The sequence below is a fragment of the Muscardinus avellanarius genome, assembly GCF_963383645.1.
Source record: "Muscardinus avellanarius genome assembly, chromosome: 10".
NCBI lineage: Eukaryota > Metazoa > Chordata > Mammalia > Rodentia > Gliridae > Muscardinus > Muscardinus avellanarius.
The window spans coordinates 43,957,592-44,029,680 of record NC_137796.1 but is presented as its reverse complement, the minus strand read 5'-3'; the positions used below and the strand labels follow the sequence as shown (position 1 = coordinate 44,029,680).

The 72,089-nt window shown below is 40.2% G+C and overlaps 2 protein-coding genes across 2 annotated transcripts in view; both read right to left on the bottom strand.

Moving 5' to 3' along the window:
- Positions 1 to 6,722, bottom strand: part of DPY19L3 (dpy-19 like C-mannosyltransferase 3) — a gene marked incomplete at both ends in the record, with an annotated part of 45,455 nt that extends 38,733 nt beyond the window's left edge. Inside the window, 2 exons of the mRNA XM_080703543.1 lie at positions 3,713 to 3,849; positions 6,623 to 6,722. Of these exons, the coding sequence (XP_080559669.1) occupies positions 3,713 to 3,849; positions 6,623 to 6,722 (237 nt within the window). The remainder of the gene's footprint in view (positions 1 to 3,712; positions 3,850 to 6,622) is intronic.
- Positions 6,723 to 28,075: 21,353 nt separating this feature from the next.
- On the bottom strand, positions 28,076 to 56,591 carry ZNF507 (zinc finger protein 507; the record flags this gene model as incomplete). The annotated part of the gene is made up of 6 exons (XM_080703294.1): positions 56,466 to 56,591; positions 46,380 to 48,514; positions 44,840 to 44,957; positions 39,918 to 40,032; positions 28,555 to 28,689; positions 28,076 to 28,439 (listed from the first exon to the last, which is right to left on the bottom strand). Exons 2-6 carry the CDS (start codon positions 48,510 to 48,512, stop codon positions 28,076 to 28,078), a joined length of 2,865 nt encoding a protein of 954 aa, XP_080559420.1. The 5' UTR covers positions 48,513 to 48,514; positions 56,466 to 56,591.
- Between the last annotated feature and the right edge of the window lie 15,498 nt (positions 56,592 to 72,089).

Sequence of the window (72,089 nt, the reverse complement as noted above, 5' to 3'; positions counted from 1 at the left end):
ATCTCAAGTGAAGGCAGTTCTGTGGAAGGCTATGGCCTCAACCTGTGAAGTTGGACTTATCTCTGGACAGCTGGAGTCAGAAGGCACTGTACCCTCCAGAACTGCTCCTCCGCAGTGTTCACTGCACAGTGAATGTATGTACATCCCTCTGTCCAGCAGCTCACGGGGCTCAGCAGGCTGTCACTGGTCTTCCTCCCCCTCAGTCACCTTCCATGCAAACAGATATTCACGTTCTCCCAGGTTCTGACTGTTCACTATTCTCCAGTTCCCTCGAGCCTGTGAGGCACCTCAGGACCAGATCTCTTTCCCTTGAACATTCTCCTCACAGCTCCTCAGACTCGGGCCACATTTATTCTGACGTGAAGCCTTTTCACTTCTATCTCCTCTCTCCAACTGCTCTCACAGATCTGTGTGGCTGCTCCCTATTATTGAGGTCTTGGTTTACATGCCTCGTTCCCAGGAAGGTCTGCTTTACTCCCTAGTTCTGAGAAGTTGTCTAGTGACCATTACATTATCCTCTTTGATTTTCACCCAAATTTACTTTTGCTTCTGATTGTTTCCTCACCAATTTAAGGTCTGTATCACACATGACGTTGTACTTCCAGGGCATACAAGAGTGTCTGGCATACAGAAGATAATCTTTGAATATCACAACTGGATATCCAGCAGTTTCCTCTGACTTCAGTTTTTCTCTCCTCAAATCCATTCTTCACACTGTAGCCTAAGCCGTCGTGTTTTTGGCACTGGAGATTGAACTCAGGGGCATTATACCTTTGAGCTCCACCCCCAGCTCTATTTTTTATTCTTTATTATGAAACAGGATCTCACTAAATTGTGGAGGGTAAGTAGTTGAGGCTGGCCACTAACCTGCGATCCTCCTGTCTCAGCCTCCCATGTACTAGGATTATAAGCATGAGCCACCAAACCTGGCTCTAAGCCATCTTTCTTAAACACAAAAATGATGACATTGTGCCTCCTGAAAAACAGGGCTCACTTCACATAGTTCTCTCTTGGACACACTGAACACAGGCCCTTTGTGATGTGTCTGTTGTCACTCCCAGCCCCTCCATTCCCCAGGCTCTCTGATCTCTTGACTGTTCTGCTCATGCCCTCCCGTTACAATCAACTCTCCACCCCAGTTTGCCTGGTTAACTCATTCCTCAGCTCTCCGTAACCATCACTCTTTAACTATCATGGAGGAAAATGTCCGCGAGCATCCAGTCAGAGCAGCTGCCTCTCCTCTGAGCTCCCACAGTATTCTTTGTCTCGCCCCATCAGAGCACTGCTCTTGCATCTCCTATAATTTTCTGGATAGCTCCTTGGGGGAGGGGCCTTGCCTCATTCAGTGGCACTGCTACCATAAACAAAGTGCCTGCTGGCACACTACAGGTGCTCAAAATATATTCACTGAATTTGTTAATTTACTGGAAAAATCATGTTTCCCATAAAGTTTAATTCACTGTACAGGTGCCCAATAAATACTGGGTGAAAGTATGATTTCCTTAATCCAATGAAAGTAAAGAGAAAAATTAAGGATGGTGGATGGTCAGGCTTCTTGATGATGGTATATACTTATTTAAAGACATTAGCATTGGGAGTGGTTGCACACACCTGTAATCCCAGTACCCGAGAGGCTGAGACAGAGGACTGCAGGTTCTAGGCCAATCTCAACAACTTACTGAGACCCTCAGCAACTTAGTGAGATCCTGTTTTAAAAATAAAAAGGGCTGGGGGAGTAACAAAGAGAGAACCCAGGTAGAATGCTCCTGGGTTCAAGCCAAGAAACAAAGAAAGAAAGAAAGAAAGAAAGAAAGAAAGAAAGAAAGAAAGAAAGAAAGAAAGACTAGAAAGGTCACTTATAAGCTTTAAGTTAAATATAGTTTACAATTAGGTTGTATGATCTCTTTCAACATGTCTCTGCTACATAGTTAATAACATTTAATTTCAGCTATATTTTCATACAAGGTCATTTTAACCTTTATTCAAAATACATATGCTAATAAACAAGCACTACATTGTTTAATTATAGAGAATCTGTTTTTAAGTGCTCCATTATAAAGAGATAATGAGTAAGTAAAATTTTTCTTGGCAAGAAAACCTACCAAATGTTACTGAAGGATAAGAATTATTCTTTGTTATCATACACTATATACATACATAGATTTATGCTGTACCCATAAAGTAATATGTCAGTTTATAAAACAAACAAGCCAGATATTATTCATATTATATTTATCATTCAAAGTAGTCTCCTTTAAGGACTCATTCCTATAATAGGACCAAAGCTCAAAATGTTTTAGTGAACTCTTTGGGAAATGCCTTTAGATGTGTGTCAATGTTTCTGAGTATTTTACTGATAATAAACTGTCAGATTTATAGGTGAATAATTTACCTTTGCAAACAATTAATAAGTAAAAGCCATGGCTAACAAATAAGGTCTAAGATCATGATATACTGGATCAAAAAACACTGGCAATGTATAAGCTTCCTTGTGTACATTATATACTTGTTCTGAAAACAATGCCAAGAGGTTTTAGCAATGTCGACAGAAAGAAAACAGTAAGTGTTCAAAGTCACAGATCCTGTGACTGAGAACTATAATGAAAATTATAGTTCCTGACGGGCACAGTGGTGCACGACTGTAATCCTAGTACTCAGGAGGCAGAGCCAGGAGGATGGCAAGTTCAAGGAGAGCCTCAGCACGCAGTGAGACTCATTAACCTAGTGATACCGAGTGTCAAAATAAGAAATAAGCCGGGCGTGGTGGCCCACGCTTGTAATCCCCACGCTTGGGAGGCAGAGACAGGAGGATCGCGCAGGTTTAAAGCCAGCCTCTCAGGCTTAAGAGACCCTATTTCCAAATTAAAAAAAAATATATAAAAATAGGTCTGGGAGTGTAGCTTGGAGTTAGAAGGTTCCATCCCCAGTACCATCATAAAAAATAAAAAAAAAAAAGAAAGAAAATTGGGCTGGGGGTGTAGCTTAAAGGTAGAAAGTCTTTGGGTTTAATCCCAATCCCCAGTAACACATATACAAAAAAATTATAGCTCCTTTCCTCAGAAAAACCATGCTTCCCTCAGAAACAAACAAAAAACAAAACAAAAACTCTATGGTTTAGAGCAATGGCTTTCCATTTTCTTTTTTTTTCCTACTGCAACCCAAAGAAAAATTTATTTTCTACTATCACCCAAGTTGTACACACATACAATCAAAACAAAAAACTCACAAAACAACTCAACCCTATTATAAGCAACAGTATTCTTTTATTTAATAAAAATGTTACTCATAACCTACTATACTAATTTCACAGTCCAAACTTTGAGAAATACTTGTAGTTTATAGAGTAACTGGAGCATAACTGAAGTCAATCAAAAAGAGGAAACCTTTCATAAACATTATCAATCAGTAAGCCAAACATGGGGAGAGAATGGGATGAGAACTGGGGAGGGCTAAATAAGTGATGTGTGAATGTATGGCCTCTATCATCTTGTACCCCATTAAGATGTATAACTACAATGCACCAATAACAAATTTTAAGAAATGCAACTAGATAAGAAAAAAAAATAAAATTCTGACATGCAGCTTTAAAATAATAAGCACAAATCTTTTTACTCTGGAGTAAAACTCGTCAAGAGAGTGGATTCTCTAAGACATGGTTAACAATTGAAAATACCAACGAGTTAACCACATGGTGGTCATAGATATTCCATACCTTAATATTAGAAAACCATAAGTCATTCTCATGTAAGGTGGCAAGGTAGACAGATGTAAGAAGTCCAATGCAAAGGGCAACAGTTCCACCAATTGTAAATGACAGAATCTTCCAAAATCTTCTGTTGGTACAACCTTCTAGGAAAATAAAACAAAAAAATAGCTGAGTAAAGAATTTAGAGTAAAGCCGGGTGTGGTGGTGCATGCCTGTAATCCCAGCACATAGGAGGCTGAGAAAGGGGGATCATAGGTTCAAGTAGTAAGACACTTGGCAACCTAGTAAGACAGTTTCAAAACTAAAAATAGGGGCTGAGGGTGTAGCTGAGGCAGGACACCCCTGAGTTCAATCCCCAGCCCTCCGTCTCACTCACACACACACACACACACACAAAAAAAAAAAAAGAATTTAAGAGTTTTATTTCAGAATATTAAGTAAGCCAAATTCTAGGTGTCTGTCATTGGTGAAGCTTTCCCTGCTCCCAGCAGGCAGTGAGGGGCTCTTCTTTTTTTCAACTGGGTCTAATTATGTTGCCCAGGCTGGTCTCAAGTGATACTGCTGCCTCAGCTTTCCAAATAGCTGGGGCCATAGGTGTGCACCACTGTGCCTGGCTTATTTTCATCTTCTTATACTTTGTATTCTACTGGATTTCTCACTTGTTAACTTTGCCAAGTAGAATATAAACTCAAGGACAAGTACACTGCCTTATTCATCTTTAATGCCTAGGAGCTCTGTCTGGCATAGATGAACAGCTAGAGCTTATTGTTTGCTAAATGGAGGAATAAATGGGTTATATGTCTAGGATATAGACAATATTCTATATGATCTACTTAAAATTTGTGGTTCATTAAAAGCTACCACAAAGCTTGATTACTGTGTGTGGTATTGGGGATTGAACCCAGGAATCTACCTCTGAGCTGTACCCCAACCCTATTTCATTTTATTTTGAAATGGGGTCTCACTAGGTTGATGAGAGCCTTATTATTTGCTGAGGCTGTCCTGGAACCTGTGGATCATCCTGTCTCAGCCCCCCAACTACTGGGGATTATGGGCATTCATGAGAATGTCCAGCAATTAACATTAAAACACACACACACACACACACACACACACACACACACGAGGGTGACACAGAAGGATCACAGGTTTGAGGCCAGCCTCAGCAACTCAGCGAGAACTTGTTTCAAAATTCCTCCAAATTCACTAGTGTTAAAGAAATGTAAAACAAAATACTGAGCTGTATTAAAAAAGATCTTGGCCAATTTGGTAGCTTGGAAGTGTTAATACTGATTTGAAAGGAGTATTAAGTAACAGAGACTTTCAAACATTACTGGTAGAGGAATTTCTGGGATGCGACATGAATAAAAGCCACCAAAATAAACATAATATTTGACCAGGAATCCCAAGTCCAGGCTTATATACTACAAGGAAACAGTCAGTTCAAGCAAATGTTTGGCCACAAGGATATTTATTGGAAATCTGCTTGTGTTTAGTAAAAGGTTAAAAAACCATATTAATATTCAGTTAAATAAGCTAAGCTACAGCCACACAATGGACTATTATACACTGACTATATATATATATATATATATATATATATATATATATATATATGTATATATAGTCATATTATATATTATGTATATTATATATATATTTATTTATTTGTTGTTGTTGTTGTTGAGGATAGAACCCAGGGACATTCTATCTCTGAGTTATCTCCCTAACCCTATTTTGTATCCTTTGACAATATTTTAAAAATATATTGACTGACTTTTAAGTTCCTAACAACAATAGCGTTCTACAAAACAGCCTATGAATCTCAATTATTTAAAACTGCCTATGAATGCTTTTGAGTACACATGTCCAGGAAATGACATTTAGCAAAATAAACTGTTATCCATGGTAGTTTGGGATATGTGATCTGTGGGAGTCGTTTTTCCTTCTTCTTCACTTTTTTTTTGTTGTTTTGTTTTTAGGGGCTTACTGTGTTTTGCTTTTTGTTTTTGTACTGGGGATTGAACCCAGAGGCCTTCTACTTCTGAACGGCACCCCAGCCCTGTAGAGGCTGGCCTTGAACCTGCAATCCTCCTGTCTCAGCCTCCCAGGAACTGAGATTGCAGGCATGTGCCACTACACCTGGATTTTTCTTGATGGATAAATACTGTTTGTTAAAATGAACAACACCTTGAGTTGTGATTAAGTTAAAAGTAAACAAACTTGAATTTGCTCTTCAGAAACCCTGTATTGTCTTAGTACTAATAAATAAGCAGAGTAGCATGTGATTTATTTTATCTGTATTTTAATCAAACTTCCTCTTCCTCAAATTTCTTACTAGCTCTTGGCTGATAATAATTAACAAGGCTGCAAAGAATGTAAAGACTGTCAAAAGGCAAAAAATTTTTCATGTTCAGTTAGGAAAGCGACTCAGAAGACAAGTTGGCAATTGATGCCATTTGATGTTTCATTTGTCAAGTCTTCAAGCATCATATAACAATCTGACACGTTCTTAGCACTTTTCCTATCCTTCCCCCCAAAATAGAAATTTCAGGAATTTGACTGCAAAGAAAGGATACAATACTTTTCAATACTTTACCAAAATAAGAAACTCATTCAAGGTTAAGTCTGCCTAGAGTAATAGAACATACACATAAGAGAAAAATTTTAAAGTAAACTAAAATCTGAATGATGGGAAAAAGTATTACTCTAGAGAGTCAATCAACCTGGCATTACCACCGTTTAATAATCAGACAACTAAGGGTTCTAATCAAAGTTCTTGTATCTAAATATAACTGTAAAAGCAATATAATCAAATTAAAGTCAGACTATTAAGGGGCATTTTTACTCTACTGGAGGGCAATATTTTAATATGCAGAGATAAAAGCAATCCAAATGCTGCTTTAAGTTACCTACCAGATGGCAATTTATTTTCCAACTTCACATTTTCTTCTTGTGCTGGAAAATCCTCAGAAACTTCTGTGGTTTTTATCTCTTTTCTTTGTCGGATGTACATTATTATGTCAATTACTTACATACATTGTTCTTCCAACCACTCCTACAAACAACATGGAAATAAATGGCCCGTCTGTATGCCAGCACCTTCTTCTCTCAACACACCCTGTGCTCATGTGTGTCTAAGTGACTTAACCTAGGCTGCTGTCCCTCGCTTAGCATGCTCTTCCATTTATTTATCCAAATTTTAACTCGTCCTCAAAGCTGTACTCAAGAAGGATCATGAGTTCCTGGCCAGGCTGAGTAACTTAGCCAGACCCTGTCTCAAAATAAAAATGGCTGGGTATGCAGCTCAGTGGTATAGTGCCCCTGGGTTGAATCTCCAGTACTGGAAGAAAGAAAAATACACACAAATATTTAAATATTTCACTCAACTATTATTTATGAAATGCCTGATCTGCAGCCGGGATTTAGATGAGTTACAGTGACACACCCCTGATCTTCTTCCAGGAAACCTTCTCAGATACTTCAACCCCTGCTCATCTTTTCTCTTCTTGGACCACAATTACATGCTAAGCATGTCATTTGTTGAATAATTACACAGAAATTATTTTCGATAGTTCCACAGGTCTTTCTCGCCCACAGAACTGACCGTGTGGGAGCAAGAGATTTAATAGTAAACTTGTTGACAGCCAGATTTGGAAGAACTGAAGCATTGTTTTCAGAGTTCTGAAATGTTAACACCTGTGCTCTTTAAAACAATTCAATCTTGAAGCTTTATGCCTTGGAGGTGATGACGGCGGGGGTGTGCCAATCAGGGCAGTTGCTATCCCCAGGAGCAACAGTGGGAGTAACCGCAGGGAGCAGTCGCCTAGTTTGGAACCTGCAAGTGGGAGGCAGGGGTGTGCTGGCTGTGAGTAAGCTGCTTCCATTCCCCCGGAACATTCTGTTTCACTCCTCTGAATGAGTAGCGTGTTACTAATTATTAAATATGATCAGTAGCCTGACATGATTGTTTCAACAGTTAATTCTTAAAGATAAAAATGTGCTCTATGGAGCGACAGGATACGATTCATTCATTTAAAAGATCGTGTGAAGAAAAACAGGCCTAAGTGCTGTACCTTCAAGCACTGGAAAAGCTGGAGCAGTGAGAAAGGAGTTTTCGCCAAGTCTTGCAGCTAGAGATGGGCTTACCCCCAACGGCCTAATTCTCCAGCATTGTTCTAACTGGGAGAGTAGTTTTAAAGACACCAAAGTGCACGCTTCTACGTGTTAAAGACACAAAGTCAGCAAATACTAAAAACGCTAACTCTGTGTCTAGACTGCGGTCGTCCCAGCAACTATGGAACAAAAAGTTCCTCCTGCAAATGAGAAGGCATGGCCCCATAAACGTCTGAAAAAGGAACTGCAAGCAATTCTTCCCGAGGCTACCTTGCGCAGCACTGCGCCACCCCGGGCGCGGCCAGGCAGGCCTACCCTTCACCTGCGCGCCACACCCTCCGGCCCCTGGCCGCCAGCAGCCGGCACCTGAGGACCGCCCGGCGGCCACAGCTCGGGCACTTGCTGCTGCCGCTGGCCCGGGACAGCGCGTGGCCGCGGGGTCCGAGCCCTGACCCCGCTCCGCCGCGCCCTGTGCGGAGCGCTCGCCGGGCAAAGTTGCTGGCCGGAGCTCCAGCCCCCGGCCCAGCGCTCCCCGCGGCCGTTCCCGCGCTCCGGCCCTCCGCACGCCGGGGGCGGCGCCCGCGCCTTGGGGCTGCGCGGCCGGGCGGGGCGGCCCGAGCGCCCGCGGGTCCGGCGAGACGCCACCACTCAGCGCGCAGCGGCGCCCGCTCGAGCCGCAGGACCTCGCGCGCCGCGCGGCAACCTGGCGTCCGCGTGTCCCCACAGACCTGCGGCCTCGGCCGTCCTCACGCGCGGCTCCGGGCGGGAAGGAGGCAGGCCGGGCTCCAGGCGCCGAGGACCGAGAGCGCACGGCGGGTCGCAGCGCGCGGCCGGGAAAGAAAGGCCCCTGCAGCGGCGGAGCTTTATGCAACGCGGCGGAATAGGGGGCTAGGGGGTGTCTGCAGCCCCAAGGAAGGGGCGCGCCGAGGAGGCTGGGCCGCTGCGGCTGCACCCATAGGTCCTGGGAGCTGCCCGTCAACGAGAGCCCCGCCTCCTCCCGCCCCGCCCCGTCTCGTGCGGCGCCGGCCGGAAGGAAGCGGCGCACTTCCGCTTCTTGGCCCCGCCCCCTCCGCTGCCTGGCGGCCCCAGGAGCTGCCTGCTTGTTGAGCCGCTGGGACGACTGTGGCTGCGGTCAGCTAGGCCTGGGGCCTGCCTTCGCCGGCTCAGGCGCGGGTGACCCGGGCCCAGAGCGTGAGGGGCTGCCTGGGGAAGGGGAATCCCGGTTGCTCTGAATGAGCGTAGCTCCAGAGCAGACGGTCGAGAGCGGCGGCCCCGAGCCCTGAGACTGGCGCGGGCCTGGGAGCCATTGAGGCTTGGAACTGTGGAGTGGATTGTTCTTTTAAAAGACTCTTAATCCCTCTGCCCTCTCCTGTGCCCATACGCTGCTGGAGGCGAGAGGTTCTGGAAGGGAGGTAGGACGGGATAGAGCAGTCAGGCCACTCGGACAAGACCTAGCTTTGCAAGGAAAGCCCCCACCTCCCCCGGTTTTGACATCTTCCTCCCACCTCCACCAGGCACCCCGTTTCCTCTGACTGAGCTTGGATGTCTGCGAGTATCCTCAGAGATACTTTTGCCTCTAGTATTGGTGCCCTCCGGTCATTGTTTAGTCCATTTTTTTTTTTTTTCATTGAGACTAGTTCCTCCAGTATTCAGAGTGATGATCTTCTCCAATCTGTATTGCAAGCCTTTTTGAGGGGTCCTAGTGTGCTTGTACCTAGATGCCTTTCCTAATCACACTGCGAAAAACTGATAAAAATCTTTTAGTTGTCAGCTTATACTCAGACTACATGTTAATTGATTTCGGATGACTAATGGCCCTCTGGGACCTCCACCTGTGAAAAGGCGGCCAATCCATCTCATTCCAAGATGAAATTACTTCATGCAGTAAGCCTTTCCTAGACACCCTGCCTGCTGGATATTTTTCTCCTCCTTTGTATGTGCATTGCTTTTAATACCAAGCACATTCTGGGGAATGGATTGAGGTATCTTCTGAGTTACTTTGGTAAAAATGATTCCAGCTGTCTTTTCAGAAGGCATTTGTCATACTTCGTCATGGTTTTATCTTCTCTCAAATGGACTGAGGGCAGGGACTGTGTATTTATAATTTTCATGTTACGATACCTTATGTAAAGTACATTTGTATGCTTCATACATAACATGAATTGATTCTTCCTTAAATAGAATCAATCTCTCTCTCTCTCTCTCTCTCTCTCTCTCTCTCTCTCTCTCTCTCTCTGGCGGCACTGGGGATGGAACCCAGGGGCATTCTACCTCCGAGTGACACCCCCAGCCCTATTTTTTTTGAAACAGGGTCTCACTAAGTTGCAGAGAGCCTCACTAAATAAGTAGCTAAGGTGAACCCGGATCCTCCTGTCTCAGACTCCCAAATGCTGGAATTAAAAGCATGTGCCACCACACCCAGGTACCCTTTTTTTTTTTTACTGGGTAGAGTTTCATTGTTTTTTTTTTTTTTTTTCCTCTAGGGAAAAATGTGTCTTGTAAAACATGTAAAGAAATACTCTTCAGCTGCTGCTTGCTTTGTTTTAATATTACAAAACTGGTTTTGCTCTTCAGGATAAAGCTATGAGACTTTTCATGAGAAGTAGACCTGCCCCCCTACCTCTGGGGAGTAAATAAGCTAATTAAAAATGAGCCTTAATTCTGCTGGTGTATGTTAATCTAGGCCCTTGGCCCCTCTGGTCATATGAACTAGGAGTCAGGGAGAAACTGTAAAAGGAATTATCTCTGGTCATGGACTTGACAGTAGTGGTATATACAGGAATACTGTTGCTTGTTTGAAGAATGTTTGGAGGCCAACTAGGACCCCCTGACTTTTTCTCTGCTGTGGTCAGGAGAAGTTGAGCTCTGCAACTCCAAAGTGTGATCTGGGAACTTGCTGCATCACTAGCACCCTCATCTGGGGACTTGTAGGAAATGCACATTATCTGGTCCTATCCAGATCTACTAAATTAAGAGTCTGTAGGGGTGACAGCCTGCTAATCTGTGTTAAATTCTCCAAATGAGTCTTAGCTCACTAAAATTAGAAGCACAGCAGAATCTTGCTATTTAAAATGTGGTCTGTGGACAAGCAGCCTGGGCATCACTTGAGATTCAGGATCTCAGGCCCTACTCAAGACCCATGAAATCAAAGCTGCAGTTTCGTATGATCCTCGGGTTATTGGTATGTTCAACGTACTTGGAGAAGCATTACACCAGAAGACATTAATGCTGTTTGTCATTTACTTCCCAGAGTAGTATCTTCCCTTTGGATCTAGGCTGAGAGCTCTCTCCTATTGGCTTTTTTCTTATTTCATGAACAATGTTCATTTTTAAGTCACTTGCCTTAGTAGTATGAGTACTCATGATCATTTCTGCCCTCTGTGACAATAGACTAGGTGTTATTTCATCTACCTTTTGGGTATTTCAGTCGCAGCGTGTGTGTGTGTGTGTGTGTGTGTTTCTGCGTGTTTTACTGGGGATTGAACCCAGGGGTGTTCTATTTGTGATTCTCCTGTTTTAGTCTCCCAAGTACTGGGCATACAGGTGTGCACCACCATACCTGGCCACTCTTTGTTCACTTACAAATCTGTGATTTTCAAATGTTGTGCACAGGGAGGCTGAGGGAGTAGGGTGGGACCTGAGTGATGCTCACTGAGTGCTGTGTGCATATATGCGTCTATCACTCTGAATTTCATCATGACGTTTGATTACAACACACCAAAAAACAAAGCAGAGATTTTCTTTTCTTGCCCATGATTCCAGTTTCTACTGATTTATTCTGATAAATCATAAAATTGTATGTCTAGGCATATCTCCACACCCTCAGGTCACATATATCTGTTGTTTGTTGGATGTTCCCATGTGTACAAGCACCTCAAATTCAACATGTTAAAAATTAATTTTTTTCTGGTTCAGAGCCAGCCTTATTGGCTTAAGAGACCTTGTTTCCAAATAAAAATATAAAATAGGTCTGGGAGTATAGCCTGGAGGTAGAAGGGCTTCCAGGAACCCCAGTACCACACACACAAAAAAATAAAAATTAAAAAATTAAAAAAATTTTTTTAAATCTCCAACCCTGCTTTTCCTTCCACATGCCTCATTTATCTAAGTGATCAAGTGGAAACATAGGAGCCAGCCTTGATGCCTTTCTATGGTGTAATCTGAATATCCAGTCAAACATCGCATCCTGTTGTGTCTATTGTCACTTTTTTCCATCTCCTCTGTTACCACCCATTTTATCATTTCTTATCTGCATTATTTTGAGCTTGTGATTTCACCTCCATTCCTGTTCCTTCAGTCATCCTCCATGTAGTGAGTTGTCATACCAACATATATACTCTTTGGTGGCTTCCTACTTTTATTAAGCTCTTTAGTACAGCTTGTAAGGATTGCCACAAATCAGGCTCTCTTTGGCCTCATCTTGCTTCCTATCTATCATATGAATTTCTTTCAAATTTTGCACCATGACTTTTATTTATAAGTTTTGTGTGTGTTTGAGGGCAGCAGGTACTGGGGATTGAACTTGGGGGCATTCTACCTCTGAGCAACACTTATTTTTTTAAAACGGGGTCTCACTAAGTTGTGGAGGGCCTGACCAGCTGGCTGAGACTGCTCACATAGGGAGGATGGCAGTCACTGTTGCAAGGACACTCCAGTAGCCTGTGCAGATGGCCATGTGAGCAGCACCTGGCCTTTAGCCAGCAACCTTGCCAGTCATGGGGAGAGCCATCTTGGAAGCAGATCATCCAGCTCCAGGTCAGCCTTTAGCTGAGCCAGGTGAGGTCCCCAGCCAGAGCTGCTGGGATGTGTAACTCTTGAATATCTGCCACAGAAAAACTATGAGGATAATACATGTTTATTATTATTTTAAGCCACTAAAGTTTAGAATGGCATTGCTATACAATAATAGATAACTGATATAATAATAATTACCTGTATGAATGTATCAAAATTTATTCCCACCTAATTAGACATTTATGTTTCTGATGTTATGCTCTTATAAGCAACTTTGTAAAAACATTCTTGAGTATATAGTTCTTTGGGAAATATTTATAGAAATAGAATCACTAGAGCTCATATCCTATATGGTGATAAATATTGGCAAACTGCATTCCAAGAAGGTTAAAAATTCTGTAACTTTTTCCTACAACCAATAATAGGTATTGCAGTGCTTTTTTCTCCATGTTCTTGCCAATAATAAAAATCTTTAGTTTTTGCCAGTATATAATTATTTTGTATGTATTTACTGGTGAGGTAGAGGCAGTGATATCAGGCATTTATCAACGAATTGTATTTCTTTTTCTATGATATTTCTTTTGTGTTCTTTGGCCAGCTCTTAGATTTAATCTTGATATGAAGGGATTATTTGTAGATTATGGGTATATATTGGCTTTTAGTCATATACATTAGAGACATTTTCTCATTATTGTGTGTTTATTATGGTGGTGTTTTTGGTTTTTTTTTGCCATGTAGGGATTTTCCATTTTCATATGATTAAATATGTCTTACCCTGACGTGGTGGCGCACGCTTGTAATCCCCGCGCTTGGGAGGCTGAGACAGGAGGATCACACAGGTTTGAAGCCAGCTCAGTTACTTAGTGAGGCTCTCAGCAACTTAGTGAGACTCTGTTTCCAAATAAAGTATAAAAAAATAGGTCTGGGAGTATAGCCTGGAGGTAGAAAAGCCCTGGGTTCCACCCCCAGTACTACCAAAAAAAAAAAAAAAATCCATTTCCTTTTCTTTATAGTTTCTAGGTTTTCCATCCTGCTTACATAAACCTTCCTCATTTCAGAACTGTAGGTTTTTATACTTTCTTCTAGTATTTTAAAATATGGTACCTTTTAATGTGGAGTGAGAGAGGTATGACATAATCTTTTTCTAATTGGCCAGTTACGTTATCATCCTTATCCCACTCTTTTGAATTACCACATACTAAATTCCTGTATGTAAATGGATTACTTATAAACTATTATGTTTAAATGATTTTTTAAAAAAATAACTAGTGAGCTACGCGTGTAATCCCCACCCTTGGGAGGTGGAGACAGGAGGATTACGCAGGTTCGAAGCCAGCCACACTGGCTTAAGAGACCCTGTTTCCAAATAAAAAATATAAAATAGGTCTGGAAGTGTAGTCTGGAGGCAGAAGGGTTTCTAGGAACCCCAGTATCACCAAAAAAAACAAAAAAACAAAAACAACAAAAAAAAAACTAGTGATATCACAGTTCAATATGTTTTGTTTGTTTGTGGTACTGGGGGTTGAACCCACAGGCAATCCACCTCTGAGCTATACCCCCAGCACTTTTTATTACATTACTTTGAAACAGGGTCTTGCTAGATTGCTGAGGGTCTTGCTAAATTGCTGTGGCTGGCCTCAAACCTGAAATTCTCCTGTCTAATCCTCCCAAGTACTGGGATTACAGGCATGTGGCCCCATGCACAGTTATATACATATAAATTTAACTTTAGTAACTACAAGTGGAAATCCTAACATCTTCTGCCTATATTCCACTGGATTGTTTTATATACTCCTTGGTATGACTCATATAAGACACCACAGAGTTGGGCTTTCGAAAACATTATTCTGGGCCTGGTTTGGACACTTGGTTCTTAAGAAACTCAGGCCAAGTCCTAGTAATTAAGTTTCTTAGTGCTCATAGATTATTCCAGAGTTGCACAGGAGCTGCCCTTCCTTCTTTCTCTCCTTGGAAATATTTGTTGGTATAGATAGTCATTTCCCTGTGAGAGTCTTCAGAAAAGACATTTTGAAGTGTAGTTTTCTCTTTCTTTGATCAACTGTGTATTAATTAAATTCAGAGTGGTTTAAAATAGTGAAATTTATGGGCAGATTAGCACAGGCACAGAATTATCTAAGGATTCTATGAAGTTAAGTTAGTATTTAAACATGATCGGTTGTGTTTCATTTTCTTCCTTAACACCTGCTATTCTTCTACTTTTCTGTACTTTTTCTTATTTCCATGGTTACCACCTACACTTTTTTCATTTTCATGGCTCAAGTAACTATTATATATTTTTGAATGAGGACATGAATAATCACGCTATTCAACTAAAGCAGATGATGATGCTTTATCACATAAAGTGCATTGCCAAATTTGATGATTACTAAATGTTAGCTGTTGTAGTTCAAGAATCGGTGGCCTTGGCTGGTCCATCCAGTTTCTTTCCTTGGACTCCTCTAATGTCATTCCCTGCACAACAGGTGTATTCACAGGTGTCTAAAAATCTTAGAAACAGATTTTCACTAGTAATAGATGCCAAGGTGTATTGTCAAGCTTTGAATTTTTTTTTTTTCTGTAGGAAGAAGTAAGACTTTCAGCCAGAAATACATGTATTTCTAACACCCTGATTCAGAATTTTTATCATGCCTTAAGTCATGGCTAATTTAGTGCCAGATGGATTTCACTAACACCTATCCAGTGTTCCACTCAAACCTTCCTGAGTCTAGGCATGGATAGTGATGACCTAGTCTCCAGGGATCTTTATGCATTAGAATTCTCAGGCTTGGTTGCTACTCTCCAGGCCTGAAAGCTGTTGGACTCAAACTATCCAAAAAGCTATGTAGAGACTTTACTGGGTAGATTAAGTTATTCACCTCCATAGGAAGGTAACAAATTTGGCCTTCATTAAAGGATTTTTAACATTATCTTTTGAGCTTCGTGTGGTGGTGTACACCTCTTGAGACAGAAGGATTGCGGGTTCAAGGACAGCCTCAGCTAGTAGTGAGACTCATATCAAACTAGCAAGACCTTATTTTAAAAAAGGGCTATGTAGGCCGGGTGTGGTGGCACATGCTTGTAATCCCAGCATTTGGGAGGCTGAGACCGGAGGATTGTGGTTCTCGAACAGCCTCAGCTACTTAGTGAGGCCCTCTACAACTCAGTGAGACTCGGTTTCAAAATAAAGAATAAAAAATAGGGCAGGGGGTATAGCTCGGAGGTCGAATGCCCCTGGGTTCCATCCCCAGACCCACAAAAAGGAAAAAAAAAAGGGCTATGGGTATAGCCAGGGGTAGAATACCCTGGGTTCAATCCCCAGTATCATATAAACACGTGCGCGCGAACACACACACACACACACACACACACACACACACACATTTTGGTGACCTCTCAATTTCTAGTCAAGATACCAGGAAATGAGGGTTGAAGTATCTATCTCTCCCGCAACTATCTTCAACCAGCTCATTAATATAAAAGGATGTATTCTCAGTGGTGGTACCCACCTCCAAGGGGAGAAAATTGTTTCCTGGGGATTGAAAAACATTCTTTTTGATGTCATCCAGTACCTAAATATGCATACTATGCCAATAGAATTTCATGAAGAGGTGGCTGATTAGGAAAAAATTATCTAAAAAGTCTTCCTAGGAGAGTGATAATAGTAGTTTAAAAAAGTGGAAACATTGATATTGTGTATGTTTTGGTGATTAGATCCTCACAGAATCCTAGTGGTATGATGTTCCCTTTAATGGCTTTCTCTATGACTAGGTGGAGTTGGGGCAGGCTAGAAATAACACTAGTTTGGCATTGACTAGGATATAGGTTCCACTGCTGAACAACTAATTTTAAAAAGCAGTGGCTTAAACAAGACATTTATTTGTCATATATGCAGTCAACTTCTTTGGTGTCAGGGACCCAGAGGCTTTCGAATTGGGACATTATATTTTTAAAGAATGTGACAAAATAACATAAGATTTGCCATCTTAGAGCTGGGTGTGGTGGTGCATGCTTGTAATCCCAGTACTTGGGAGGCTGAGACAGAAGGATGACAGGTTTGTGGCCAGCCTCAGCAACTTAGTAAGGCCCTCCACAACTTAGACCCTGTTTCAAGGTAAAGGAATAAAATAGGGCTTGGGGGTGTAGCTCAGAGGTAAAATGTACCTGGGTTTCATCCCCAATGCCAATAAAATAAATTTGTCATCGTAATCACCTAAGGGTACAGTTCAGTGGTCTTAAATACATTGACAATATGCAACTATTACTATCATCCGTCTCTGTAACTATATCCTATAAAACCAAAACTATACATATATACAGTAACTCCCTATTTTACTCCCTACCAGCTCCTGGCAACCAGCATTCTACTATCTCTATTAATCTGATTACTCTAAATTACCTCCTATAAGTGGAATCACAGTGTTTGTACTTTTGTGTTTGGTTTATTTCACTTAGAATGGTGTCCTTAAGGTTTATCTATGCTGTAGCAAATTGCAAAATTTCCTTCATTTTTAAGGCTGAATAATATTCCACTGTATGAATATACCCTATTTTGCTTATCATTCATCCATCAGTGGACACTGGGGTTGCTTCCATACTTTAGCTCTTGTGAATAATACTGCTATGAAGATAGATGTGCTAATATCTCTTTGAGAACTTGCTTTCAATTCTTTTGGGTATATACCCATAAGTGAAATTGCTGAATCCTATGATAGTTCTATTTTTAACTTTTTTTTTTTTTTTTTTTTTTTTTTGTCTTTGTGGACTGGGGATTGAACCCAGGGCAGTGTACTTGCCAGGCAAATGCTTTGCCAGAGCTACATCCCAGCCCTATTTTTAACTTTTTAAGGAACTGCCATACTATTTTTCATAGTGGTTGTACCATTTTACATTCCTGCCAACAGGGCACAAATTTTCTAACTTCTCCACATCCTCATAACACTTAACTTTTGTGTGTGTGTGTGTGGTACTACGGTGGAAATTGGGCTTTTCTACCTCTAGGCTACACTCCCAGACCTATTTTATACTTTATTTGGAAACAGGGTCTCATTAAGTTGTGGGAATGGTTTTGGACCATTCTGGGAACCAGAATACTTCATAGTTAGCAGTATCAGGGAACTGTCCAAAAATCAGTCCAAGATGTTTGGTTATCTGATTTGGGACTAAATGCAGATTCCTTGGTTTTAAGATTTTCCCCTACTTTATGGAAAACAATTTCTTGCAGCGCTAGGGATCAAACTTAGGGCCTTGGATTTGTACTCTACCACTGAGCTATACCTTCAGCTCCAGACTTCCTTTCTCTCTTCTCTCTTCTCTCTTCCTCTCTCTCTCTCTCTCTCTCTCCCTCTCTCCCTCCCTCCCTCCCTTCCTTCCTTCCAACTGGAAATAGAATTTTACTGGATAGGTTTTACCAGAAGAGATGTCTCTTAGGGACATTTAGAAATTCAATTAGTAGTTGTTAAGTGTTTGAGTAAATTAGTGGAAAGGTGTTATGTAAATGCAAATTACTGTGTAGGAAAGATCTGGTGTTTCCTTAAACTTCAGAAACCCTTAGGGGATTAGTACAAAGCATGGGTGTAGCTACACATGGATTCTGACACTTCTATTCCAAGGAGATAAGTGTTAGTGTTTTAGGATTCTTATTTCTTTTAACTGTATATCACACCCTTTGTGTCTCACTTGCATACATATTCTTTTTGTTTTGTAAGGTATATATCATAACTGGAAATATGGCTTACTAAGCTTTCCTTCCATTTAATCTTTTAGGAACAGGCTATTTCCATTTCACACCTTTTCCAAGAATTACTTTTTTAAAAAACAGTCTAATGCACGACTGTTATAGCCAAACCAGCTGAGGTAACATACCCTGTGGAACTTTTAGTGGACTGCATACCAGGTTTGTCCTCTCCCTTGCTTCAAATGGGACATTGTGACTGCTTTTCCATTAGGAAGTTACATGCTTCCCCCTCTGCTGCCAGAGAACACACTGGAGCCTCAATTCAGTCTCTGTTCAGTCTCATTTACAGACTGAACAGAGTTGCTACAGGTGGGCACAGATGTTGGTATCATCCAAATGGTGGACTCGACATGATTCCAGTATTCTCCTCCAGTATCCTCATCTTGGAGGCACTGCCTCACCAACGTCCTCACACTTCCTACAGAGAAGGGCTTAGAGTGGAGATAACCTTGCAACCACTGGTTTCCTACAATAATTATTTCAGTTAACTTTCGGTAGAATGTTAGCTATAGAGGAGCAGAAATAAATACAGCTTAAGCTTTGAATCACATTCTGCTGTACTTTTTCTTATAAGCCTGAAATAGAATTTTCTAACACCTTTTGTGGTTGGATACGCTGAATTTAAATAGAACTGCAGATAGAAACAAAAAGAGCAAGATGTGGATTGATGTGCCTATTTCAGTGGAATACAGCCACATTATTTCTGAAATATGGATACTAAAATTAATAAAATGACATGTAGAAAAGACAAAAATTTGGAGATGTGCAATGTGGTAATAGCCTTTAAATAATTTTAGTAGAGGCTAATGAAAGATTTGAAAAATAATGTATCTTAGTTTTTTGACAGTCTTTTCAGGTCACAATTTTTCATTGTGTACACATTTAACATAATATACTTATTATTAATTTTATCTATTCATTTTTGGTGTAGGGAATGAACCCCAGGCCTCAAGTGTGCTAGGCATGTACTCTACCACTGAGTTACACCCCAGCCCCATTACTAATTATCTTTTGGCACTTGGGATTGAACTCAGGGGTGTTCTACCTCTGAGCTATACCCCAAGATATTTTATTTAATTTATTTATTTATTTTGCGGGCCTGAGGATGGAACCCAGGGGCATTCGACCTCAGAGCTACACCCCTGTCCTATTTTTTATTCTTTATTTTGAACCAGGGTCTCACTAAGTTGCAGAGGACCTCACTAAGTAGCTGAGGCTGCCCACGAACCACGATCCTCCAGTCTCAGCCTCCCGAATGCTGGGATTACAAGTGTGTGCCACCATGCTGGCTACCCCCAGCTATTTTAATCTGTTTATACCATACCTGGCTACCTCCAGCTATTTTAATCTTTTTATTTTGAAACAAAGTCTCACTAAATTGCTGAGCTTAAGTGTTAACCAGCAATCAATCATCTGGTCTCAGTCTCCCAAGTACTGGGATTACAGGGATGTGCCACCATGCCTAGCTCTCATTACTAATTTAAAAGCTAGCTAGGGCCAGGTGTGGTGGTGCACGCTTATAATCTCAGCGCTTGGGAGACTGAGACAGGAGGATCACACAGATTCGAAGCCAGCCTCAGCTATTTAGTGAGGCTCTCAGCAACTTAGTGAGACCCTGTTTCCAAATAAAGTATAAAATAGGTCTAGGAGTATATCCTGGAGGTAGAAAAGCCCCTGAGTTCCATTCCCAGTACCACAAAAATAAATAAATTAATTAATTAATTAAATTAAAGCTAGCTAGGCATGGTAAAGCACACCTGTAATCTCAGTACTTGGCTGAGACAGGAGGATTGCAGGTTCAAAGCTAGTCTCAGCAATTTAGTGAGACCTTGTTTCCAAATAAAAAAGCAAAATAGAGCTGCAGGTATAGCTTGGAGGTAGAATATCCATGGATTCAACCCCCAGCACCACAAAAATAATTTTAAAAGCCATGTTTTATAGCTGGGCAAGGTGGCACATGCTTGTAATCCCAGTACTTGGGAGGCTGAGAAAGGACGATTGCAGGTTCGTGGCCAGCCTCAGCAACTTGTGAGGTCCTGAGAAACTTAGTGAGACCCTGTTTCAAAATAAAGAATAATAATAAAAAAAAATTAGGCTAGGAGTGGAGCTCAGAGGTAGGATGCCTCTGGGTTCTCTTCCCAGTACCACACACACATATGAGCACGCGCTTGGCACACACACACACACACACACACACACACACACACACACACACACACGCCATATTTGATTATTACTGATATTGGTGGCAGTGACATAATTATAAATACTTTTTATGTGCCTTTTAACAAAGGACAATGCTGAGAAGTTGTAGAGATGAAATAGTTGGGGCTGAACTGGCCAAGAATTATTTTCTTGTTTGTATAAATAAAACTACCTAATAGGTAGGGTCCTATTCATTAACCTCAGTATTGCCACTGAAGTACCTACTTTATAATCCATTTTGTAAACAGTTACAGAATGGTACCTTTACTATGTGCGTTCAGTAATACAACTGGTGTGAATCTGGTTAAATTAGGAACCCAACAGATAGCCAGCTCTGACAATTTCAATATGGCAATAAGAATTTATACCTAAAGTGAATTTTTTTAATTTAAAAGATTTATAATCTTTTGTAAGGCAAAAAATTTAAACTGATTACCCATTATTGGAAAAACATCAATATATTAATAAAGATGGCATACTTTTACAAATACTTCCTGGTTTAAATGATAAAACTAGAAAAAGGAGATTTATTATTGTACCACTAGAAAAAAATGAAGTCTGTAGTCCCATAACATAGGCAAACTGAATTTTGCTGCATATGTAAGACTCTGAAAATAATACGCCTTTTGATTCTGAGATTTATACCAACATACATGACCTAAGTTAGCCTATCCTATGGCACCAATTAAAAACAGATTTCTCTAAGAATTTAGAGGGCCAAATATGTTCTCATTTTAGAATTTTGCTGATTGATCTGGAAGAAATCTGTGCAGGAGAGTACTCTGACTTTTTCTTAGCTTTGCCATTTTAATCCTTATACCCCAAGCCAACTATAACTCCCACTCTTTCACCCATGAATTTGGCATTAGATTCACACACGCTATTCATCAGTGTTTATCTTTAGTCTTTTCTTTAGATCCTAGATTATTGAAGTCAATAGGCACCCTGGTTGAGAGGATTAGTTACTGGGATCCCTAGCACCATGGTGACAAATGCAAGTGGTGTGACCACATCACCTGTTGCAGTGCCCACAGCACCCAAAGAGCCAAGTGGTGAAGGCTAATGTGTACACTGTAAGGCTGTCTAGAGGAAAAACAATGCTTATTATTATTTAATTATGCATTGTTATTTAAAACAAAGTGGCTTTACATGTCAGGGATGATGAAATAGTAACAGGTAGAGGATAAAAATTACAGAGGGATAAACAATATAATTTAAGACATTGGAATAAACAAATGTTATATGCTGTTTTAATTACTGTGACCAAAATGCCTGATACAAACTACTTGGAGAGGGAAAGGCTTATTTTGGCTCATGGTTTTAGTCCATAGGGCTGGCTCCTTTGCTGAGGTGGAAGGACATGGTGGGGGAGAGCTGGCTGCTCAGCTCATGGCAGCTGGGAAGCAGAGAAAAAGGGGCCAGGGACAAGACATAGGCCCCAAGGGCATGTCCCTAGTGACCTTCCTTGACCATGGTCTGTCTGCCTAGTTCCCACCACCTCCCAGCAGCCCATTCAATTATTAATCTCTCAAATGGAGTCCACTGCTGAGGTTAGAGCATTATTTCCTTAAAAGCCCAACCTCTGAACATGTTGCCTCAGGGACAACCTTCAAAACACAAGCTTCTGCGGGACAGTCCAGAGCCAAACCTTGACACTTTATGAAAAGCTTTTTACTTCCCAATCATTTTAAAGCATAGATCACACTGTTGTATAGTTCAAAGGTCAGCGATCTTTAGTAACTTGGGCTTTGTGGGTCATATAGTCTCTGTCAATCACAATTACTCAGTGAAAATAGTCATTATGCCATATAAACAAATGGACATGACTTTGTGTCAACAAAACATTGGATGTGATGTGAGGGTCACGTTGCCAATCTCTCTTCTATACCAGCACTACCCAAGAGACATGTGTGAGCCACAAATGTAACTTATATTTTTCTAATAGCTATGTAAAAAAAATTTTTTTTTTGGTACTGGGAATTGAACCCAGAGCATTTGACCTGAGCTACATTCCCCGCTCTATTTTTCTTCTTTTTTAAAATCAGTACTGCGAATGGAACCCAGGGACATTCTACCTCCAAGCTAAACCCCCAGCCCTTTATTTATTCTTTATTTTGAAAGAGGATCTTACTGAGTTACAAAGGGCCTAAGTAGCTAAGGCTGTTGGCAAATCATGATCCTCCTGTCTCAGCCTCCCAAATGCTGGGATTACAAGCATGCGCCACCCAGCTCAGCCATAATATACTTTATTGTTAATTTTATTTTTCATGCAGGGAATTGAAACCCAGGCTTCATGCATGGTAGGCACACACTCTACCACTGAGTTTGACCACAAAATGATGTGAATTCATTATTGTAATCTTTACCCTAAGAATGCTAATTATTATTAGCATAACTAATTTTTAGCACTTTAACCATATTAGTTAAAAGCCTGTAAGTATGTTTTGGAAAATAAAATTAACTTTGCCAGGTGTAGTGGGGTATGCCTGTAATCTCAATATTTGAGAAGTTGAAACAGGAGTATTACAGGTTTTAGGCCATCTTCAGCAGTTTTTTTGTAGTATTGGGGATTGAACCCAGAGGCATTCACCTTCGAGCTACATCCCTCCAGACCAATTTTATTATTTTATTATTTTATTTTTGTAGTACTGGGGTTCCTGGAAGCCCTTCTACCTCCATGCTACACTCCCAGACATATTTTATACTTTTTTTAATTTTTGGAAACAGGGTGTCTTAAGCCAGCATGGCTGGCTTCAAACCTGCGCGATCCTCCTGTCTTCGCCTCCCAAGCACGGGGATTTCAAGCGTGTGCTACCACGCCGGCTTATTTTTTATTTTGAAACAGTCTCCTTAGGTTGATGAGTCTCACTACTTGCTGAGGCTGTCCTTAAATCTATGATCCTTCTGCCTCAGCCACCTAAGTACTGGGATTACAGGTGTGTGCCACCATGCCCAGCCAGCCTCAGCAGTTGAAAATAGAGTTGAAGGTGTAGCTCAGAGAGAGAATGCTTCTGGGTCAATCCCCAGTACTCCAAACCAACCACCAAACAAAAAACTGTTTAGTAAGAATAAAAAGCTTCAAACAGCGTGGTGGTCACACTTGTAATCCAGGATTTGGGAGGCTGAGACAAGGAGGATCGCAGTTCGAGGACAGCCTCAGCTACTACGTAGTAAGTCCCTTTGCAACTCAGTGAGACCCTATTTCAAAATAAAGAATAAAAAAATAGGGCTGAGGGTGTAGCTCAGAGGTATAATGCCCCTGGGTTCCATCCCCAGTACTGCAAAAAAAAAAAAAAAAAAAAAAGTAAATAAAATAAAATCTTCAAATTTAGATGGCTGGGTGTGGCAGTGCATGCCTATTATCCTAGTACTTGGGAAGCTGAGTCAGGAGATTGCAGGTTCCAAGAGAGCTTCAGTAACCTAGCTAGGCCCTGTAGGTGACCAGAGGGTAATCATAAACTTCAGTTTCTTTAGAGGGTTTTATTATTATTTTTTGTTGTTGTACTGGGGATTGAACCCAGGCATTCTATCTCCAAGCTACACCCTCAGCCCAATTTTATTTCTTATTTGGACAGAGTGTCTTACTAGATTACTGAGAGCCTTGCTAAATTGCAGAGGCAGGCTCACGCGCCATCACGCCTGGCTGGTTTTAATTATTTAAATGCAACTTTCTGCCAGGCGTGGTGGCGCACGCTTGTAATTCCCCGAGCATGGGAGATGAGACAGGAGGATCGCGCAGGTTTGAAGCCAGCCACGCTGGCGTAAGAGACCCTGTTTCCAAATAAAAATATAAAATAGTTCTGGGAGTGTAGCCTGGAGGTTGGAGGTAGAAGGGTTCTATCCCCAGTACCACCAAAACAAAACAAAACAAAAACAAAACAAAACAAAACAAAAAACTAGGGCTTCCATCCTCAGTACCACAAAAAAAAAAAAAAAAAGCAACTTTCTAAGTGATCAACATTTCCAAGGTAAGACTGAACATTACCTGTTGTTAATAAAACTTAGAGGCAGGTGTTTTAACAAAAGAATTTATTACCAAAATACATATTAAAGTCAATACATGACAAACTCCTGTAAAGCAAAATAAATTATTCTAACATTGTATAGTATTTCCAAAGGTAGTTAAAGAAGCACTATAGATCCTCACTGTTCTGAACAGATAGACTGTTCTACCATGAACACAATCCTAGAGTTTCAGCTTTAAGGCATGCAGCTCGATGTGCAGGATAATTTTACAAAATGCAAATCATCCTATTTTCATAAGATACAGTGTCAGAATTAACTATAGTCTTTACATGTCAGTGTTCCAGAAATTTTTATGCTTTGGCTATAGAAGCAATGCCATAGTGTTACACAATACTTATTTCTTAAAAAAATAACATGTATTCATGTCCATGAATATCAAACTCAAATTTCTATTAAATATATTTTTTAGAATATTACTTAGAGCACCTTGCTGTACAATAAAAAAGATTAAATAAATGTCTATGAAAACGAAAAATATAAGTTTCAAGAGAGAAGCCTGCTTTTCTTTGTCAAGCCAAGTACACTGCAGGAAGATACAATGTAAACATGGATGCCCACCATTTGCTTTGTGAAGAAAAACAGAAAATAATTCTGAAGCCACCAACAGTGAGTAAGATGAAAAATCTACAAAGCCTTTGTCAGCATCTACACGTCCTGTCTGACCACAGATCTTAGTTTACAGATGAAATGGTACTACTGGGACAAAGGGGCACCACCTATATTTTGGGTTGTTAAGAGAAAATGACAGAGCTCTGAACAGCATTGTTTACAGTGACCAGAATGCATCATCTCTCCTGGCCTCATCTTTTATGAATCCATTAACATTCTTTTAAAACCTATTTTCACTATCAAATTTTAGAATTTTAAGTGTTCAGAGCAGGAAACAAATATGAACTTAGTATGAAAAGAGGTCTAGTAGCAATAAGTATTATTCCCTTAAAGGGAATTCCTACTGATTATTTTAATAACCATCTCTTCTACAATTAATTGCATTTCAATCTTCATTATTACTTTAGAAAACTCAACTGTTCTCAGTAAAGACACTTAAGGTTTTCAACAATGGGAAGGTTTAAAATGTCCTTGGTACATGGTTCCTTCTGCGGCCAGGAGAAAGTTTTTAAGGATAAACTGAAGCCAGAATCAGATCAAAGTTTAATGAGTGTTCAGAACTTCTGAGTTTATTTTTCCACATGGGATAGGGAAACTTTAAATTCATGATTCCAAATGGAAAACTTTTAAGTAACAATCAGTGGGAGTAGATTAAGGAAATTAAGAAAGGGACTTAAAAAAAAAGTCACACTTGAAATTCTGGGGGGTTTTGAGGGTTATTAGTATTTTCCAAGTGATTACATAAAATTAAAGCCAAGGAAAATTGTCTAAGGTTGTTACTTTCCAAGGAAAATCCTTCTAAACTTGTTAAACTGAGTCATAGTTACCATCAATGGCTGGGCATTGTGGCATATGTCTGTAATCAATCACAGTACTTGGGAGGCTGAGACAGGAAGGTTGCAGGTTCGAGGACAGCCTCAGCAAATAGTGAGACTCTCATCAACCTAGTGAGACCCTGTTTCAAAATAAAAATAAAATAGGGTTTGGGTATAGCTCAGAGGTAGAATGCCCCTGGGTTCAATCCCCAGTACCACATACACACACAAAAAGTTACCATCCATGAAAAGCTGACCTACAGTATGAGTGGCAACAATAAGTGATAAAAACATTTTAAATATTTTATTTCAACTTAAAACTAAATATAAATGTTTTAACTCTGAAAACAGGAGAAGATGCATTTTAAATCCACATATAGTGAATTTAGAGAATATAATTTAGTATATATAAATTCATTTTATCTTTATAAGAACCATATTTCAGAAATGAATTAACTTTCACAAATAAATTAAAACTAGCTAAATCAGCTGAAAAGTTACAATCAACTGTTTAAATATCATCAAAATGAGTTACATTTAAAAGTATTAGACAACGTTTCAAGATGCCTGGCCCCACTTACATAATTCCTAATGCTAGTTTAAAATACTAATTAATTTAATTTATACCCGGAATTTGGGAACAAAACTCTTTCCTAAGATGTGTTATATAGATATTCTATTCCCAAAACTCTTGTGTTCAATGTTCTAGGTTTATCAGAGTCACAGCCTTAACTCCAGAGGTTAGAAATCAATATTCAGAACATTCAGATACTGAGAAATAGCACCCTGAATGTGCACAGAATAGTGCACTGGCCTTTAACTTGCAGGTGGAGATCATAACAAAAAACACATGTAAATAAATGATCTGAACTACACAAGCAAAACACTCTGTTTTCTTTGTCCTTTGCAACAATTACAACACAAAATGGGTAATTAATGAGATCCCAGTATTTGATGGTGAGTTTTAATGCAGAAGTATATTTAGTTGGTTTTCTTTGTGTTCTGTCACACTCTAATAAATGGAATTTCTTAGGACGGAAATCCTACAGATTTACTAAAGGCTGTTTGCTGATTAAAAATTTTACAAGCTGAATTTTTAGTATATGTTAGTCACATGTGGTTATTCTCCTCCTACTAAAGATATAACTAAATTAATATATTCCAGAATGAATTTTAAAGGCTTCTGAATTTCATCCCTCATCCAAATGATTTTTATCTTACAGTTCAAACTATTTCTATGGTCCAATGATCAAATACAAATTTTCATACATTGTTGCTTTAATACTCTTTCAAATAACCAGCAGTAATCCTCACTTAGCAGAAAGGATTAGAAAGTCTATGAAACTATGGAGAAGTATGTGGTGTTCTTTCAAGTGCTTGAAATGAACCTCTGAGAAGTGCACTTTACTCAACAAGTTACCACTCCTGTGAACCCGAGACTTGGTCTGTCTGGTGGGAATCCACTCATCTTCTCTTTGCCTATCAGATTTGAGATAATAAATTTAAGATAATAATTACTTCTTAAATGTATATCTATAATTAAGATTTTATTTAGAGGTCTCTCCTTTCTTTTTTAGGGAGTAAAGGAACACATCCCTAGGCTGAGTATATGATAAATTCTGATGAATTTAGGGAAAGACTTAAATAGGTTATTTCAAAGCACTCTACCGGCTTCCTTGTCGATTCTCTAGGTGACACTGAAAAGCCCTCAAGGAGCTGCCTTCCACTTCTCAAGAGACCTATGTGTGTTAGAGCTGGCATGTTAAAAGTGAACATGAAGAAAACTAAGCTCTGCTTAAGACTGTGAGAGTTCCTGAAAAGCCCTTTCTTAACTTTTGCTTGCATTTCTAAATTATAATAAGCTTTTAATAATAAATACAATCAACACTAAGACAGGGTGACAGATAGTTATTACAGGGTTTTACATCTTTGCTTTCTCCTCAACCCGCTTCCCCTCACTCAAAATATTTAAATATCACTGCTTATACATTAAAAGTTTGGTTCTAAAATCACATCTGTAATTTCCTCACAAATCAAACCACCTGTTTTTTCTGTATCTAGTAAGTTAGTTATCTGACAGCACAAAGGTGAAACTACGTTTACAGGATCCTCTTCAAGTAACTATTCCAGCTAATTTGTGTTTAGAGTTGTGTTGTGGTCCTTATTCAGGATGATGTTTACAATTTCACCCTCATGTTCTTTCATATGATCCAAGAGATTTTCTTTGCTGGTTGATTCAAAGCCACAAATGCAACAACAAAAGAGCAAAACGCAATACTCCATTCCAGGAGGGGCCAGACTGGAGCTTTTTTCTAAACTATATGAGGTATAACTTGTGGGGCTCAGTTTCTCACTCTTGCTGGGATCTACTTCACTGGATGCCTGGGAAATCAGCTCTGAGGATGACACCAAATGTTCTGAACTTCCAGTGCTTGGATCAGCTCTCTCCTCACTGCAGTGTAGTAGAGTTTTTCCAGAGGACTTCCCCAGAACTCTTAAAAACAAAACCAAAAACATCAAACTTTGAGTAGGCTTTACTGTAGGACTAGTAGATTTAACCCTAACTTTAATTTATACATAGCAATCAAGGGAGAAGTGGAATCACATACCTGCCACTCTGTGAAATTGCATCATTAATTGCCTTGTTCACTTGTTCGTAGTTGTAATTTTGGTCACTTGCATGCTTCCACATGTGAGACTTCAAAGAAGGAGGGTGGCTGCACACATACCCACACAAAGAACATCTGGAAGACAGGGATGAGGAAAGTCAGAACCACCTCGCGGTATTTAAACAATTATAATGATCCTGTAACAATTCCTTCTTCTGGAGCTCTATTTGATATATTTCACTGAACATAAGAGGTCACCAAGAGACATATCAAATTCAGAGAGATCTGAGAATGATGTCCCAGAATCAACTTAAGAAACAAGACAAAGCTGGGCATGGTGGCATACACTTTTAATTCAAGCATTTGGGAGGCTGAGACAGGAGGATTGCAGCTGACAGCCTCAGCTACTTAGTGAGACCCTGTTTCAAAATAAAGAATAAAAAGACTATAGGTATAGCTCAGAGGTAGAATGCCCCTGGGTTCCATCCCCAGTATCGCAACAAAACCAACCAACCAACCAGATAGACAGACATGAAGACAAACATCCAGATTGTTTTAGCTATTAGAAGACCTAGAGCCGGATGTGGTAGTGCATGCTTGTAATCCCAGTGTTTGGGAGGCCGAGACCAGAGGATTGAGGTTCGCAGACAGCCCCGGCTACTTAGTGAGGCCCTTATAACTTCGTGAGACCATGTTTCAAAATAAAGAATAAAAAAATAGGGCAGGGACTGTAGCTCGGAGGTTGAATGCCCCTGGGTTCCATCCCAGACCCACAAAAAAACAAAAACAAAAACAAAACCTAGAAAGATTTCTAACACAGTAATATACATTGTTTTTTTTACTCTAAATGGTTTAATTATATACATAAAGAAAAACCTAAAATTAGCCAGGTGTAGTAGAATGCGCTTGTAATCACAGTATTTGGGAAGCTGAGGCAGGAAGAATGCTGGTTCAAAGCCAGCTGTGGCAACTTTGCAAGATACTCAGCAAACTACTTGAGACCTTCTCCAAATCAGAAATAAAACTGGGGTGGGGGTGAAGGTTGGAGGTAGAATGCCTCTGGATTCAATCTCCAGTACCAAAAAAGAACCCTAGATAAACAAACCCTAAAACTAACATTCTATATCACTCTACTTTTAACCAAAATAGCAAAATTGAAATGACTTTCAACATGAATTTTGCACTTTTCATATCCACAGAAAATGAAGGCAGTGGTCCTGAAAAAGTTTCAACAATTTAGATTTTATAAATAAAACAAGCTAATTAGGAATCCTAACATCTCACATTATTAGTGTGTTATATTTGTTATATTTGTTATATATAACTGATAAACCAAGATCATAGTTTGGATGTTCATAGTTTATACTATATAATTCTAGCTTTGAAAATATACAGGATAAACTGGGTGTGATGGTACCCATCTATAATCTCAGTACTTAGGATGCTGAGACAAGAGGATTGCAGGTTCAAGGACAGCCTCAGCAATTTAGTGAGACTTGCATCTTAGCAAGACCCTGTTTCCAATTAAAAAAAAAAAAAAAAGGAGGACTGGGGGTGTAGCTGAGGTAGAATGCCTCTGGGTTTAATCCCTAGCACAATAAGAAAAAAAGAAAAGAAAGTGTATAGTGTTGTTTGGGCATAGTAGCATAATCCTGTAATCTCAGTACTTGGGAGGCTGAGACAAGAGGATCCCATGTTTGAGGCTAGTCTCAGAAATTTAGTGAGATTCTGGTTCAAAATAAAAAGGGGTTGGGGTATAACTTGTTCCTGAGTTTAATCCCCAGTATGGGGCGGGGTGGTGGTGGTGGTGGTAGAAAATGTATAGTTATAAATCCGCCATTACAGCACTGTGCTGAATAGTTTCAATGCCCTGCCTATTCACTCTTCCCTACTGCCCCCAAATCCCTGGTAACCAATAATATTTTGAGGGGGGGGTAGTACTGAAGATTGAACCCAGGGGTATTCTACTTCTAAGCCACACCCCCAATTGTTTTCTTTTTTTGAAGGAGGATCTCATTAAGTTACCATTTGCTAACCTCAAACCTATAACTCTCCTGTTTCAGCCTCCCAAGTACTGAGATTACAGGTATGATCTTTTTATTACAACTTCAAAGTTTTGTCTTTTCCAGAATGCCAGGTCATTGGATTCATAGCAATATACATTTAATGTTCTTCCAGGTCTTTTAGTTGCTCCATAGCTTCTTTTTATTACTAATCATCTATTATGTATGGATGTAGCAGTTTATTCATTTGCCAACATTCCAGTTTTTTGAAATTATGAATAAAGCTGTCAAACATTCATGTGCAGGTTTTGGGTGGATAAAGTTTTTATCTTTTGGGTAAATATCTAAATTACATAATTGCTGGATTGTACTGTAAAAATATGTTTATCTTTTTTAGGAATCCACAAATGTACTTTTTAAACACAATTTTGTTAAACGGTTAATTAGAAACTTAACAAATCAGAACTCTTTCCCATACCAACAAGAGACATGATGGACAAATGATTAGCCTAAGAGTAAATAAAACAAATATGGGAAAGGAGTAAACTGGACAATCCAATAAAAGATTAAAAAGTTACAAATAATAATTCAATTAGGGCATAAAACATTCTGAATAGGTGAACACATTTCCTATATAAAGCAATTGAAATGCTAGGAGGAAGGAAAGGACACAATTTATAATAGCATCAGAAAAAATAAAACACATACACATAAGAATAAGCCAAACAGCAAGTGTGTGTGGGGACGGCGGGGGCCATCGCACAGCACGGTTCTGAACGTACGCTTTTCAGTTACCGTGGCTAGTTAAATGCATGGTTGATTTCAGCTGCTCACTGTATGGGTACACTGTGAGTGACTGTGGAGCAGGAACTGCATTACGGTCAGCATCTAATCACTTGCTCCCCACAAAGTCTGCCAGCAATCGGCTACTCTGCTGCTAGGCATTCTATGCAGGTTGCTCACAGACATGGATCTGTGTTGTATCCTTGTCTGCCACTAAAAAACCTACATGACAGTTTTCAAAAACGGATAATCAAAACTAGAGAATTGGCAAAAAAAAAAAAAAAAAAAGCACAACAAAAACCCAGAGTGAAACTAGATAAAGGAGACAGAAATGTAAATTTGTTTAGTTACAGAACAAAGGATTATAGGAATGTTGACACTGTTGCCATTGGAGAAAACCTGGAGATGCAGCCAGCTGATCTGAGAGAAGGTAACCCAGGAACATAAATGAGGAATGTGGTTCCAAGGGAAAATACTCTGGCAAAAAAATTTCACACTGAAGCACCTCTTGGAGAAATTTCATGACACCGAAAGAACAAAGGATAAAATGCTAAAAACTGACCCACATGAAGAAAGGATAAATGACAACTGGCCTCGATAAATGACAAAAGATGTCCACTTTCCATTTCAAGGGATGTAATGAAAAGGCAAGTGCAATAAAACTACCTTTTTTTCTACATACCTTGCACACATGAATGATAACTTTTAGAATGCTATTTACATACTTTCCTAATCCTTTAATATGGACACATATACAGCTGATGAAAAGTAGAATATACTATAAAGTGTTATTTATTTGGAAACAGGGTCTCACTAAGTTGCTGAGAGTCTCACTAAGTAGCTGAGGCTGGCCTTGAACCTGTGATCTGTACTGTCAGCCTCCCAAGTACTGGGATTACAAGCGTGCACCACCACGATTTTCAATGAGGGTATGATGTTCCATCTTAATATCATAATCATTATACTCACTTTCTAGTGCTAGAATTTTATCATTGGCATTATAAAAACAATGCTGAATCAGGCCAGGTGTGGTAGCGCAAGCTTGTAATCCCAATACTTGGGAGGCTAAGACTGAGGATCACAGGTTCAATGCCAGCCTCAGCATATTAGTGAGGCCCTCTGCAACTTAGTGAAACCTGGTTCAAAATAAAAAAATGAAATAGGGCTGTAGGTGTAGCTCAGAAGGAGAATGCTCCACCCTGCCCAAGGAAAAATGAACATGGTCTCACTAGGTTGCTTAGTTTCACGAAGTTGGTGAGGCTGATTTTGAACCTGCTATTCTCCTATCTCAGGCTTCCAAGTACTGGGATTATAAATGTGTGCCACCAACATCTGGCAGATGCTCTTTTGAAGAGATACTAACAATGGTGAATATTCATTACAGGAGCTAAATATGAAAAAAGTGATAATCAATGGTGCCGGAGCTAGCCGGCAAGAGTACGGGTTCTGAAGTGAGGAGTGAGGATGGAGAATTTTAAATTCTAATGTGGGGGAGCCTCCAGCCTCGACCCCTGTTCGTGGGTCAATATTTCCTACGGGTCGACGACTATGCCTGGGTCAGTATTTTCTATTGCGTGGACGCTCCTGGCCAACGCAACTTCTGGGTCAATCTCATCTTTATTGTGCCAACGCTGACCATGTTTTCCCAGAGATATTTATACACAGCTACAGGTCAATCAACATTCTCGTGCTACCACCACCAGAATACAATAAAGACCAATACAAAACACATATTACAAAGAGGTCGATCAGTACCCTCATGTCATCACCACCTGATCTTCTCTCAGACCTTTTTGAACTTTCCATAACCCCAAACCTTGTTGACTCTGGGTGAAGGACAATCAGCTGAATCAGAGACACCAATCTAGGGGAAGGCCTTAATGGCTCCCAAAACAATGGATAAGGCTAAATACTTAGTAAAATGATTTCCAACTGACTATAGAAGAGATATTATTAGTTTTATTATTATTATTATTTTACTCTGGGAATTGAGCCCAGGGGTATTCTACCTCCAAGATATACCCCCAACCTGAATTTTTACTCTGTATTTTAAAACGGGGTTTCACTAAGTTGCAGATGGCCTCACTAAGTAGCTGAGGGTGGCTGTGAACTTGTGATTCTCCTGTCTCAGCCTCCCAAGTACTGGGATTACAAGCATGAGACACCATGCCCGGCTCAAGAAGGGATATTATATACAATTTTGCATATTTGTAATCCCAGTACTTGGGAGGCTGAGACAGGGAGGATCACAGGTTCATGGTTAGCCTCAGAAAATTAGTGAGACCCTCCACAACTTAGTGAGACCCTGTTTCAAAATAAAGAATAAAAAATAGGAATCCCAAGTATTAAAAAAAAAAAGTTATACAGGGTGGCCTACATCTATTTATACTCTCCTTTTTATTTATTTATTTTTTTGTGGTACTAGGGATGGAACCCAGGGGCATTCTACCTCCGAGCTATACCTCTAGTCCTATTTTTTATTGTTTATTTTGAAATAGGGTCCCACTGAGTTGCAGAGGGCCTCACTAAGTATCTGAAGCTGTCCTAGAACTATGATCCTCCTGTCTCAGCCTCCCAAATGCTGGGATTACAAGTGTGCACCACCACACCCAACATATATGCCCCTCTTTAGAATGCCTTTTTTTAGCTGAATTTTCTCATTTTCTATCTTGTATACGATTCAATGGCGCAACCCAAAATTTATTAACTTAAAAAAATTAGAGTGAGACATGATTATAGCACCATCCTGTTTTACTTACTTTGCTGAAATTATCTTTTCTTACTTATTGTCGGCTTTCTCTCAGGAAGACACAAATCCCATGATGATGTGTTTTGTTGAATCAGAAAGTAAAGAGCTAATCCTATTCCACTCTGACCAAAATATATGTAGTACTCAGAGAAAGAAGAAATGATAGAAAATACATTTTCAAGCAGATTCTACATCTAACATACCATTTCTAATTACTATGCCAATAGACAGCAACATCCACATTTCCTTTTAGGATAACTTCTTTCTTCCCTCACTCCTGTCTACTGGGGAAGAAGAGCATACCCAAGCTAAAACAAAACCAACTTGTCAAAAGAACAGCAGCAGCAGGGCACATTACTGTGACATCACCCGTCACGATTTTGGTTTACTCCTTTCATGGAGCTGCCTGATTCTCCTGATGTACAGTCATTTGGTACTTCAATTAGCTATGTCTTTAAAGGCAAAGCCATACATCTGACATGAGGTAAAAAGTGAGCACTGAGAGCTCGATTGCTGGGGAGTCCTGGTAACCTGTTAGTAAGTCTTGGGCTAGACCCAAGTTTGGAATGTCAGAACCAACATAATTTCTATATCAATCAATAATAGCCCATCCATATCTGTATAAAAAATGGTTTCTCTCTGATGCAAGAAAACTATTTTGGCAACTAAAGAAAGCCAATGTAGAAACTCAAACGACTTGGCTTCTTATAATTTGGCTCAAAAACTTGGGTCTGAATTTTTCTATAGACTGTCTCTCATTGCTGATAAGTCAGTTATTTAAGGCCTAGAACTTCAGGGAAATAGGATACTGGTTAAAAAAAACTACATTTCAGCCGGGCATGGTGGAGCACGATTGTAATCCCCGCGCTTGGGAGGCTGAGACAGGAGGATCGCACAGGTTCAAAGTCAGCCTAGGCTACTAGTAAGGCTCTCAGCAACTTAGTGAGACCCAGTTTCCAAATAAAATATAAAAAATAGGTCTGGGAGTATAGCCCGGAGGTAGAAAGCCTCTGGGTTCCACCCCCAGTACCAACAAACAACAACAACAACAACAACAACAACAACAACAACAACAACAACAACAATCAAAAAAGACCCAAAAAACAAACAAAACAAAAAAACTCTATTTCCCTGGCCTGGGACCATACCTGGTTAGTCTCCACGCCTGATTCAATTAGGAACGATTGCTGTGAAGGGGTAGGTACAAAAGAGCAGAAGTTGGACGTCCTATAAGATATGGGGTGACTCAAGGACAATTTGAACATACACGTAAAGAATTCAACAATAACGTGCACAGGCTTGTCTTGCTATATTCATTTCCTGTGCTTTTAAAGAAATAAATATGACCCAGAAAAATGGCCATTTCAAATTCCATACCCAGTACTGCAAAAATCAAACAAACAAAAATAGGAAGAAAAAAAAAAATCCCCTCAGGTTCATAAAATTTAAAGTAGACATTTTTCTGGGTCATTTTTATTTATTTTTTAGTGGTGCTGGGGATTGAACCCAGGGGCATTCTACCTCTGAGCTACAACCCCAGCCCTATTTTTATTGTTTATTTTGAAATAGGAACTCACTAAGTTGCAAAGAGCCTCACTAAGTAGCTGAGGCTGTCCGAGAACCGCGGTCCTCCTGTCTCAGCCTCCTGAATGCTGGAATTACAAGCGTGCACCACCACACGTGGCTACTGAACCTAAGTTTTTATGCCAGTGTGTACAACTTTTTTTTCCCAGTTCATTCCTTCAAAAGTTAAATCCACGTTAAACTATCTGCTAAACTGTGTTCCTTTAAGCAAATTCAAACTTTCAAAGACTTGAGTTTCCTCTCGAATGATCACTACTGATTCAATGTACCTACACATTAAAACAGACTTAAGTTTATAACTTCAGTGGAAGTGATGGCTTGACTTTCAAGGGTAGGTCATAAAAGACAATAGAGTTGGCCTTACATATCTGCAGATAGAAGACATTTGGGGAAAAAAAACCCCAAATCCCCAAACCATGCCTATATTGAACATTTACAGATTTTTTCCCCCTTGTCACTATTCCCTACACAATATATAGAGCATTTGCATTACATTAGGCATCTTAAGTAATTGAGAGCTGATTAAACATATACAGGAGGAAGTGTGTGAGTTATGTGCAAATACTTTGCCATTTTATATCAGGAAAATTGATCATCTGCAGATTTTGGGACCCATACATGTAGAAAGTCCAGGGGAGAAATCATACGTATGTGTCCCCGCTGAGGCCCACTCAACGGCTAGCATTAGCCACTAGGCTAGAGAGAAAGCCTTCAGAAAACTGAAACCCCACTGTCCGAGTCACCTCAAGACAGAAACATACCACCCACGGGGTGCATTCAAGTCCTGGATCTGACACTTGTGAATCCTGAGGAAACTTATTTAATCTATCCCAGCCTCTGTTCCCAAATCTATAAAAATTGGTAATATCCTTTCCTTAAAAAAATTCACTCATTCTGCAGTATAGGGACTGAACCAAGGGTGTTCTACCACTGCGCTACATCTCCAGCCCTTCTTATTTTTTGAGACAGGATCTTGTAAAGTGGCCCAGGTTGGTCTCAAACTTGTGATCTTCCTGCCTCAGACTCCTGGGACTCGGACAGTAATATTTTAAATAGTGGAATATTGTAAGGACTAAATGAGCCAACACATATTGAATGTTTGATACATTGCCTGGCCCACAGTGTTCTAAAAAATGTCAGAAATTATCATCTCTAATATGTTTATATTTCCATAAAGATCATCCTAAAATCTCAATGCCATGGCTTAAAACGCTCTGAAAGGTTTTTTTTTTTTTAAAGTTATTATGCCATTTAAAAAATCAGGCTCAGCCGAGCGTAGTGGCACACACTTGTAATCCCAGCATTCGGGAGGCTGAGACCAGAGGATCACAGTTTGCAGACAACCTCAGCTACTTAGTGAGGCCCTCTGTAATTCAGTGAGACCCGGTTTCAAAATAAAGAATACAAAATAGGCAGGGGGTAAGCTCGGGAGGTCAAATGCCCCTGGGCTTCATCCCCAGACCTGCAATAAACAAACAAACAAACAAACAAACAAACAAACTAAACAACCAGGCTCTTTCCTTCTTTCTTTCTTTCTTTCTTTCTTTCTTTCTTTCTTTCTTTCTTTCTTTCTTTCTTTCTTTCTTTCTTTCTTTCTTTTTCTTTTTTGGTGGTACTGGGGTTCCTGGAAGCCCTTCTACCTCCGGGCTACACACCCAGACCTATTTTATATTTTTTAAATTTGGAAACAGGGTCTCTTAAGCCAGCGAGGCTGGCTCTGAACCAGCACAATCCTCCTGTCTCCGCCTCCCAAGCGCGGGGATTACAAGTGTGCGCTGCCACGCCCGGCGGCTCATTATTTCTTAAGAACCCAGTATCTGACCCAATTGATGTGCCATTCCTGAAAGTCAGCATACACTTTTACTTCTGTATCATCACCTACCTTACCAGAAAATCAAAACCACTTTCAAAGTATATGACAGACCTAAATACAAAGATCAATAAATTTCAGAATTAAAGAACACCTTGTAATCATTAAGAAAAAGGCAATAATCTAATAAAAAAACGGGCAATAACTCGTAAACAAATAAAAAATCAAACTCATAAACTATTAGGGAAATGCAAATTCAAAACATAGTATGCCTACCCAGAAAGACCAAAATTAAAAACTGAAAAGTACAAAGTGTTGGTGAGAATATAAATTTGTGCAAAAAACATTTTCTGGTACTAGGTATTGAACTCAGGAACAGTTTACCTCCAAGTTAAACCCCAGCCTTTTAAATTTTTTATTTTTAAAAAGGGTTTTACTAAGTTGCTGAAGCTGTCCTTGAACCTGTGATCTTCCTGTCTCAGCCTCCCAAATACTGAGATGAAAGGTGTATACCATCATGCCCAATTTGGTTAAATCCTTTTGGAAAACTGTTGATATTTACCAAAGCTAAACATATGTATGCCAAATTACCCCAATTCCACTGCTAGGTGTAAATCCAATAGAAATGGATTCATTCCATATATGCACCTCTAACACGTAAAAGAATGTTGAAAATGGCATTATTTCCAACAGTGATAAAAACTGTTAACTCAAATGTCAATTAATAGAATGAATAAACTGTGTTAGTCTTATAATGGAATACCACGGAGCAATAAAATGTATTAGTGCTATATTATTTTATATACACATAGTGGTACTGAGTGAATAAAGACATTTACTCATTTCTATTAAAATAAAGGCAGGCAGAACTAATTTATGATGTTACAAGTTAGGAGAGTGGTTATTAGAGAGGGGTGTGGGTAGTTAATAACTAGAAGGCCCAAGAAGGAGGTGCTGCTGAGAGACTGGTAATGGTTTAAAAAAGCCTAGGTTTAGGCTTTTAAGTTGTACATACATGATTTATGTGATTTTCAGGATGTATGGTAGCTTCAATTAAAAATCTACTCAATTCAATGAAAAGTCTAAATACTATTTTATTTCTTTCCTTTTTTATTTTTGTGGAACTGGGGGTTGAATCCAGGATATTCTACCTCCAAGGTACACCCCCAGTCCTATTTTTTATTCTTTATTTTGAAACAGGGTCTCACTAGGTTGCAAAGGACCTAAGTACCTGAGGTTGGCTATAAACCTGTGATCCTCCTGTCTTATCAGTACTGGCATTATGCCCGGCTATTTTAAGTATTTCAGCAGGCGGGGGGAGGGGCACTGACTGACTTATGAAACTTATCAACCAACTATTTTGTTAGGTTTCTGATGTGAACAAACTGACATTTAGGGGAAAGTGGGTATTTTTGGACTACATATTAAAACAGTTCAATATACGTATTTGAGCAACTCGTATTTAAGGAAAAAGGGGCACAGTAATACTACTACACACTTATTTTCAAAATATACAATAAGCTTGTAGAACCAGAGACAATTTTATTTTATTTTATTTTTTTACTGGGGATGGAACCCAGGGGCATTCTACCTCCGAGCGACATCCATGTCCCTTTTTTTTTTAAAAATGTGGATCATGTTGAAAATGGCATATATTAAGACAGTGTTTGGTGCTACATTCACACATATTTTTTTATTCTTTATTTTGAAACAGGGTCTCACTGAGTTGCAAAGGGCCTAAGTAGCTGAGGCTGTCCATAAACCGCGATCTTCCTGTCAGCCTCCCAAATGGGATTCTAAGCGTGCGCCACCACGCCTGGCTAACTTTCAAAAACAGAATCATTCATAAGGATTTTTGCTGAAAGTAAAACCATCTAACCACCAAATTACTGAAATGTAGCTTAAAGCACTGAAAACTGCTATAATTTGTACCCAAATGAAATGAAAATATAAGTATTACTATATTTTGGCTAGACAAAATGCCTATTGTACTAAGACCTAAGTTTGATGTTCATATTCCTTAACAAAGTAAACAAGACTTATGAAACCAGTAGGTGGGAGTTTCTTAAGCTCCTAACGTGTCTTTCTTTCTTTCTTTTTTCTTTCTTTTTTTTTTTTTTTTTTGTGGGTCTGGGGATGGAACCCAGGGGCATTTGACCTCCAAGCTACATCCCCTGTCTCATTTTTTTATTCTTTGTTTTGAAACTGGGTCTCGCTGAGTTGCACAGGGCCTCACTAAGTAGCTGAGGCTGTCCGCGAACCACGATCCTCTGGTCTCAGCCTCCGGAATGCTGGGATTACAAGTGTGCGCCACCACACCTGGCTCTAACGTGTATTTCAACAAGTCTATGAATTTTTAATTATTTCTCCTTGATTTCTTTACTAAAAAAATTTTTTAATACAAGCATTAAAATTTTAGCATCACCATTCTTACCTATATGGCTTATCGGAGTTATGGATTCGTCTGTGGTTTCTGACACCAACATATGTTGTACTTGTATAATCGCACACATCACATCTATACTGTTTCTGAGTTGAAGACTTATTTCCTAAACAAAATATTTCAAAGTTTTAGAGGCAGGCTTTGATAGAATTCAAATGACATCATTTACATTCCATCATAAATGAATATTTATCCTACACAGTATTAAAATTTTAATCAAGACTTTCTCACTGTTTAGTAAGTTTGAGCCAGGCGTAGTGGTACCTGTAATCCCGGTTCTTGGGAGGCTGCTACAGGAGGACTGAAGGTTGGAGGACAGCCTCAACAAGTAGTGAGATTCTCACCAACCCACTGAGACCCTCTTTCAAAACAAAACGAGACCAAAAAAAAAAAAAAAAAAAAAAAAAGGGGGGGAACTGGGAGTATAATTCAGAGGTAGAATGCCCTGGGATCAATCCCTAGTGTCTCTGTCCCTACATATACAACACACACACACATACACATTTATAGATTCTCCTCCTGTACGTTATCATTTAACCAGTATTTTAACTCCCAGACCTATTTTATATATTTTTTTTATTTGGAAACAGGGTCTCTTAAGCCAGCAAGGCTGGCTCCGAACCAGCGCAATTCTCCAGTCTCCGCCTCCCAAGGCGTGCGTCACCATGCCCGGCTTGATTTGGTTTCTGTATAACCTTGTACAAAGTTCTAAAGTTTAATGAAGCCGGGCGCGGTGGCGCAGGCTTGTAATCCCCATGCTTGAGAGGCTGAGAAAGGAGGACTGCACAGGTTCGAAGCCAGCCTCAGCTACTCAGTGAGGCTTGCAGCAACTTTGTGAGACCCTGTTTCCAAATAAAATATAAAATAGGTCTTGGAGTATAGCCCGGAGGTAGAAAGCCTCTGGGTTCCACTCCCAGTACCACAAAAATAAATAAATAAATAAAATAAATAAATAAATAAATAAATAAATAAAAAAGTTTAATGAATTTGCTTCCAGCTGCCTTGCTGACTTTGTAGCAGATAAATTAACCAGAGATACACTGTTGATTTAAAGGTGTTAGTCTCATCAATGTTGGATATATTGTCTTAAAGAAACATCAATTTGTCAATGAGGTATAATTTAATACTGTAATCCAATATTATAAAGTGTAGTCACAAAGCATACATAGCAAATCCAACATAAAAAGCCTAAACTGGGCATGGTGACTTGAGCCTATAATTTCAGCTACTCTGGAGGCTGAGGCAGCAGGATCACAAATTCAAGGCCAGCCTGGGCTATGTGCTGAGACCTTGTCTCGAAAACAAACCAGCCTGTAATCCCAGTACTTGGGAGGATGAGACACAAGAGATCACAGGTTCGAGAAGTCTTAGTGAGTAGTGAGATTCATCAATCTAGTGAGACCCTGTTTAAAAATAAAAATAAAATAGGGCTGGGGGTATAGCAAGGAGGCAGCTATATTTGTTTGTTGTTCAATCTCCAAAACCACAAAACAAATAAAAAAAGCCTAAAGGTTTTTTACCCTGTGGCTTTCCTAGGTTTACAACTGATTGTTCTATAAAACTCAACATAAAGGATATGAATATGCACCTCCCTGAAATGTAAACATCAAGAATCCAATGGAAACAGTCTGTTACCGATTCTTTCCACAACAGAGCCTAGTAAATCAACTGTGATAATACAATGACATGATCATATAAAATTGTTTCTTGAAGCTATCTGATGCTTGATTTGCTCTCCTGGAGGCCTGAAGTCCAAAGGCAAATCCTATCTCAGCTTTATACTAAGGAACAAAGCACAGGAGCTCGAGACACAGAGCAGGAAGAACTGTGTGTCTCCTGGCAGAAAGCAAGCTCAGGTAAAATATGTGCAACACAGCATAAGAGCAAAATTAGTGGTTATGAAGAAAAGCCACGCTGAAATTTCAACAACAAAAAATGCTGAAGTTAAATTTAAGCTATCTAAAATTGAAAATTTTTTGGTTAATAACGATTGCCAGGTAAATCTATAATATTAATACACAGTAATCATAATTATAATCTAAGTATTGTTCTTAATTGCTGGGTTAAACTTGGACTTGCTTATAAATGGCACTGTTCCAAATATAGTTTTCAAAAAACTGAAAAACAAAGTGTGAAATATTGGATAATGGTTTTGTGTGAGAAATATTACAGATCAATGACAACTAATAAAACTGACAGATGGAGAAACTTAATATAGTACAGAATGAAGCCTGTGCTACTTCAAGCAAATGTTTCTAATGGAGAGAAGATTGGATTTAAAATGGAAAAACTTGGGCTTAGATCTTGCTCTGCCACTTACTACCCACCGGGACGGCCATGGGTGAATTATTTTACACTGAGGTCTCAATGCTCTCATCTACAGAATGGAAATATTACAACTTCACAGCGAGTAGTTTAGCAAGTCCTGTATTTTCCCTTCATCAAAGTATATATATTACCTGTGTATCTGGCTAGTCTCTGCCATATTACTAAGCTGTAGATTCTCTAAGCGTAAGAATCCGCCTGTTTGGTTTGCACTTAATCCCTAGGGCTTGGCAAATCATGAGTTTCCAACAAAGAACAATTTAATTAAATTCCATGAAGAAACGCCATTATAGAAATGCTTTGCTAGTGGCTCTTTTTGGAGCACCTGTGGAGTTTGCGGATATATCCACTAGTCCAGTTCTGACTTTCTCACTGGGCTGGGTTCCTCAAGGGCAATGATGCCCTTTATTTTCCCAGCATCTGGCACAGCTTAAGACAGGTCTGCATGGCTTCTGACTGAATACAATTATACCGGACCTCTGTGTTTAAAGTGTGCCCAGAGGTGACAATGTCCCCACCTCAAACTTCACTGAGGCTTCCTGCCGTGATCTCATTCTTCTCCAAGTATGACTGCCAGATTTCATCACATTATTTTAAAAAGCACATGGATCCTTTTATGATCTAGTTTACATACCAGTCGGCCAAGTGGGACTGTGTCCTCACACATCTCCTCTCCTGTATAATAAGTTTGCTAAGTGGTTAAGGATGTTTTAATGAAGCATGAATTATTTTTACTTTCTTTGTGAGATAAATATTCTCTGGACCCATCAACCAGATTTCAAGGTATCTAAGAATGAATGCAAGAAGTAGCTATCCATGACTAAATATGCAGGAAGCTATCCGCTACCTAAACTATTATACTACTCTGTCAAATGGAGCCAAATAGGGGAAAAAAGCATGGCGAGCAATTAAAAATTTATATTTAACCCTAAGAAAGAGTATAATCCACAAAGAAAGATGCTGCAAAATGGAATATGGTGGACAGATGTTAATACTGTCAAGTCTAGAATGGTTATTTTAATTTTGAGCTAACCTTTAAATCTTTTTATTAAAATGGTGACTTTGAATCTGCTAACCCATTTTGGCAGTTTTAAGCTTTGCATTTTAAGATGGTGCTGGAAAAGACATTCCAACACTGCTATTAACTGCAGGTGGCACTACTGGGTAGTCCTTTATTTCTTCATTAGGGATTTACGGCCCAATCATTTCTAATGTTTTAATGTCTCCTTTAAAGGCGATATGGAAACATAATGAATTAAAATAAAAGGAGGCATTTAGGACTATTTTGTAAAAAGGAAACAAAACTGTTTTAGCTCAGCCATTTATTGCAGAAACAGATGCCATGTCATAAACTCCTTTTGTTTTGGAGAGTTTTACAGGGATGACATCTGTTTGACAAGAGAATTTTGGTGCTACAGTGGTGTCAAAATCAGTTCTTTCAGAAACATTCTAGAATCAGTTATGTTTTCTGGGGTATAATTTAATGAAACATTATGGTAAAGCATTTCACTCTGCAGTTGTTTCTAACTTTAATTCTTAGGAAATCTAAAAAGTAAAGTCACCCCAATATGTTTTACTTCCCATAAGCACTATGTGCCACACTTGAGGCATTTGAAATGTTTACGGGAGCCGAGGCAAGGACGCACGGCTTACTGCACTCTATCCCTACTTCTCCGGATGTGGCATTGCCTTTTCATGGAACCCTAATTAAGTCTTTTGATTCTAATATTCCTATTACCAGACACTTGGCCGACTGGCATGTAACTAGTTCATAAAAGGATCCGTGTGCTTTTTTAAATAATGCGGTGAAATCTGGCAGTCATACTTGGAGAAGAATGAGATCACAGCAGGAAGCCCCAGTGAAGTTTGAGGTGGGGGCCTACCATCTGCAAAGCTACGTTCGTTGTAGGTCAATCGGTACTGGGAGATGAAGAAGGGAGAGGGAGGAGAGGGAAAGGGAAAGGGAGAGGAAGCTTTCTTTCTCTGCTGCAGTTTTTTGGTTTGCTGGTATGTCACCTTCAAAGGGTCTATGCTATAGCCTGGCTCCTAATCTATAGCCTGGCTCTTATGGGACAGTGTAAAAAAAAAATTTTTTTTTTTTGGTATTGGGGATTGAACCCAAAGGCATTCTACCTCTGAGCTACATCCCTATCCCTATTTTTAAAAAATCCTTTATTTTGAAACAGGGTCTAAGTTGCAGAGGGCCAAAGTAGCTGAAGCTGGCTATGAACCTGCAATCCTCCTGTCTCAGCTTCCTCCTGTGTCAGCCTATGAAGTACTGGGATTACAAGCGTGCACCACCACACCCGGCTCAGTGTAAATCTTAACTGTAAAACCTACCTTCACAGTTGAGGTTGAATCCTTACTAATCTAATACTTCCTTGCCCAGGACCTGCATGGTAATAATATGCTTCATGGAGTACTTGGAATTTCCTCAGTAACAAGGGTAAGATTCACTTACACCCGTAGTATAAAAAGAATAGAATATATGCTTTGGTCCTGAAATAACCCACATGAAACTAAGGGCATTTTTTTTTTTTTACTATGTATTTTAGTTGTTGCAGCCTATATTTAAAATTCACAGATACCTTCCTGAACACATTTTCCATCAGTTGTATCGCTGGAAATTCTTGGCTCGTTAGAAGTTGCTATTGACAAGGTGTCTGGAAGGCTGTGCTGTTCTCGCTCATGATTCCTCAGTTGACTCTAAAAAATTGAGAGAAATTAATATGTAATTTTTAGTAAATATTCATGTCTAAATACTAGGAGACAACAGAAGAAGGGGTTAATTGATTTCATAGCATACTACATAGAACGCATTACCAATATTTTAAAATCAAATCTGCTAAAAGATTATTTGACAAGCTTGGCAATTTATAGAAATCAACATACCAGGATAATCATAATCTCATCAAAAGCAGTCCCTCTTTTTAGTCTCTGAAAAGAAGTCACCTCTATCTTAGAAAGTATTTATGTATGAGATGTACCTGCTTACCAAACCATACTGGTGGGCCCAGAAATGTCAAGAGCAAAGTGCTATGGATGATGCAAAAATAAATTTGACCAGTAACCAGTGGACTCCTGATAATTTCTGTCTTTAAATATGCACTAGACGTTTAAGAGAATCTAATTAGAACTGTTACTCCAAGGATATCCTCTTCTACCCATCCCCTCACTGTCCCCCAAATCAAGAGTGTAACAGCAAAAGCAACTCCTAGAACTTACCTTTGCAGCCTATTTAGATATGCTATTTGGAATTTCTGAGTGCAATCCAAGCAGCAGTGACTCTCAGAAAGAAAGGATTTTTTTTTTTATATTCCCTTTATTGAAGTTTCCCCAGAAAGAAAGGATTTTTTAAAAAATTTCTTATTATTACCTTTCTTTGATCACCAGCTAGACCTTACTCTGAGTAATCTGAAAGAAAAAGTCTATATCCCACTTAGCCAATTAAGATACATTTTTTACCACATTTTCAGTCACTTGGCACAAGAAGAAAAGTTCCAAACTAGTGATTCAATGTACATAAGTTTCCTTTACAAAAGAAGAAATAGCATTTCATACTGGCTGCTGGGTTTAAGGTTAGCACATAAAATGAAAATCAGACAGTATAAATAAACCCCTCAGAGTTCCTTAAAGTATTCACTAAACAAAGTATACATGGCTTTCTTTTAATAAATATAGCTCATTTTTCCTTTTGAAATGATACAAATCATTGTCCACCGTGTAGCAGCTAAGAGGACTGACGTTTTTTCTTTTGTATTGATGATATACACTTAAATTAAGTCAAATATATGAATGTCAATTCACTGTCCATCCCTTGCTAATTTCTTTGCAATTAAAGATCAACACTTTAAAAAGATAGAAACAAACTTTAAAGCAGTAAGTAGAGAGACTCCTAAAAGGGAGCAGGTAGAGAAATAATTCTGAAGCAGATATGCTGAAGGGCTGAATTTCAGTCTCTAGCCCTAGTTCAATACTAATTAGTCGACTCCCCTGGGCAAATTATCAAACTTTTTTGGAACTCACTTTCCTTTTCTATAAAGTGAAGTGGCTGGACAAGATCTACAAAGCTTCCTCCTCACTTTAAAATCCTGAACTCCTCTGAAAGATTTCGTGAAACAAGCTTACCTTATAATGGAATGATTCTTCACACTGCTTACACTGGTATATCCTTGCTTTACAGTGGTTGATCATGTGGCTCTCCAAATCTTTGCTGTTGTCAGCTATGTGCTCACAGATAGGGCACTGATATGGCTGTCTCTGTCGATGGACTCGCAAGTGCTGTTTGATGTAGCCCTTGTTACCACTTGTGTAGTGACACAGGCGGCAACGGTAGGGCCGTTCAGCATTAGGGATGTATTCCACCACATTGGTTCCTAATAAAGTCGTTTCACTGCTGGGTTGGCATTGGGCATTGTCCTGCAACTCTTTCAAAATGTCATCATCTGAAGCATTTTGATCTGTCCTTTCTCTCAATTTTTCTATTACAGTGAGTAGTGACATGCTGATACCTGTCTTAACTTGTCCATCTGACAATTCCTGTCTGCTTTCTGGGAGTGTTACCAAGGTAGAGTTGCTTTGGTTAAAACTAGTTAGTCCATCTGAAGAGTTTTTAAGTGGTGACATCATTTTTGAATATGCTGCCAATGGATTATCTACTTGCCTTTGTCCAGTATCTGGATCTAAAAGGTTTATATCGCCATAGTGGCCAAAATTGGCTCTTGTTAGCTCTGCCGCTCTTATAGGCATTGTGACAAGTGCTTCTGCAGCTAACGAGTGTAGTCTAAGAGACTCAGAATTGGTCCTTCTTCGGCCTGGTGGGGCATTTTCATCAGCAGCCAGGCCTTTACTTATTAACTCATTATCTTTCTTCTCCGGAGTGCTCCAGCCTATGATCAATTCCCCGATATCCACAGTACATTTATCAGTATGATGCACATCATCGGTTCCTCCACACCCAGCCTGAGCTTCCCTCGGGTTCAAGTCTTTCCTCTCTTCAATTTCAGCATTCATGAGGAAATGTTTTTGTGAAAGACTCTCTTCTGCACCTGGCAAACGCTCCACTATCACATTAACGTGACCCTTTTTATTTGGGCTACTGCTGATGATTTTCTGTGCTGATGAAAGTAGGCTATCTGCAATCAGATTTTCCTCTGAATCAGAAACCATCTCTAGCATTTCTTCATCATTAGGGTCAAGGGTAACTGACTGACTTAGGTGTACTCCCCCTTCTGCACTCTGTTCCAAAGGAGATGAAGATGATAATGGCTCTGAACTGCAAATCTGCACTTGTACTGATGGCCCATTGTGGATACTGAGCTCACTGTCTCCAATAGCAATGACTACTGCTTCAACTCCACCAGGTGCAGCAGACACTGAGGAATCCAGCAAGCCAAGAGGCTCATTTTCATTTTCAAAGATTGGATAGGAGCAATCAACTTCCCCAGCATGTTTCCAAGCATGTGTTTTCAACATTCTCTGCTGGCCACAAGTATAACTACAAAACAAGCAGCGATACATGCCATACTGTTCATACGCATACCATTTTCTTCTACCCATTTCTGCCATCGATGCAGTTTGTATATTTTGACTTTGTGGACTGTCCACATTTATTGGGATGTCAGAAATGGTTTCATTATTTCTTTCAGAGGGTCTCCGGCATAAAGAATTAGAGGAACTTATGCACTGCTGGACTTTGGGCTGGGTGTGACTGTTGGCATCATTTTCATGGTCATTTACAACATGAGCTTCAAGTTCTTCTTGGCTTTTGGATGTAATATGGCACTCTGAGCACATTAGTATCACTTCGTTTTGCTGACCATGCTGCTTGATATGATCTTTCAATACCAAAAAAGATGATGACAAAAACTTACAAAGACTACACTGGTAAGACATAGTTTTACCATCATTCTGGGTAAGAGAGTCAGGGGCAAAATTTGCTTGGGACATCTCAAGCTTTCTATTAGCAGCAGCAGGTGACAGGTTTACTTTTGCCGGAATCTCACAAAGTTCTTGGGTTTCAAGAGAGTGTGCTGTAGCACTTGACCGTGAGCGTTTTTTCCCAATTAGAAGACATTTTTGTGACTTTTCATGTTCCACTATCTTGCTTAACTTCTGGATAACATGGATTAATGGATCTGCTCTAACTTTTCTTTGTCCATCAATTTCCAATGAAGGACTGATGATACCTTCGGCAGTCAATATAGATGCCTGTTCTCCGGTATCTGGCACCAACATGGCAACACTGCTGCTTTCTTCCATATCTAAAAGGGATGATGTAGAACAGAAAGAAACACCAGGTTACAGGATAATTATATGTATGCAATTTTGGAAATATATGCTAATTTTAGTGTCTAAGCTAATCTGGATATTTTCTAAGCTGGGAGCTCCAAATCAATGCATGTGGCTATCCCCAATACAGATGTAAATTGCTTAGAATTCTAGTTTGGAATGCAATCTCCTATCAAGCTTGATAACAAATATCTTTTTTTATTTTCCTGTGTCACTAGAGATTGAACCCAGGGGCATTTTACCTCCAAGCTACATCCCCAGCCCTATTTTATTTTTATTTATTTTTATTTTAGTGGTACTGGGGATGGAACCCAGGGGGATTATACCTCCGAGCTACACCCCCAGCCCTATTTTTTATTCTTTATTTTGAAACCGGGTCTCACTGAATTGCAAAGGGCCTAAGTAGCTGAGTCTGTCTGCGATTCAGGGTCCTCATGTCTTAGCCCCCCAAATACTGGGATTATAAGAGTACACGACCACGCCCAGCTTGTTTTTATTTTAAAATAGGGTTTCATTAGGTTAATGAGAATCTCACTATTTGTTGAGGCTGTCTTTGAACCTACAATCTTCCAGTCTACCAAATACTGGAATTAAAAGCATGCACTATTATGTCTGGGGAAGATGGAGATCTTGCCATCCTTCAACTATTTCTTCAGAAATGACTTTAACAACCTTTATTTCCTTTTTCTTGACTGCCTTTGTTCTCAACATCTAGCTGGGTCCATTTAGTACTCCTCTTTTTATGCACAATTCCAAAACCAAAAAAAGACACCCATTCCTTGTTTTAAAGAAACACAGCCATTCTTAGGGCCTGTGGAACCACCTCATGTTCCTATGAAACAACATTCTGTAAAGCCAATATAATTTGATGTGATTCTTGAGGGCTCTTTCTTTCTTTCTTTTTTTTTTTTGTGGTATTCAGAATGGAGTCCAGAGGCATTCTACCTCTGAGCTACACCCAACCCTATGTTATTTTTTATTTGAAACTGGGCCTACGCTACTGAGGCTGGCCTTGAACTTGTGATCCTCCAGTCTCAGCCTCCCAACTATTGGGATTACAGGCATGTGCTACCATACCCAGCTAAAGGACTATTTCTTACACCAAAATATAGCCACTGATTACTAAAATCACAAATTTTTCCTCCCCAAATCTTTAAAATTGTGAAAACAGTCACATAATTTACTATTTAGGCCATAGTGAGTTTTGAGAAGTACGATGCAAATGAAACTAAACTGAAGCAACAAGCAGTTCCTTCTTACACTTCCTTTATTTTCCTGAAGATAAACCACAAAATATGCTGTGGCTTTTTTCTAGAGGTCATATTAGTGGTCAACTATTACTCATTTCCACAGACATCTATTTCTTTTTCCTGAAAGGGAATGGGACATCAGAGAAGAAAGAAGTTTAATCTAGTTTTGTTTCAGGGCCATAAGTGAACAAAGTCCTTCGAAGGGATTATCAGCAGGATTATCATAAGGCATTATGGCCTCAAAGTCATTAAACAAAATGCTCATAAATTTTTCTGCCTAAGTCTTGAATACTCTATATTTCCTGGCACCACTTTTACTTCAAACATTTTCTTTGGCTTAAAGTGAGATTAATTTGTTGACTTGGATCACATTTTTAAGTTTAGGCTTTTTTCCAGCAACAAGTTTTGTTTTTCCACATTTTAGGTGCATTCTGGAACCTTACTCACAACACACAATAAATGCCAGTACAATTTTTAGTGGCACTAGCTATAGAGCAAAGAGCATACTATTCTTAAACTTCAGTACAGACTCTGAATCCTTATTTTAGGTGGTGAATCATGGCTCCTCTTCCCCACATGGCTAAAACAACATGTAAGGGCCCTTTAGCACCTTGCCAGGATCATACCTCAAGTATCCTGCTAGACTCCTCCAGTGCGCTCACCAGCCTCAAGTGCTGGTTCAACCCTATCAACTCTTGGCAGCAATTTAGGCCTTTCCTCTCTCTTCTCCTTTTCTTGGTATTGGGGACTGAACCCAAGGGCATTCCACGATGAGCCACACTCTCAGCCCATCTTTTGAAACAAGATCTTGTTAAGTTGCTGTCTGGCCTCAAACCAGAGATCGTCCTGTCTTAGCTTCCCAAGTAATAGGATTAGGGGCGTGCAAGCCTCCTGTCTTTGCCTCCTAGGTACTGAGATTAGAGGTGTGCACCACCACACCCTGCTCCTCTTATTTCTACTCCTTCTGGTACAACATGCAAATATTTTACTCTTGGCTTCTTTAGTATTACTTCTTCCCTCCTTCCTAATACTTTGCCATATGGAATCAGCTTTTCTTCTCTTGTCTAGGAACTGCCTCTAACTGCCCTTATGGCAGGAAATGCATTCCACAATCATTACAAGAACAGCTATTCCCACTCCCATAGTCCAGTGGTCCCTCAGGCCTTCTCTCCCCCAAATCCCCTCTCAAAAAATTAGTTTCTTTACATCTCTTAATAGAATCTTTTAAGATTTCTATAGTCAATCTTGAGTCACTCAGCAGAAAACTAAGGGGAAAACAACTGTTTCTTTGGGGAAAAAAAATCTTTTTTTGCTTCCTAAATCACTTCACTGCCTTATAATTTCATATTTTTAGGCCAAGGGGAGTTGGAGTTCTTCATATGACTACTGATTCCCCTTTAAGGTCATTAAATTAAGGTTTTCTTTCTAGTCAATTGCTAAATGTTAATTATTTAAATAAGTTTAACAACAGAATTCCCTAAACATTCATTATCTTGGACAAAATATGGCTGTCTACTGTAGACCTAAGGTCTCCTTTTCCTTGAAGTGTAACATCCACGTAGGCTGATTGATAATCTGGAGGTTAACAGTGAATGTTTGCGCAACAGCCTTTGCAGACCTACAGGGTTACAAAGGTGACTCATGTTATCTCTCTTCCACTTAATAATGTAATAGAAGGAAGACAGAGCAGTGCAAATTATTTTCTATGGATATTTCAGTGTGTTCCTTAAAAAAAAAAAAAAAAAAAGGTGAAACGAAGAGGAGTTCATCTTATCTCCAGTAAAAACTAAAACAAAGGAATCTAAGAAAACACATTTTTAAAGCTGAGTCTACTCAGGCATTAGGAACTAATGGAAATTTGCAGCAGATGCTCCAATTTTCCCTGAACATTTATGTAAGTATCTCATTTTAGAGGCTGCATACATTTGGGAATAAGTACAGTAACAGCAGCTATCAAACAGATATGACAACATAAAATACATCAAGAAACACCTGAAAAATTAGTTTGGGTCCACATGCAAAACCAATGCACAAGTTAAAACTCATTAAAAGTCACTGTTAAAAGAAAAAAAGATAAAACATTAGCTCATAATAAACGTATATTCAGAAGAGAAGTTACCCTTAAAGCCAACTTCTCAAATTTTCACAAAAATTTTTAGACCATTCATTCATGTAATCTATCTATAGTTATAGCCATAGCCATATCCATATATATATATATATACACACACACACACACACATATAAGTATGTGTATACAGAGAACATGACAAGTAAAATAAAATTTATTTGAACAAAAGAGATGAAAATAAGAAATATATACAACCCTAGTGACTCAACAATTATTTTAACATGAATAATTTGAATACTATCCGTGGACTCCAAGAGATCCATGTAAACAAACCTTTAAAAAATTACCATGATGGGGATGAAGAGTAGGAGGGTGGTCAAGTAAGAATGAAAAATTCTGTGAATGAAGTTGTATGACAGTACCTAGGAATTCACCATAATGTTCTTTCTACTGTGTAAATGTCTATTTTTTCATAATAAAATCACCAAAAAATTTATGTGCAAAGCAGAAAATTGGAGAACAAAAACATTTAAAATCTACTGTACTCAGTTTTTAACCAAACTGAATGGATAAGACAAACATTAAGAAGTTAAACTGACTTAGAGCAGTAGGTTTTGAACAATGTAATAATATACAAAGTAAAATTGTCAGAGGGCAACAGTCCAATGGCCAAATCCTAACAGGTCCCTTGGGGTAGGAAGGTAAACAAACAGCTTTTTAAAGAGGTAAGATATATGCTGGATCTCAAAAATGGGCAGTATGGCACATCTGCCCTCTAGGCTTCCTGTATTCTCCTTTCCATTCTGCTCTATCTGGAGGGATTACTTCAGTAGGCTCCCCCGCATTCTGGTTTCTGATTGAATTCTGCTGATGGAGAGCTATGACAGATTAGATGACAGAGTAGAGAATAGGATACTCACTGTCCTGGTTCCCGACCCCTGGGTTGCCTTAAACTAGCTGTGCTTCTCAACAGAAGGCCATTTCTCTACAAGACTTTGCTTTTGGTTCTGGTATCTCTCCCTTCTCCTGATGCTGCTAACCCCTGATAATATTTCCTATCTGTGTTCTGTCTATGTAAATTCAACACTTTTATTATAGTATTTTTAAAAATAAACCCTCCTTGCATTAACCCAATTTGAGTGTGTCATGTACTTCCTTGGAATCTGTTGATAAAAGGGTGAGATTGACAAGAAAGGTGGCCATAACATTATTATATTTTTAGAAGTGAGAATAAGCTTAGTATCTAGGGGTTGGTGAAAAGATAAAAATGGTTGAATAGAAATGCTCACTAGGACAGAAGACTAGAGGCATTAGCAAAACACAAGATTTCTTGTCTGAAATCATTAGATATAATATTAGATCAAATAAAGTTGTATCTCAAACCAAAAAAAGTTCTATAACCTTTTCCACTGAGTCTCCCAAATCTTTCCTTGACAACAGTAATCCTGAGGAAAAGCTTACAATTAATTTTCCCAAGAAAAGACTCAAATTATTTCTGCTGTCTTTATTTCTTTATAATTTGCTATAATTTTGTTACCTGTGTACCCAATTAGTTCCTTTTAGCTATAGTAGTATGGTTACTATAAGTTAAATCAAGTTGAATTTAACTATTAAGTTAAATTTTTTGTGCATGTATAGACATTATGATATAAAGAACCACTTTCAGACTAAGGATTTATTCTTTTCGAACTAGAAAAGAAATTATGCAATAGAAGTAACGGCCAATTAATTTCCCACTCTTCCCATTCTCTGTAGTTCTTGTAATTCTAAACTACAAAACATTTATTTTGCTCTGGCCAAAAGAAAACAGAGAGCCAGCATAGTGGCACATGCTTGTAATCCCAGTACTTAGAAGGCTGAGACAGGAGAATTGCAGGTTTGCGGTCAGCCTCAACTACTTAGTGAGGCCTCTGCAACTCAGTGAGACTTGGTTTCAAAATAAAGAATAAAAAATATGACTGGGGGTGTAGCTCAGAGGTAGAATGCCCCTGGGTTCAACCCCCTGTACTGCCAAATAAATAATTTTTTTTTCAAAAGAAAATAGAAAACAAAACCTTATGTGTCCCTGACCCCCTAGAGTGCTCTCAGCTGTGTAGCTGTAAGACTTTAGGCAAGTCACTGTCTCTACTGATTTTAGATTCTTCGGATATAAAAGAGGTAGAGCTGGACAAACTTTCAGGTCCCTGAATTATAAGCTGTCTATAATTTATTTGGAAACTGCTTATACTTGTGTGTGTGTGTGTGTGTGTGTGTGTGTGTGTGTGTGTGTGTGTGTGTGTTTTACTGGGGATTGAATCCAGGGGGATTCTATCTCAAAGTTCTATCACCAGCCCTTTTCCTTTGCAAACAGGGTCTCCCTAGGTTGCTGAGTCTTGCTATGTTACTGAGGCTGTTCTTGAACATGGGATCCTCTTGTCTCAGGCTCCCAAGTACTGCAATTATAGGTGTGTGTTGCCACACCCAGCTAACTGCTTATACTTTATAGTATATAGGTTTATATACTTTATAGGTTTACCTTACTAACATCAATTATATCTAATTTAAAATCTACTTAGCTTAATGTTATTATTAATTGCCACTAAGGAAAAACCAAGTATAAATATCAAAGTATATGAATTTCATAGTCTTAGCTGGCACTTAGCCTGAGAAAATATTTTAATTTGGAAGCTGCAATTAAGACATAAGGTCTAACTAACATTAAGTGATATTCAGATTTACCATAATTTATTAAGCACCTACAACGCACTAAGCACAGTGCTAGAGACTGTGAAGAGGAAATCCTTGCCCTTGAGGAGAAATCCAGGGAATACTACCTGTGTAGATTTTCTGAAATACTCTTTATAATTCCTAGTAATATTAGCCTCAGTTTTGCAGAAGAACCTCATACATAAAGTAGTACATCTAAGGCTCATAGATGTTAAGTAGCAACTGGTTTAAGAACTGGACTCCAAGCCAATCTTTTCTAATAACTTTTCAATTTTCTAATAACTTTCAGTTTTTCTAATAACTCTCAAGTCTCAGTGTGAACAAAAACATATGAAGTACTCATATTAAGGAGTGCCAGGTAGGCTGATTGTTATAATTCTTTGGGGGTAGGCTAGATGGTGTTACATAATTTTATAAACAAGAAAACTTGGTGAGGTTGAAGTGACTTACCCAAAGTTACATGGCTGTTAAGTGGCAGAGCCAGTGTCTTTCAAATCAATTCCTGAAATTAATACAGTCCCTTGGATCAATCTTCAAAATCCAGCTGTGATCAAGAATGAAAGTATATAGTATCAAATATTTCTCTTTCTTGGTGAAACAAAGTAATAATCGAGGCAGTGAAAATTTTTGTAATATTTCATGTGAAAAAGAAATCCAGAAGTAGGATCATGGAATCTAATCATGTGATACAAATTTACATAATTTATTTAACAAGTAGATTTGAGGATTTTGCAGAAGTTAGAAGAAAAAAAACCTCTGGAAACTTGTCCCAATTAATTGTACATTTCCTTTTCCCTCAGACTGTATGTAACTGACTCAATACACTATTGGTTTTACTGACATTATTTTCTAATGAGTATGGAACTGTAAGTTACATATCGCTAGTTCAATCTTAACCAAGAATCTAAAAGGCGATTAGGCAAATTTTACAAGCACAGGGGCAGAATAGTATGAAAAGATATGACATAGTGGACTGGACCAATGCATCTGCTGCAGTTTCCTGTCCTGGTCCTACATTTCATTGCTATTTTTTATTATACTAATATGAAATTGAAAGATCAAAGAATACTTATTCGTTTTACGTACGGACCAACTAACTTACTGATTATGGTTAAGTAAAACAGTTCATTGCCAGGTTAGAAAACACTCAAGTTAATTTTCAATGAGTTTTTGTGGTAAAGAAATGAAGGGCTAGGGTCAGGCTTTCTCTTTTAATCAATAACAACCCATGCCCTGGGCCAGACTGGATTATTGAAGAAAGTACAAACTCAAGGAGGTGCTAAATGCAGAAAATGCTTTATAAGAGTCGATGTAGACTGAGGGCAAGTTACGGTCCACAGCAGAAGTCAAAAAAGACCGCTTTGGGGTTGGGAGGGTTGCCTCGACCCGATTAATCATCCAGGCCTTCCACACGTATCTTACACTCCGCATGCCCCTCAGGCCTTAAAAAGTGGATGAGTTTCCCTTTGGTCTCTGTGATCTCTTTCCAATAGGGAGGAAGGCAGTAAGTACGAAAGGCCAAATCTGCATTTCTGTACTCGCCTTTCCTACAGCACGCAGTGGCTAAAGGGATGGGGGGACGGGGCTGAGGAAAGAAACCGGTATGTGTCGAGAACACAGTGCTTAGCCCCATCTCGACTGGCTTAAGCGATTTCGCAGCTGCGGAGAGGGCCAGCCTGATGACAGCCCGCCTGGAGCGAAGATCCCCAACCCCAGCTGCAGGGCCCGCGGGGGTCCCCGCAGGCCTTCCTCGCTGTGGGCGGCACAGAAGACGCGAAGGGGGCGCGGAACTTGGGCTGGCAGGGCGTCGGTGGCTGAGGAAGGCCCGAGGGGAGGATGCACATGGCCGGCGGCGGCGCGAACCGCAAGCGGAGGGGCGGCCCCGGGGCGCCGTACCTGCGGTCGGGCGGCGGCTGCTGCTTCCGCGAGCCTCTTTTGGCCGGCCAGGACCCCGCGGCGCCCTCGCCCGCGTCCTCGCCCGCCTCGCTCCCGGTTCTCTTCCCTCGTTCCCCCCCGTTTCCCCCTCCTGATCCGGAGCTTCAAGATGGCGGCGCGGAGGACAGATCACGTGAGCCGCGGGCAGATCAGGTGACCCGAGTGGCGGGCGGGGGCGTGGTCGTGGGCGCGGCCTCGGGCGGCTCCGCCCCCTGGGCTCCGGGCGGCCTTGGGCTCGCTGCCAGTGGGCCTGCAGGCCTGGAAGGGTTAGCGTTTTCGCCTGGAAGTCTTTCTCATCGCCTAGAACGTTATCACCCCACCCACTCCGTAACTGGCTTTCAACCGTGGGCATTGCGTATCTTTTCATCCCGGTGATTGTGAAATTTGCGGTATTTCTTTTGGTTGAGCTATACTTCTTGAGGTGTTCTTGGCTAAAATGCAGAGGTTCCAGCTAGGTTCATGCCTTTAAGTCAGGTGTGCGACTGGCGAGGAGCAGGGCTGGTCTTGGGATATGTATTGCTTCAGAGGATTTTCAGAGGTGAGGGGCCAGACTTGGTTAGCCGGGACGCAGCAACACAGCCTCCGATGGCAGGATAGGATTTCTCAGTTGAATCTGTTCTGTGAACGACTCATAATGGTGTAAGCAACTCCACTGGGGTTCCCACGCTGACACAGACATACAGTATGAATGACGCCTCCCACCCAACGTGAAGAGCACTAGGCAGTTTAGTTATGTCAGGAGCTACACAGCTGGGTGCTTGGGCCCTTTCGGCAGGTGGGCCCGGGACCAGGGAAAGGAGGTAGAACGGAAGATGCTGCTCATAGCACTGGACTAGACTTATTTGGTAAAATATCTTTTGAATATTTCTAGATATATTTATAGGCCTTTACAAGCAGAATGGGCTGCAGTTATGAAGCAGAGGGGAGACCCAAAATATACAAAATAACAAAACGTGTAGTAATTGTTTAGACGGTCAGTAATTTCACCTACTGAATTTTAGGACACAAATTCGCCTGAATTTGGGTGTTGGGAAACCTACCAAGTTGTAATTCTACTGTTCCACAGAATCCTTTGCCAGTTGGACCAAAATAGCTAAGAAAATAAAAATTTAAAAAAGCGATTGTTTCAATAAAAGGTAAGAGATCAAGCATGGAAGCATAGAAGGAAAAAAATCAAGGACAACCAGAAATACAAACGAATGAATGTAAGGATGAGAACAGCTAATGTGGAAATTTCTTTCCTTCTCTTGGGCTACTGGCACAAAAAAATCTGGTTTATAACTACCTGAAGAGAGATTTTTCTTAGACACAACAGAAGTCAGAGAATTTTTTGGCAAGAGAAGGGAGAAAAAAAAAGCCAGAAAAATGGACTGGGGGTGCCTGTTGTGGTAGAGTGCTTGTCTACTGTGCCCAAGGTCCTGGTTTCATCCCCAGCAATGCCAAACATAAACATAAAAAGTAAAATAAATAAAACCATATAGGGAAAATAAGGGACTTCTAAAGCAAATGAAAGAAAGTATTATTGTTGTCTGAAGTTCTTGTGATCATTTTGTGTGTGTGTGTGTGTGTGTGTGTGTGTGTGTGTGTGTGTGTGTGTTACTGGGGATTAAACCCAAGGGCATTCTACCTCCGAGCTACACCCCCAGCCCTATTTATTTATTTATTTATTTATTTATTTATTTTATTTTGTGGTGTTGGGGATTGAACCCAGTGACATTCTACCTTCAAACTACACTCCCAGCCCAATTTTTATTCTTTATTTTGAAACAGGGTCTCACTAAGTTGTGAAGAGCCTAAGTAGCTGAGGTCCGTGAACCGGATCCACTGGTCTCAGCCTCCCAAATGCTGGGATTACAAGCATGCGCCCCCACACCCAGCATCGTTCTGTATTCATCAGCTATTTCCCATGTTTCTTCTCTAGCAGATGATTAGATCAAACTTCCTGACCCTCTGGTATCTTTAGTGTGTGGTCTTTGATTAGTGTGAGCTATGAAAGTATGTGTGGAAGTTAGGGATGTCACCCTTATACTGGAGCATTTAATTGCTAGTTCAACTCCCCCCTCCTCAAGTACTCCCCCTTTATGACTGCCAAGGTTTGAAGTGGTGGCATTGCTGTCAACCTGTATCTTAGAGTGAGAGAGCTGGGCTCCCAGCTGACTGTGGCATGACATAGCTATTACCAACATCTGCCTTACACATAAGCATTGGAAAAGAAAGGGTCATTAGGAACAAAATGCATTAGGCATAAAGGAACGTTAATAGCCGGGCATGGTGGTGCAAGCCTGTAATCCCAGCTTTCAGGAAGCAATGGAGACCCGAGGATCACAGTTCACAGATAGCTTCAGCTACTTAGAGAGATAGCCTCAGCTACTTAGAGAGACAGCCTCAGCTACTTAGTGAGGCCCTTTGCAACTCAGTGAGATCCTGTTTCAAAATAAAGAATAAAAAACAGGGCAGGGGTTGTAGCTCAGAGGTTGAATGCCCTTGGACTCCATCCCCAGACCTGCAATAAATAAATAAATAAATAAATAAATAAATAAATAAAATAAAAATAGGACTGGGAGTGTAGCTCGGAGATACAATGCCCCTGGGTTCCATCCCCGGTACCACAAAAAAAAAAAAAAAAAAAAAAAGAAAGAAAGAAAAAGAAAAAGGAAAAAGAAAAATAAATAAATAAATAAATAAATAAAGGGAATGTTAATGAAAAAATTAGGAGAGAAGGTGTAGATGCAGAATCTGATAAAAAATCAAAACCCTAGACTACTCCAAAAGGGTCTGTGACACAAAAACCTTAGTATTTCATATATATATATATATATATATATATATATATATATATATATCTCCAGAAAAATGCAGGGAACATTTTTAAGTCAGGAGAATGCAAAAATGTTTGGAGTAGTTTTGTTGGAACTTGTGGACATCTCATCTAAACTCTTCTCAGCACCTGCCACAGAATGTTATTCATCATGATTTAATTAACCAATAGTAAGATTTAATGTTATAGATAGGAAACTTGCTTACTCAGTTATCTAGCACCTATTCAGTGAAATCTGATTCTGTTTCCAGATGAGAGATGATCCAGATAACTGAATCCCTGTCGCCACACACCTCATTATTCTACTTTGGGGTCATTAATAGTTGATAAGGTAAAGGCTTCACTTCTTCTACAAGTGTCGTGGGTCTGTATCTCCTGAAGTGGCCAGGGAGTCTGACAATATATAGTGCTTTACAACTTAATCTAAAGCACTGTTTTAATTTTGGAAACACTAGGAACAGTATAGTTAGTAAGTTGCGGGGTGAGGACTGGCTGTAAACAGGATAAGGCATCAAGCCACTTGAAACCCGAGGAAGACCTACTTCTTTACAGCCATGATACTCACGAAGGACACCTTGTCTTTGGTGTAATACGATTAGATTAGATTTCCTTTGAAGGGATTAATCATGCATGTCTTTGGCATGGCACAGAAAATTGGACAAGGCATGTCGCCTGTATTTCTTTTAGCAGTAATTTTTATGACCTTTTAAAAATATACTGTCTCAAAATAAAAAAAGAAAAGAAAAGAAAGAAAGGATCGAGGAAGGGTGAGAGGAAGCAGGAGAGCTCAAAAGGGCAAGAACTACTAGTGAGAAAATAAACTCAGAAATTATACAGATTTTGCTATTTAGCTTCCGTACGGCTATGAGCAGGTGGACTCCATCTTCTAGTGTTTCTACCTTGCTTATGAAGCAAGAAGTTTCATTTATCTTCTTTTTTCTTTTTTGAGTATTAAATGCCTGATATGTGGAAGTATGGAGTTTAATTAAAGGAGTTCTGTGGGTTCAAAGTGGGACTTAATCATTAAGAATAATGACAAGACTTGATTTTATTAATGAATGAAAAGATTACTTGATGTAAGTCAGAAGGAATGTAAGATTAAAAGACATGATATATTATTATATATACAGCTGTCAGCAATAAATTAACATTATCTCTGGCTTCTGTACACTTTTCATCTTGAATATATACCTAGAAATACTTCATAATTATAGTTCAAGACTAAAAAAATCATCATAAATTATCCATGTGTCATTCATTCTCCACTAAAAACCACAGACCTATGCTATTTCACCAGCACATCAACATCAAAAATCCCTGGTGCTATAAGGCACTATATTAATTTAACTCTTATTGAAGGCCCAAATAAACCAGAAGAATTAATACACAACAATCATCTTTGACTAGGAATAAGAGGAGAAAGAGAAGGGAGCCTGATTGTGAGAGTTGGGGTTGCTCTCGCTGACTGAACTTACGTACATTTGAGCTCCACTGTTTTGGGTCTGAGATGCTAACTGGTTTAGGAAAGGCCTACTTATGAGCCCAGACAGTCATAACAAGAATAGCAGTGAAGGCCTTGATGGAATTCAGTCTCAATTCCTCCTAGCCCTGGGACTCTTGTTTTATACTCAGGGCCTGGCTATAAAGACAAGAATCAATAGTGGTGACATCTAGTGGCCTCTCTGGAATGTGCAGTCAGGCCACAGACCAGTCCAGTGGGGAAGTGGGACATCTGCTTTGTCCAGCTAACCCAGGACTGACCCTGGGTCCCTGTATCAGTCTAAGAGTTTGGTTTCTGGCAGAGATTCCCTGAATGCATGTTGATTTATGGTCGGGATCCAGGAAACACAGCAGCAGGCTGGGAGTGGAGGTGGAGAAGGGCTGCTTTTGAGGACGACAGGAGGCTCCTTTCAGTCTAGTCTGCATATGCCACAGACTTGTGCTGCAGCAGTGTGGCTCAGCGGAGCTGCGCGATGGAGCAGGGAGCTTGTCTCCGCCAGACTGTCTCTCTGCTTCAACGCAAACTGGTTATTGGAACGCTCAGGCAATTTTCAGTCGTCTTTGTCAATAAAGCCAGTCTCTTTTCTGCAAGGCGAATGAAAATGAGATTTTGAGGCCTCTGAAGGGCTCTCTTCTTTTGCCACTTTATCTGCCCAGGAGCCAGGTAGTAGCTCACCCGAGTTGGGCGGTAGCTATTTGCTATGCCCCAAGCCCCTTTGACAGGTAATACTACCTGCTTCTGAGCAAGACAATCTGACTGTAATAGAATACTGTTAAAATTCTTCCTAGAGAAGAAGTGGTTTTCTTAAAGCAGTGACCTTTATTGATGAGAAGGTCAGAGGAAGAAAATGAAAAGAAGAAGGTGATGAAGAAAGACACTAAGAGGAGAAGCAACTGCTAATCAAACCAAGAGAGCCTACCTGAGGGGTAATCATGTGGCTTAAAAACGTCATTTGTTATTTTGACATCTCTTCTTGAGGTGATAGACTAGGAGGGGCACCAGCATCATCATCCGCTGGCCTGGAGTTCCATTCCTTGCTTTTTAATACATCAATAAATGGATAACCAGACATGGCAAGTAGTCTGCCTTCTAAGGTCCTCCAGCTTTGAGTTTCTCATACACAATGGAAGAACAAGCATAAGGAACGTTATATGATACTCAGCCTCTTGGGATGTTTTCCATGTTGAGAAATAGGCATGAGTGAGAAAGGGAAGGGGAATGCTTGTAGTATCTACAGAAAATCCATGTTGCGATTTTTATGTCCTTTCTGGTCTCACCAGAAGCTCCACGAGGCACATGGTGGGAGGGCCCAGCGGGAGGTGGCATATTTGGTGTCAGAAAAGAGAAGGGCTGCAAGGTTCAAGCAAGCTTTGTGAGCAGGTGACCAGGCTCCTGTGTTATCTGCCTCACTTGTGCTGCCTTTCTCCTTCCGTGCTCACCTCTGGGCCACAAGGAGGGAGAAACCTATGGTCAGATAATGCTAGGGAAAATGCTGGGGTAAGCTCAAGAATGGATCAGCATGGTATGTGGAAGAAAATGCACTGAAAGAAGAATGCAGAGGTGAAGTGATAATGGCACAGAGCATCTGCCTGGATGTGGAGACTTGTCTCTCTGGGCATGGGCAGGCTCGGAGTGGAGAGCAGAGAGAGCTATGGCCAGAAAGGAATGTTGGAGCTGGGGCTGGCCCAGGCAGAGAAAGGCAATATTGAGGGCCTTGCTGGAGTTCTGTTTTTATTATTTCACACATCTCTGTGCTCTTAATGTGCACTAACTGCCTCAGATGTCTACACTTTGGGGAATGAGCTTCCAGGAGTCCCCAAGAACTTATTAGTCTCCCTGCTGGCCTAGAACAGAGCCTAGGATATAGCTACAGTCAGCAAATATTTCATGATTGAATGGATAAGTGATTTCATGTAATAGACAAACTCCCAGGCACGAACTTAATTGGAGGAGCTATTCAAAAGCAGTCTTGGGAAGATAGGGCATCAGAGGGCTGGGGGCTTGAGAGAAAGAAAATAAAGATCCAGTTCAGGACTTGGGAGCTAGCCTCAGAGAGGCTCAAGAATCCAGCCTGTGGTTTGGGTTCACTCTGAGCTTCAAAACCTACTAATAAGCCAGGTGCAGTGGCGTGGGCCTGTAATCCTAGTTCTTGGAAGGCTGAGACAGGAGGACCTCAGGTTTGAAGCCAGCCTCAACAAATTACTGCAGCTGTTGGCAACTTAGAGAGTTCTTGTTTCCAAAAAAAAAACAAACAAGGGGCTAGGAATTTAGCTTAGAGGTAGAATGCCCCTGGATTCAATCCCCAGTACCATAAAACAAAGCACCTACTAATATTCAGTAGCTGTGTAACCAGGGCAAGTTACTTAACCTCTCTGTGCCTCACTTTATCTGCAAAATGGGGATAGTGATACCTATAGGGCTGTTGCAAAGTCTAAAGGACAGAATTACACGAAACACTGTTATGCCTGACACATAGTTAGTGATTAATACACAATAAGCATTTCATTTACAAAGAGACTGGTATGATACAGAATGGAAGGAAAAGATGGAACTGAAGGGTACTGTGAACAAAGGAAATGGAGTATTTGATGGCTATTTGGAAGTAGGGTATGAAGTCAAGGGTGAGTGAGCCTCTGTGCTCACTCTGCGTGCCCCGGACTGCGGTTGGTAAGGCACAGAAGCTCTGAGCTCAGGCCCCAGTGCACTAATGACAGAGGCGAGCACAGAAGTCAGAGGACACACAGAAAAGGAGATGAGGGGCAAAATCACACAGCTACTCTATAATCAGCTTATGCGTTGTGGAATTTGATGTGAGCTCGTTAGTAATGTCACATATGACTACGTGGGTTTTCAGCCTATTTTTCCTAAATGCGGATTTTGTTGGCAACTGAACGTATGCTAACACCCTAAGATTTAGTTACATTTTGATGAAGAAGTCCAGAAGACTTTGGACTTGGCTTTGAAACACTGAAAGTGAATTGAATTTGCATTATTTAAGTGGATTATTCAGATTAACACTGCTATCTCTTCAGATTTAAAAATTCAAAGACTCGAGATTTGATATTTTAGCAGCAACAATGACATCTAGGGGTTGGTTTCTTCAGGTTTAATCTTAGATATATATTCTCTACATTTTGAAAAATAAGAGCGCTGACAGGCTGAGGCAATCCAAAATGTCTGTTTGGACCACATGAACTTGGTTGGTGGCCAGGGCAACCCTGAGAGAGCAAAGAAGGGAAAAGCTGGAGGTGGCTTCAGCTGTCATCTTTTACATTGCTTCTAAAATGGCAGTACCTCTCAGATTGCTTAAGACACTCATTTCCCCCTGACCTCTCAGCCAGCCATGTGACATCCTTCTCAGCTTTCCCACTGGGGTCCTGGGTGGCAGGACTACCTTGCCTGAACGGAAGGGCTGGGCATCAGGTTCTAGCTCCTTCCAGTTTTCCCCATTCTTTAAGGAGCCAGTGGAGTAAGTTTTGGCAATTTCCCTCATCTTGACTCCATGTTTTTTTTTTTTAATTTTATCAGATTCTATGAGATCAGTTTCTCAGTTTTATGGCTTTGACTGTCAGACTCAGAGGCAGCCGTTGGTCCATTCTCAGTATGTCAGTCAACCAGTAGCACTGATTGATGGATTAAACACTAACTGGATACAGTGTGTGTGTGTGTGTGTGTGTGTGTGTGTGTGTGTGTGTGCGCGCGCGCGTGCGCCCTACTGGTTTTTAGGTGGGAGTAAAGAGTACCTTAAAGACAATACACATGAGTACACTCCATGAAGAACATACAGCTTATTTAAAGCACTTCAAACATACAAATGAACAAAAATAAACTATTCATGAAAGCATTATGAACATACTGCAAAAATGCACAAATATTCAGATAATGTTTAAGGTTCCTCTCAACATTAAAATTCTGTGATTTTTTTGCAGATTAAAATTAGTACTCTACTATACTGATGCATAATAATGTTGGTGTTAGCACAAGAATAACAGACACCATGAATTGAGATACTTGGTCATCTCAATGCCTTATGCAGTTTTCGTTTGTTTGTTTTGGTGAAGGTCATGCAAAATAGAACCTGTCTCCATGGGTGACTGTGGGTTGGCCCTTGATGCCATCATGCTCCAAGACTCGTTTCTGGGCCATTTGCAGAACGATGCTGAGTTAGTTGAGGGTGGTGAAGCCTGGCCTAAGTGTACCACTCTCAGGATGCATGCCTGGGTCATCTAAATTTCTGATTATCTTAAAATGGGCCAGGAAATACTTTTCATTTCAACCCTTTCTATTGACTTTTCTTTGTCTCTCTTTTGTATATTTTTCCAGTTAAATAGAGTATATAGGGTGGATATACTAGGCTGTCAATTTCACCTTCTAATTAGTTGTGTTAGTTTCCTTGGCTTTATGCTGTGTCTGTAACAAACACACGCAATCAGCTTAGAAAGAAGAAATGTATATTTTGGCTTCTGGCATCAGAGGCTTTAGTCTATGCTTGCTTGGTGCTATTGCTTTGGGTCTCTATTGCCACAATGGGAGTATGGGGTGGAAGACACCTGTTCACTTCATGGTGGCCAAGAAGCAGAGACAGGAAGGAGCTAGAGTCCCAATATCTCCTTCAAGGGAACATCCAAAGATATCCTTCCTCTAGATCCTACCTTATAAAGGTTCTACCACCTCCCCATAGAGTCACCAATTGATGACTAAACCTTTAGCATGTGGGCCTTTGGGGGGACATTATCCAAGCCATAACAGTGGTCCTTGACTTTCCCTTTCTGAAGAGGCCTAACAGTCTTCTAATGGCTTCTAATAAGACTTAAAACTTTATCACATCCTTCAGGGCCATCTCAGTGTCCCTGGCTGCAGCACCAGGCTCAGCCCCATCTCACCTGCCCATCTTTACTGATGTGCATTTTGACTTCCCAGCTGCACCCATGTCCTGCCTGCATCTCCCTACTCTCTTTCATATACTTATTTATTTGTCTCTCTGTGGGTCTTAACAAAAGAATTGTTTTTTTAGGGCAGCTGTGCCTGACCAGTGATACCAGGTTAAATCCCTTTACTACCCGGTGTGGTGGTGTATGCTTGTAATCCCAATACCTTGGAGGATGAGAAAGGAGGATTATGGATTCGAGGACAGCCTCAGCAACTTAACAAGGCCCTCCACAACTTAATTAGACACCGTTTCAAAATAAATAATAAGATATGGATTGGGGTGTAACTCAGAGGTGGAATGTTCCCGAGTCCAATTCTCAGTAATCCCCCCTCAATCCTTTGGCTCTCTCTTCATACCTTGTGCCTTTGTAATTTACTTGGGTCAATGTCAAGCCCCCTTCTCAAACTGTGAATTTTGTGAGGTCACTCACCATGTTTTGTCATCATAGTATCTGGCTCTAGTAGAAGCTAATGAATAAATAAACAGTAATGAATGAATGATGAGTGATAACTATAATAAAGTATAACTTAGGTGACTGGAATTCTTGTCATGCTTCAGGTTATTTAGCCCAATATCAAATCAGTGTGTGTGTGTGTGTGTGTGTGTGTGTGTGTGTGTGTGTGTGAGAGAGAGAGAGAGAGAGAGAGAGAGAGAGAGAGAGAGAGAGAGGGAGGGAGAGAGAGAGACTGAGGATTGAACCAAGGGCATTCTATTCCTTACACCCTTAGCCCAATTTTATTTTTTATTTTTTATTTTTTGCAGTACTGGAGATGAAACTGAGCCCTCAGTTTCATTCTACCTCCGAGTGACACCCTCAGCCTATTTTTTATTCTTTATTTTGAAACAGGGTCTCATTGAGTTGCAAAGGACCTCACTGAGTAGCTGAGGCTGTCTGCAAACCCAGATCCTTCTGTCTCAGCCTCCCGAATGCTGGGATTACAAGCATGCACCACCATGCCTGGCTACTTATTTTTTATTTCGAAACAGAATCTCACTAAGTTAATGACTGATCTTGATTCCCCTGTCTTATCCTCTCAAGTAGTAGAATTATAGGCATGCACTACCAAGTCTGGCTAAATCGCTCCATTTAACTGTGAAAAATAGAGAACCATGGTGGACACCATGAGTTATATTTATGTGGGTAGTAGAATCCACTGAGGAAATTTTGGTTTAAATGAAAACTTAACATCAGTGGGCATTAATGTTGTATATATAAAAATCCTGTTAGCTTGAGCAGTCTTATTAATCAAAGAAACTCCTGTCTATTAACACTGAAATGATGTAGAATAAAGGGGCCCCTGGTATGGCCAATTTCGCATCAGTGGAAAAGTTCATCTACATTAGCTAAGAATTCTTATAATCCAAACCTTGGCAGACAGTCCAAGAAGTGGGAGTTACATTTTACAACTCAGGGAAAGAACTGCATTCATCTTTCTCTTGGAAACACTTTTAGAAAATCATTTGCCTTCCTAACCCCAGGTTAAATATAGTCTTGATGTTTTATCTGTAAAGGAGAGATGATCAAGCGATATCTTAACTTGAATCAGAGATTTGTAATTTGTATTCTATGTTGAAAGAAAAAATAAAAAGTCAATTCAATGGAACATAGTGTCCAAGATCCTCTCCTTGGGGTCATTTTTCTAATTTTTAAAAATTGTTATCCTAGTTTTCAAAGTCAAGAGAAATAGCATAGCATAGAGGTTAAGGCACAGCTCCTGGGTCTAGACTGTCTGGGTCTGTTTCCTGGCTCTGTCATGGTGACTTTCTAGGTGTATAGCCCCAACTGCTCACCTCTGACATGCAAAGAATGACATTTCCCACCTCATAGTGGTGTTATGTCAATTTAATGAATAAATAAAAACAATGAAGAGTGCTTACAGCAGTGCCCCTGTGAAAAGCAACATTTAAGTGTTAGGTATTATTATTCCTTGAAAAGTGGTGGGACATGTGTTTTTACTTCTTCTGATGTTTACCTCTTCTGATTCTGTGTAAGTTTTAAAGCACAGCTGGTGTGCACAGTATTGATGATGTGACTGTGAGCAGGGGAAGAATCCTTGCTTTGGGGGAAGTGATGATTTAGTTGGTTAGAGAAGACCCTGTAAGCACAACAGCAGAATGGACTGAGGTCATTTATTCATTAAGAATATTTCTCGAATACTCATTGTGTGCTGGGAACTGTACCAGACACTAGGAATGCAGTGGAGGAAAGAACAGACCAAATTTCTGCTCTTGTGGAGATTAACATATAGTGAGGGAGACAGAAGCAAGCAGGTAAGGTGGTCGTAGTGTACATGCCTGTAATCTCAATACTTGGGAGGCTGAGACAAGAGGACTGCAGATTCAAGGGCAGCCTCAGCAAATTAGTGAGATACTCTTTCAAAATAAAAAATAAAAAATGGCTGGGGGTATATCCAGAGGTAGAATGTCCCAGAGGTAGAACCAAAAACGAAATAAAGAAATAAAGAAAAAAGCAGGTAAACAGAGACCAATATTCAATGTAATTTCCTTGTTAGGAAGAAATGAAACCAAAGTATGGGGACAGAAGGTGTGGGGCTGGGAGGTGACAATCCCTGTTTTAGAGAAATGTGGTATTCAGAGGAGGCTGTCCTGAGGAAGACCAAAAGGATGGAATTCTCCAGGCTTGGGAAATTGTAAGGCTTGGGAAATAGCTTTAGGTGAGCAGCTCCAAGCAGGGGAAGGCCAAGTGGGGACCCAGAGTGTCTGGGAGAATGTGACCAGTGGGCATTGACTGAGTGAAGGCAGAGGTGTTTTGCTACTCTGTTGGTGGGGTGAGTGGGAATGCCTGTCTCCCTCACCTTTTGAGGGGCTTGTGTGCATGTGAGCAGCTCCTCTGGCTCAGGCCCCAGTGCCTGGCCCTTGCTGTTTTCTGCAGCTGGTGCCATGTTGAGCTCAGCCTTCTCCTCCCCTCTCAAGACTGGGAAACTGAAGCAGGTGCAGGGAGGCCAGCAGAGAGCCCAGAAGCAAATGGGATTTTAAAGTTGTTAGGGCATTTTGGCATTCAGTTCCCCGGGATGAACAAAGTGTCTTGTCTGGTAATTGCAATTAATGGCTCTGCTATTCAAGCATATCCGTCAATAAATCTCCTCTAATAACCGATTGGGCACAGTCGTTGCCATAGTTATGTCTCTAAATTGAGCCCAGGGTAGTTGGCCACGACACTGACCTTATAGGGGTCAGGGCTGCTTCCTGACTGTATGACTCCATATCCCAGGAATTAAAGCTACCCTCTGAATGATTGGCTTCCAGCCAGTAGAACGACAAGCCTAGCCCCTCAGTTTAACTGCCTGGAGATTTCCTGTAAATCTCTTAAATGCAGAATAAAAATCTCTGAAACCCTGTAACATCTATGGCTACTAATTCTGTCCAATCCACTTTTGTACCAACAAGGGGACTTCACATCAGGATGGCAATTACCAATGGTGCTAATCATGGCAGGTCTCATTGACGAGCCCCTGACTCTGGAGGACAACGCCTCATCAGAAAAATTTTTCTATCAATTTTTTTTTTCCTTTTAGAAATCCATGCGCCACCCCATACAAGTACTATCTTGAGGAGGCCTGCTATCTGAGTCCCACCTTTCGGTTATCTCATGGGTCACCATTCTGCAGCCACCATGCCTGCTTGGTGGCTTCAGGGGTCAGTTCCCTGCAGCTCCAGCCATGATTTAGGACCCAATCAATGCCTATCCTCCTCATTTCTTGACACACCGCATGGCCTCAGGGATCTTGGATTTCTAGAATGGTATCTCAAAACTGAGTTTGGATTACCTGATGAGGTGGGGGTTATTTTTGAATGTGTCTATTTATATGTTGTAGATGATTGCAGGCAATTACACAGAAGGTAGAGGAAGGAAACTGGAGCAAAAATACTCAGTAAACTAGTCTCTCTTTATTTGTATCTATGTAAAAATCCCTAAAAAATAAATCAATAAAAAGCAGAAAGAGAATGGATGCTTGCTTTCCATCTTTGACCGTGTCCCAGGATTGATTTAAGATTTCCAAACTCAGCCAGGTGTGGTGTCATATGCTGTAATCCCAGTACATGGGAGGCTGGGCTAAGAGGATCTCAGACTCAAGGCCAGCTTTAGCAACTTAGCAATCACTCAGCTACTTAGTGAAACCCTCAACAACTCATGGAGACCCTTATTTTTAAAAAAAGGGAGCGGTTAGGGTGTAGCATGGAGGTAAAATGCTCCTGGTTCATTTCCCAGTACAAAATAAATAAATAAATAAATAAATAAATAAATAAATAAATAAAGATTTCAAACTCTTTATTGCCCTCTGTGTTTGCTTTTTTTGCTCTTCTGACATAGTTCATGTCAGAATTAGTGCCTTAGAATTTTAGAGCTGGAAGGTTCTCCGAGATGGGCAGAGACATGAGGTGATGGGACTTGGGGCCTACGTGTAGAGCAGATTGTGTTAGGCCCATTTTCTGCACAACCTTCTTTTCTGGAAATGCCTCTACTAGAGGGCGACAGGGCTTAGTTTGTTCCTCTTCCCTTGGAGGGTGTGTGCAAGAAAAGTGCAGGATCTTCCAGAAATCTTCTAATGATCTTTAAGTCCAAATTAACTGTCGATTGGTTTACTTCTAACTTTTGAAATAACATCCAAATATAGTAAATATTTAAGTTTAAAATTAATATAAATAAATATAACAAATATTTTCAAAATGGATAAAGTCTGTAAACCTCACGAGGCTAGGGCAGAAATACTTCCAAACTTTTTTTCCCCCCCGGTACCAGGAATGGAACCCAGGGGCATTCTACCTGAGTTACACCCCCAGCCCTATGTTTTATTCTTTATTTTGAAACAGGGTCTCAGTGAGTTGCAAAGGGCCTCACTAAGTAGTTGAGGCTGAGCATGAACCTTGATCCTCCTATGTCAGCTTCCCAAATGCTGGGATTACAAGCATACTACAATGCTTGGCTTCTTCTAATCTTTTGAATTGTAGCATTTCAAATTAAGACCAAGACCAAGAGAAAACCAATCAGTTCATGGAAGGATTTGGATAGGAGAAATGTGCCCACTTTTATTTTTATTTTTTATTTTGGTGGTACTGGGGTTCCTGGAAACCCTTCTCCGGACTATACTCTCAGACCTATTTTATATTTTTATTTGGAAACAGGGTCTCTTAAGCCAGCGCAGCTGGCTTCGAACCAGCGCGATCCTTCTGTCTCCGCCTCCCAAGCGCGGGGATTACAAGCATGCGCCACCACGCCCGGCGTTATATTCTTTATTTTGAAACCGGGTCTCACTGAGTTGCAAAGGGCCTCACTAAGTAGCTGAGGCTGTCCGCGAACCGCGATCCTCCAGTTTCAGCCTCCGGAATGCCGGGGTTACAAGCCTGCGCCACCACGCCCGGCTGAAATGTTCCCACTTTTGAAATGCTGCCTATCGGTGGCTTATGAAAGTATTTTGATGGAGTTATTAGGCAACGCCAGACAGAATTTTGGCTTGACTATTAATAATGATGTCATTGGAAAGTTCTGAAACTAGCAAGAGATTTGTTTTAATAAAAAGAGTAAAGGGAAGTTGTGCATACAGGACATGCCTGTATTTGGGAAGTATTTGGGAAACTGAGACAAAGGATCACTGGTTCAAGGCCAGCCTCAGAAATTTAATGAGACCCCATTTAAAAAAAAAAAAAGAAAAAGAAAAATAGGCCAAGGCTCTAGCTCACAGACAGAATGTCCCTGGGTTCAATCCTCAGCACCACATGCACAAAAGCAGAATTAACTCAATAAACATGAAGTGGAATGGATGAAGGTGCATATTTCCTTTCTTCACCTCCTTCTCCTACAGGCTGGATGCTCCTCACCTTTTCTGTGCAGACACCCAGTGCACACATCCAGTCTTGTGTGTGTGTGTGTGTGTTTGTGTGTGTGTGTGTGTTTGGTGCTGGGGATGGAATGCAGGGGCATTCTACCATTGAGCTACACCCCCAGCTCAATTTTTTATTGTTTATTTTGAAACAGGGTCTCACTAACTTGTGGAGGGCCTCACTAAGTAGTTGAGGCTGGCCGCGAACCTGGATCCTCCTGTCTCAGCCTCCCAAGTACCGTGATCACAAGCGTGCACCACCATGCCCAGCCACATATCCAATCCTTCTGTGTGAACTCACTGGATCCATTTCTGAAAGACTCTGAGTGGACTCCCCACCCCACTGCCTTCTGTCCAGTTCATGGCATAGCTCCGGATTTCTAACACTCATCTCAAATGCGTTTCTTCCACATGCTGGCCAGAGCTGTTCATTGGGCAGCTATGTTGTTCATCATCATGGCATTTGAGCTAAGAAACAAGGGGAAACACCGACTAC